A 71351-nucleotide genomic window follows, 5' to 3' on the forward strand; every position below is an offset into this window, starting at 1 on the left:
AATGTTTTCAGTCACATAAACAACAGAAGGAAAACTTATCTCAGGGTAAAGAACTGAATTCATCCCTGACACACATAGTGGCAAGTCAATTAGTTGATGAGTTTTAAGGTATTTACATAATGACAAATGGAAAGACACAGTTTCTACTGTACTCAGTAGCCCTGAGCTGGGTTCTTAAAAACCCTGTTTTCTATGAGTCTAGATTTTTAGACTGATGGAGAGACTAAATCAGTGGACAAGAGAAGAGCTATGGGTGTTATCTATCTGGACTTCTGTAAGGACTTTGACACTGTCCTCCACAACATCTTCCTGCTCTAAATTGGAGAGATATGGATTTGATGGGAGGACTGTTTGGTGGGTGAGGAATTGGTTGGATGGCTGCATCCAGAGTGTAGAAGTAAACGGCTCAGGGACCCGATGGACATCAGTGATGTGTGGTGTCCATAAAGGTCTGTATTGGGTCCAATGCTGTTCAGTGCCTTCATCAATGACATGGACAGTGGGATCAGTTGCATTCTCAGCAAATCTGCAGACAACACCAAGCTGAGTGGTGAGGCTGACACATCTGAGGGATGGTATGCCATCCAGAGGGACGTGGAAAAGCTCAAGACGTGGACCCATGGGGACCTCATGAGGTTCAACAAAGCCAGTTGCAAGGTCTGGTATTCACTGGGCTGTGCCAAAATCAGCATACTGTGAAGTACAATGAAGCACAGGCTGGATGCCTGCATTCATGACATTAGCTGCATTGTGGCTGGTACAATACACTAATGGGAATTAGCAGGAGGAGAAAGGACAGCTACATGATGTTTTCCACAAGAGTGCTGGGACATATGCATGTCATGGCTCTGCAGCACCAATCTTTGCACTTGGACATTCATTCCCACTTGCCATTGCCTTGTTCTCCCAGCAGCTACCTGAAAGCATGAATCACCATAGAGCCTGGACAAGAGACAACTGATTTAGTTCATGGGGTGTGTGACAAGAGTTTCTGCTGCTGGTCATTCTGAGTATGCTCTACATTACAAAGCTCAGATAAACCATATGTAATCCAAGACTCTCAAAATAAAATTAGAGTTTTGCATGTTGTCCTGGGCTTTGGTGATGGGATGACTCTTATTTTTAAAAAGAGCCTACAAGTCAGACATTATTGACTGATTTGCTCTGTGTACTCTGAAATGAAGTTTCTCCTGAAGTTTCACCTCAATGCCCACAAGGAGTGTGTGCAAGGTCAACTCCCACTGCCAGTAACCTCCACTCTTGATTTTTTCCTGCTGAATAATAGGCAGGAAGGGCAGAGACCTGGCACCCTCTGTGGGGGACTTTGTCTTTCATTGGCCTCTTCCCTTCAGTAATACTAGAGCTATGTGTCTCAAAATGCTGATTTTAAGCCTGACTGTGAAGTCTCAGCCCATCTGAATTGAAGGTAACAGAAAATAGGAAGCCAGGGGACTATTTATTTGTAGCACAGTCAAATTTGATCACAGATGACACATTCCCACTGACACAGATGTTTCCCATTGTAGCTAAGATTCAGAGGACTCTGCTATAATCTTTAAATTAAATGTAATTTTTTATAGTGGAACACAATTATCCTATTAAATACATCCAAAGAAAGAATAAGCTGACCACATGCCATACACATCTGTTTAAACTCTCATCCATCAGTCACATCCAGGAGGCACAATGACCTCTTTGCCAACTAATTAGAGACCAAATATCACTCTGGAATTACTCACCTACTTATTTTAAATATGGAATGAACTCTGAGAAAATTGTTAGCAACCAGCACCTAAAACCAGTAAAGTCCACTGATAAATCATTCCCTATTAACTCCTTGCTCAGCACTGTTATAGTGCCAGGGACGAGTAGCTGGAAAATGGAAATAATTAGTGAGGAACTTTAGGATAAAGTATTTTTTACCTGAAACCCACTTTGGAATTTCTTAACCATGGGCCTATCCAGGGAGCAGATCTTGCCAAGTGTGCTCTGCAAGAACTTTGATTTTTATTGCATTCTAATGTGATTTTAAAGCTCATTAAAGCAACTCCTTTTGTGCTGCCAGCAATGAAAGCCTTGATGGTAAGTGTCCCCTGGAGTCTAGAGTACAAATAAGTACTGTTGTTTTTCACTAAGCTCAGCCTCTTAAGCTACCAGCTGATAGAATAAAACAGAAGCTTTCACCCAGCAATAACCTGGAAGCCAGATTTCTAGATAACGTGCTTGCATAAAAGACATGGTCCTTGCTGAACAAAAATGCTTTAGTCACATAAAATAAGCAGCTGTGTGTTGCATGCTGTCAAGGAGGTAACACAGAATATGTGCTGGGCACTTGTTAAAATCTCTTCTTCCCCCTTTTATTTACCAAGAGTTTAGAGGAGAAATATCCAGGCAAAGTTATAGTTGCTTGTACATTTGCAATGCAATTATGACTGCATGTTTAAAAAGCCATTATTACATTTGAAATGCAATACCTCTCTTTAAAAACCCAAGTCTTGAAGTCTATGTACTTGATCAATGACTCCACATCAAATCTGTCCAATTTTCAAGTAAAATCAGTTTGGTCTTATTCCTAACGGACAGTATATTCAACAGAGGATTGGGAAATAAAGTTGGTTGGTTTTTATTGACTTGCAAATCATCCACTAGTAATAACGATTTTCTGATACAAAGGTTAAAATAGATTGCAATGCATTCTCCTGTAGCACGTGAATTTTCCATGGAAATTAACAGAATTAAACTTCAGGGCCTGCTTTACCAATTTAAAATACGTCAATAGAGGCGAGCAGATCAGCTGAGTCAGCAAGGGTGTGGGTTAGGTTTGTCTATCCACAACTGCACTAAAATGAATAATTTCAAATTTCATTATTGCACACTGTTGTCCAAATAATAATTTTCTATTTTAGCTAAAACATAGTATGAATGCCTGAAAAATGCATTCAGTTAACATTCAAGGAGAGAATTTTCACAGGTGAAGTTGTAAACTCCTGGGATCTCATTCTCAATGCAAATCAGGTATCTGCACTGACTTACCCTGTAATTCTGTAAAACATTTCATCTTGCCTTTACTATTGGCTCTGGCAGCCAGTACTACTCTTTTAACCTTTGTAGGTACAAAGGACCACTTGAGTCAGCAAGAACCTTAAATGGAAGCAACAAGATATTTCTTTTGTTGCACATGCTGCAAAATGGAGAAGGTGCCCTTACTCCAAAAGGGTTTTCCCCTCAGTCAAACAATGTCGTGTAAGCACCTTTGCCATGTGCAAATAACCTGGCTACCCTGGCAGAGTTATTCAGGCTGTGTGAGCTTCCTCCGGTGTGGTCCCAGAGCCAGGACAATTCTGCTTATCTTCAGGCATTCTGCATGGGTAAAGACAATGTAGGCCACAGGCAGTGCAATGATGTCATCTACATGTGTTGGCACAGCTTCGGGCTTGCTTTTGACCACGGCCAGTTAGCTCTTGATGTCAAAAAGATGTTCTCATGTGGTTTCTTGATCAGCTCATTTAAGAGAGATCACTTTGAATTTTATCCTGGGAAGCGATCACATAGGAGACAACACACTCCTGATAGTTAGAAGGTCTCCAGCTAAGGTCTGGCTGCTGGTGTGGAGCATCTCCCCTAAAAGGACAGTGGACCTCTTCAGGGCATAGATAGCTGGTGAAAGCTGTGATGATTTACTGGCTGTGCTGAGCAGTGAGGAGATATTTTAGTCTAAAGCATGGTTTTGGATTGTCCGTTCCTACCCATCATACCAGACTCCCATAGTTCCCTGGATCCTGGACCTCCAGTCCAAGCAAGCATGTGTCAAAACAACCCTCATATTTTTTCACTGCATGTTGTACTGCCAGGCAATCCCCAGGAGCTAGATTTGGGAGCTTCCTGTCACCAGAGCCACCCCAAGGAGTACCCTTTGTGTAACACATAGTCTTCAAGAGGTATCTAGAGCACAGTGCAACAGCACCCTTCTCAGGATTGCTCTTGACATCTCTGAAATATTAAGGGCAGACTAATACATGCCTTTTCCCATAATTGTTGGACAATAAACTTCTTATTGCTCCCTGATCACTCTTCAGAGTTATGTTCCTGAGTGACGACAAGGGGCATTTAGATGTCTTCCAAGTGAAGAGATACTCCAGTTGAATTTCATAAATGCAAATGTCAACGTTCCTGTAGTGAGCGATATCGCACAATGACTATCCCCGCTGTAAAGCTAAAGTGACAAACAGTTTACAACCAGCATTAATGCTGCCTTTCTGAAAATCATCTTACAATTCCCAACATGAAAGCTCTTATTATGACTGTATTGGAGAGAGCCAGCTTATCTGGTCTGTTTGGATTGTGCACCAGTTCCCCAGGTGCACAGAACTCTGCATATCCCCCCTCTCAGTGCTTTGGCATCTATTTCTACTCAACCCAGATACAAAAATTAGACAAAGAAGCACACCCTGAGATGTCTGGTCAGATCAGCACATGCTCTCACAGCGTGCCTAACACCCCAAAAGCTTACTCACAAGGTACAGGTGTAAGAGCTTAAAACACAGGAGGAAAGCGAGACAGTGTTAGTGTATCTCTTACATTTTATATAGCAGCCTCATGTTTCTGCATTGGGTGAGAGACCCCAAACACCTGCCCTGATTAGGTTGTGGAAACCATCCTCATTAACTCTTCAGCTATGCTAATAAAGGTCATCATTATATCTTCTATAACAAGACTAGCTTTTTTCCCACAGCTGATTATCAGAGTATCCATCACATGTGCAAAACTTCAGCAGAAGAGAAATAAATGCAAGACCTTGAACATAAGAGTGGAATGAGAAAGTATATATTTTTCTTAATTGAGTAATAGGATCATTAGCATTAATAACACCATTAATGTAGACATGAATATGTTAGGGTTGAGACTGTCTGTACTAAATCACAAGGGTATTTTAGATTAAGATGCGCTCACAGACAGTAAATCTTACAACTGATTTCAGTTGTGACTGGTGCTGTAGATTGTAAAAAAGAATGAATGTAAGCATGCTAATAGCTATTGCAATATGATAGTCAGAGAACAGACTACACTACACAATGCAGTACATAACTATTGCATGTAATCTAAAAATTCGTATGGAAAATGTATTATTTAGTGACTAAAATGATATTCTTAAAAGCTTAGAAAGAGAGAACACAAGAACCTGAAGTTAAAGAAAGAATCCCAAAACCAAAGTCATGCCCCTTGAAGGATGAGCTTGGAGACCTGCCAAGTGGGTGTTTTTGCAGTGGTATGGGAAGGAGGGAGGGGAAGTTGCCAGAGGCCTGGGAGGATATGGTCACCTTGGAGAAGGATTACAAGGTGGTGGGGGTGGATACTGTGGAAGGGAAGCCAGAAGAGAAAGGGAAGGAATACTAAACGCTGGGTTCTCTCTGTTGCTATAGCCTGTCCACAAAATGTCTGCTTCCAACACTTCAGCTTTCTTGTGCACTGGGTGGGGTTCAGCCACAGCGGCCTGGCTGGAGGGATGTGCTGCTCTCTTCAATGTGATCATGTCAGTTTTCCATATGTCTGTACCACATCTGTGAATAAAAGGCTTTTTTAAAAACTTTTTTTTTCTTTTTTTTTAATAAGTTGCATGAGGGAAGGAAGCTTGGCTTGGATATTACATAAAATTCTTAACTGAAAGAGGTGTCAAGCAGTGGAACAGACTGCCCAGGGAAGTCGTGGAGTCACCATGCCTGGAAGTGTTCAAAAGATGTGTGAATGTGGCACTAGGGGTCATGGTTGAGTGGTGAACATGGCAGTGCTGGGCTAATGATTGGACTAAATGATCTTAGAGATCTTTTCAAACCCTAGTGATTCTATGATTGTTGTTGTTGCTGGATTTTTTTAAGCCTTTTTTCCCCACTTCCTCCTTCTCCACCCCAGTTTCAAACTGAGCTTCACAACATCACCCATCTAGTGAAGCAAATTTGTTCCACATCTATAGACTTTTCCTAGAGTCAAGGAATAAGAGGAATAGTAATACAGTGGCTAATTCATAAATAGATGCACTATCTGTCTATGCCTAACTTTGTATAGGTATAGGTATTTCAATTATGCAGCAACTATAATTTTAACCTCTTGTGTGTGCATATTAGCTCATCAATTTATTGGTCTTTAGCACAGATGCTTCCAGTTTATGAGCAATATGCACATTTGCAAGGGGATAGTTACAACCACAATTAAATGTTATGGTTGGTAGATGAGCCATAGTTACTCTTGTACTGAAATTCCCAACACAAACTGTATTACCAACATCTATAAGTAGATGCTGCACTGAATATATCCTTCTCTTCTTTATCTGCATTTAATCAGCATTCCTAAGGCTGACTTAAATCATGTCACACTTATAGCTTCATAAAGGTGGGTGGGGAGGGGTAACTAACTTTTATATTGAATAACAACAAATTATTTTACATTCTTCCCTACAAGCAGGAAGAAGCCTTCCTGTCAATGACTACAAAGGCTGCTGAGCTGCTCCTGCTGAAAACTGCTGGGTGAACTAATGAGGAAATCAGCTCATCTTAAGAGTTGCTCCTTGTAAGCCCTTAATGCAATCAGTACTTAGGCTAAAGCTGTGCCTCATTCTGCATTATCTAGCAGCAGGGATGGCCACAAGCTGCACCTATAATCAATAAGCAGAAAGTACAATGTGTGTGTTGTCACATTGTCTCCACAGGCTCGAGACAGAGGGAGCCTGCAAACCCAATCTTCACCTTCATTCTGAGAGCACACCATGGAAATTGTATAAATTTCACTTTTGTAATTATGGATCAGATTTGCACTGAAGGCTGAAAATGCCTAAAAATCACAGCATCCATTACCTCCAGAGAAGCTAAACTAGGAGGGAGCCCCCTGGGGCACAGGGAGCACAATCCTCCAGCAGAAGTCAGGTTGTTGTGCTGGGATGTGAGGATGGCCTTGCTATCCTTTCTGATGCATAACCAGTGTCGGTAACTCAGAGCCAGACATACTGGTCCTGGGCTCAAGTCTTCTGAATAGACTATTCCACAGGAAAAGGAGTGGTTTACTGTGCCCAGATCTATTAAGAGAGAAAATTCAAGTGTGCTAAGCAGCCAAATATTCAGACACAAAGTACCTGAGCCTGCCTGTCTCTTTTGAATTCTAAAAAATTTTGTGTGGTTATTTATCTTGATAAAAGTAAATCTGAGAAAACTAGGCTCATGGGAATAGGGAATAGCTCTCCTTTGGTAATGCTTTGTGTTCCAAAAGAAAGAAGTAGATCTTCTCTTCAAGGAACATGGAATTTTCTTCTCTCATACCCAGTAACACCTGCATTGGAACTCTTTATGAATCGATATTACTGATTCTTACCAAGTCAGCACTCATTTGTCATGAAGTAATGGCATCGGAAAAAAAGATGCAGCACATGTTTCCTACTGCAAAATGCCAGTCTTTCCCATTTTATGGCACAATTTATCTCAAGTGTGTAACTAACCGCTGCTGAGTTCCGTTCATTCTGGACAGCACCAATTTCATAGCCAGTCTGGAGTTCCTAAGTCCAGGAACGAGATGATTAGTAGGTACCAGCACATCTTCACTGAAGAGCAATGGGATGCTCGTGCTGAGCTGCTAAAATTAGTCGTACTTAAGGCTTTGAAGTCACAACTCCCTGCCTTTATATGTTTCACTAGTTCAGTGTAATTCGGTACCAAAGCAAGCCAGGAACATTGATCTCATAGCTCCTGGGGGCTACACAGCTTTGCTCTTGTTCTGACCAGAAGAAAAAGGCTTAGGTACAAATGCCTATGATATTTTGATTATGTTTTTTCAAAAAAAGGATTTCACAAGTTGAATATTTTTTAGCAAAGGCTAACTTTGATTTACATTCAATGAAAGCTTTTTTTAAATTTTGCATCCCTTTTTTCCTGTCCAGAGCTGATTGTTTAACCACAGATTTATTGTTGCTTACCTACTTACTCAGGTGGAGCTTACTGATGAGTAAGCTCATCACCCCTACGGGCTACTGTCAGGGAATAGATAGCACCCAGGAGAAGTTTCTTGCAAATGTTAAGTACAGTGTCAATGGACAGCCCATCAGCAGCCTTCTCATGAGATCTGTGGGATAAATGGCAGCATGGTCACCAAACAGACCTCTTATTACACCAGATCATAGAATGGTTAAAGGTCATCTAGTACAACCCCCCTGCCATGGGCAGGGACACCTTTCACTAGATCAGGTTGCTCAAAGGCCTGTCTGACCTGGCCTTGAACACTTCCAGGGATGTGGCACTCATAACCTTTCTCAGCAACCTGTTCCAGTGTCTCACCACCGTCATTACAGCACTCAACTTGTGAAAGCCTCTCCTGGAGCCTCCTCTGAGTGTCGCAGTGCAGGGGCAGCTTTGTTGCCCTCCCCTGGACACATTCAAGAACCTGAACATCCTTTTCAAATGATGGGGCACTGAGACTCTGTAAAGCTTCATTTAAGATGTCATATGTTGGAGCTAAGACTGTAAAGAAAGAGAGAATAGTACAGCTAACCTTACAATGCTTTGAGGTGCTGGGAATCCCAAGTGCTGTAGCATCAAACAGCCCTAGGATCCACACACAGCATACAGTACAGATCCCATCCATGAAAGAGCTTCTCCCGTTTTGATCATTTCAGCTATTATCGTCTTTACTCACCAGGAAACAATTTCATTCCTCATTTCTACTGTCAAATAGGAAGGATATTTGCATGAAAAGTTCTTGCTGTAATTTTTGATGAAGACAAGGCCACATAGGTGGTGCAATCACCAATACCAACTGGGGGCTGCCTGCAGACTCCTCTGTTACAGCCAGCTGGCTCACATTAGGGGCTCATGCAGCACAACACATGCTGTACGTGCAGCACAGCACAAGCCATAGCTCTCCACACCCAGGAGAGCCCCCCATTCACATCAGCTTGCTTTAAACATGAAGGCAATACCTGACAACCCTGGGACAGACTTGCTTTTCAGTCCTCTGTGCAAGTATTACCACATGGACTACCCACATTATGAGGAAAGCACCACACTGCCAGTGCTCATTCATCTTTTACAGGCCTCTGTCTCATTTGTACCACATTTGCATGGACATTTTCCTTTTTCTCTTGTGGGGTGGAAGGATTGTTTAACGGTGCCTGCTCTGACATACAGAAACCTGTCCCTGTGCAGCTTGTAGCTCCACTACCAGACTTCCTTGAGCAGAGTGGCATGAAATGTTTTGGTGAGACAGTTTGTCATAAATTGCAAAGTCAGATACTCTCAGCTACTAGAAGTGTCAAGTCCTGTTTCTGTTTCCTTTTTTTTTTTTTTTAATGGAACATTTGGAAGTTTTAGTTACAGAAACAAAGTTTTCCCTAAATGTGTTTTCTCAACTGTTAAAAAAAATATTGAACTGTTCCAATTAATATGAAATCTGTTTGGTTTTACTGTTAGGTTGTTATTTGTCTTTTTGCTTTGGATCAAGCCCACATAAATTAATTTTAGTGATTTTCACTCAGGCCATGAATACAAAAACTCAGCCGTTTCCATAATTCTGCCCCTCAGGATAACGAGAATGGTTTCCCTCAATAGCAGGAATTGACCACCAAATTTTCACACTCCAGTTAACTCCCACCAGAGTTAAATGAAAATTGATTTTTCTCTCGCTCCACTGCCTTGCCATGTTACCTTCCTTGATTGCTTTGCAGCATAAAGAACCTGTTCAAACCTAGTTGCTATCAGTGACTTAGGAAATTGTTTTACGATGCAACACTTACAGTTCTCCCTGCAGAGTTGCTCCGATTCTATCTAGTTACCTACCTGGCCTTCATATCCGCAAAGCTAGAACACTCATAATTGGTTCTCGGTTGATATAAACTGAAATAACATTAGGTCTGTTTGTCAAGCAGACAGGGCTCTGCTGATGTATCAGTCTAAGAGACCAGACGGAATCAGGAACTCCATGGCTAGGAAACACTTTGGAAAGTGCTTTCTGACAGATTCATGGGGAAATGGAAGTTTTTAACCAATCTGCCCATGTTACATCTACTATGCAAACCTATTATCTATGCCTGACACAAGAGTCAGTGAAGAAATGTTTGACTCTATAAGAGCAGTAGGAAGTTCACAACATCTTTTTGAATTGTTCACTCTCCCCCAACGTTGCCTCCTTGCTGCTGATGACTCACAGCTGACCTGTCTGTGTGGTTGATCTGCCCAAGGACAAGGTAGTGACCATCATGTCTCACCTCACAAATGCATTCCCAGAAACAACAATGTCCCCACGCTTGTCCTAGTGTCCCCAGTGTGTCAAAGGCTTCCTGAAGAAGGGAAGTGATAATATCAGCCTAAAAACAGAAAGGTGTTTCAATTCCTCCCAAAAAGCGAAAGTAGAGAAGAAGGAAGCTATGACTGTTTTAACTCTATGCTTCTTTACATCACCAACCCAATTTCAAGGAAGGAAAAAATCATAGCTTTAAAGCTAGTAAAAGCTGTAGTAAGTTCCACTTACAAAACTGCCATTAAATAATGTGATTCTTGGCCCTGGTGCATAAAACCCCACCAATCCAAAAGGGAAATAGGATCCCTAGTTAAGATATCAGTACAGATTTTAAGACATTTCAGTTCAGGCCACATAAAGATCCTGTCTGTGTCTAACTGATTGCCTGATCCTTTGCTCTCCTTGAATCCAAACTATTTCAATATGAAGTTCTCTCTCAGGTATCAGTTTAGAGCACATTTTGAGAAAAAAAAATATAACAAGGTTTAGCCTGGTCTACTTATTAATTAAAGCCCATGCACATCCTTCCTCATCATTTAGGTGCCCATAAGTGCCCCAGGTATTATGTGTGGCACGGGCTGGTGACCTACCAAAAAGGCAAAGCAGACAGGGTGGTACGTAAGTGAGGATGTACCCTGTGCTTTATCTTGCACTCCAGGTGTTTCTGAAGACAAAAGGAAGTGTTCAGCTTCTCTGTCTGTGTCTACTGTCTGCAAGCCTGGTCTTTAGCTCGTCTATGGATAAAGTCGACAGACAGGAGGGAAATATCCCATGTACAGCCAGCTGGGTACAATTCTGACTTAGTACTCACAATCCTAGACCTAGATTAACCTTTTCCTCCGTAAGTATTTTGCCTGGCTACAGGAACTTCTGTAATGCAATTGCTAACAAAATGCTATCTCTGTATCAGGAACATGATAACAGACAGTTAAAATATTTTTTTTCAGCTCAATCATACACACACGCATGTACCTTTTCTGGTTTTCAAGGAGTCAACATGCAAATAACAAAAGGCATTTGAAGTAACAAAAAGGATTTGCCTTAGCTGAAAGCAGGTGCATAGAATAGCAGCCTGAAATCCTTGGAAGTCTAGGAGCTCTTCCTCTTACCTTTGTAAATGTGAGTGACTCATATGAATATTCAGACTGTGCTTTCTCCAACCTCTCTTTCAGCTCATGATCTTTCTGTTCAGAGTCAGTGGCAGAAGAAGCCCACCTTTTCTCCAGAGGGGTGATTTATAAGAGTAAAGTTGCAAAATTTTTTGTTCTTTTTAATTGCTTTCTTCCTGCTAAATTAAATGCATCTGCAAAGAAGACAGGAATTATCAAAACTCTGAGACAGAAAAGAAGCATTAGATTTAATTCCTTCCCATATCAAATTTGTCTACTGTATATTTCCTAAGTGATTCAATGTCAGGTGATAAGCCTTACTTGTCAGGTTATTTGAGTCTCATCATCAGGAAATTTATTATAGAAGTTTCTTTTTCCATTCCTTAACTTAATCCTATTACTTTTTAATTTAATCCTATTACAACCAGGATTGTTGCTGCTAGCCATTCCACACATCAGCACTGAGATGAAGAGTTACTTTAAAATGTGGAAACTCAAATAATTTTATTAAAAGTCCCAAAGCAGCCCAACTTCTAGGTGAGGTCCATTCCACAGGGTGATTAATCTCATGCATGGAGAGGATAGCACACTAATGCTAGTTTACCTATGCCTATTAATTGGTGTTCATCAATTAGGATTGTTTAAGTAATTTTCCCAAGCCTATAGGAGAGGCTAGACCTGGCACAGAAAATCTACAATCATAAAAAAATAAAGCAAAATTGCTTCTTTGCACTCTTTGTGAATATTTCAGAAATTTCCCATGGGCTTGTTTTAGCTCTGAGGTCTTTGAGTTAATAGTTTTGATTAGGGCAAAGGAGGAAAAGAAAAGGGGAATCAGAACAGAAATAATATCTCAGATCAAAACAATCTTTTTTGCAGCTTTATTTCACTGTTCTGTGTAATTTCCCATTGCTGTTGAAACACAGTTGGCTTCTTTTCAATAGCAAAGCTTAAATATATATATATAGTGTGTATAGATACATACACGCATAAATATATATTACACATATACTATTAAAACTGCAAAACTAAGCATACTCAAGTATCATAATGCCAGATTTAAGAATATTCATGCTGTGCATGTTATGACTCAGCTCCAGATTACATGAGCACGTGATATTTTCCTTAAGACCTCTGTTCATTCTGTGCTTAAGTCTGTTCACTTAAGTCTGTTTACAGAAGTGTGGATTAACCCCTCGAGTTGCAGAACTGTGATGAACTTGTAGCATCTTCCAAACTCTTCACTATACAATATAGAGATAAAGAAGAAAGCAAAGGGTTTGACCCAAATAAATATCCTTCCAAAATTCCCAAGTTGCTTCACTGTGCACGAGTACCAGAGCTACCTGCTCAGAAAGACCCCAGTCATGCTGCCTTAAGTTTTCAAATAAAGCCATGAACAGATTGGAAAATTTCAGCCCCAATGATTAAGCTGTAGTAAGGAAAAAGATATTATACCATGAAGTGACTAGATCCTGACACTGGACCCAGAAGGGCTCTGTGCTATGCTTATCTTTGCTGCAGAGCAATTACAGACCTGTGAGCAGTGTCATGCCCTTTTTTCCTCAGTTGTTCTCTCTGTAAAAGGTACAAGCAGACAGCATTTCCCCTCCACTCCTGACGAAAGACCTCATCTATTGTATAGAGCCATGCCCAAAGTTCTGATTTTACTACAAAGTAGTCTGAACTCCACCTCAAGCCCACCACAAATCGGATTTCTCTTGCAATCCCCTTATATGATGTTTTTGCGTTTTTGATCTTGAGCATCATATTCCCTCTCATAGATGCAGGCTGGAACTGATGATCTACCAAATGTTTATTCAGAAGCAATTCTCTTGCCACATCAAACCTAGGAGGTTTATCATTGAATCATAAAATGCTTTGGGTTGGAATGGACCTTTAAAGATCTCCTAATCCAACACCCCTGCCATGGACAGGGACACCTTTCACTACACCAGGTTGCTCAAAAAACATCCAGCTTCACCTCAAACAGCTCCAATGATAAACACCTTGAACATCTTCTGTAAGTTTTTCATTAGAATTGTCTGTTGGGGTAAGAGAGAGTTCAGGTTTGCACATTACCTGTAGATACTGAGAAGCATTCAGTTTCTGAGGAAGGGAACAGAGATATCTTAAGAGAGTCTGAAACTGATTCAGCTCTGACTTTGAACTGGTGACTGGGAGGCCTGTCTTTTCATGGTTGGATGTGTTCCTCCTGTCCTAGGACACACACAGGTGGTGTTGATAGGAATTTGTTATGCACCTTTCTCAAAGTAACCTCTTCATGTATCCTGTAAATTGAGACAGCAGTTAGCAGGTGCTTCACAGCTTCAAGCTCTTCCACAGCTCCAAAGCCTGTATTTTTTTCATTTTAGGAGTTGAGATTGCAAACCAGAAAGGGCAGATAACGGCACATTTGAGTTTCTGATATTCAAACTCTCATTTGGCCTGGAGAGGAAAGCTGAAATTGCCAAAACATGATTATTAAAAAGACTTATCTTTAGGGCCCATAAATCTTATCCCTTGTTGAGACAAACCTCTTGCCCTTAACGTGAGGAACAGCATAACAACCTCATCAGGGAAATTAATGCCGTTTTCTGCATATCTGTTACATAAAGTCAGTAAAACTGTCAAAAAGGAGCATTATAGCCTTAAATTGGATTGACTTCTACTCCTTTAGTAGAATAAAACCCAAGTCTGTAGTATTTGCTTATTCATCTCCATTTACAATCCCTGCAGCAAACCAACCTGGAGGTCACCAATGCAGAAAGCCTTTGTTAACACAGTTTGTGTGCTCTTGGCCAGGAACAAAAGACTTTTTATTCATGTATGGTAACAAAACAGGGGACAAATTTCTTTTTGGGGAAAATGATCAGAACTTAAATGACATCAGTAGAGATTTGGTTTCAACTGAATTTCAACTAGCATTTCAACTTTTGAGGTTGTCACCAAATGAGTCGGATAGTTTTGCAGTAAACCCACTCCTGATTTATAGCTGTGCTAATGGGAACCATATTTACATAAATGTGTGTGTGTTTCCATCTTAAAGTCAGCAACTCCATAATTCAGTTATGTACTGAGTAAAAGTGGCTTCTGGGGACTGAAGGTCAGGCGTGGGCTTTCTTACTTTGGCGGTTTAGACATTTCATGTTTAATTAACATTTGTGTAAGATGACAGAGCTGCTCGGTGTAAACTGCTGTACCTGGAACAGGGGAGAAAAATGACCTCATCTAACTCCATTATGCAACGGCCCATATGACTCTCTGCAGTCATTTCTGAAGGTCTGTGGCATTTAGCAGTTGGCTGTAGCGTGTCTAACCATTACAGCATCGCTGAGAAGACAAATGTCCTTACAGGCAAATGTAGTTAACAGCACGATGGGTTGCAGGGCAGATGGATGAAATGAGCATCTAAAAATGAGCGGCTGCTACAGTGACGTCTCCCTTGACACAACTTCGCCAATCCAGGATGGCTGTACTCTGCGTGTGAGGGAGCTCTAAGTGGAGATGTCTCCACGTCTCCACTTGTCTTGAAGCAAGCAGGGTACCTTTCTGAAGCTCGTCTGTTAAATTTTTTAAGGTCCCAGATGGATTTAGATAAACTTGCAAAGAAATATATTTGCTCTGTTTCCAGGCTTGTAAACACTTGACCACTTTGTGAAAAGCTCTTAGTCCTGGTATAACCTATTCAAGCAAGAAAATCTATGAAAACAATGGTCTGCAAGTTGTTCCCATGATACAGAACACTGGAGTTAAGTGGGTGCTGTTCGTGCCTATGTGGAAATGCATCGATGTCTACGTGGTCTCAAAACACTAAAACCACACTGTGTAATCCAAGGCAAAGTATTTTGGACTCCATCAGAATTTCTGAGCAACTTCAGGAGACCCATTTCCATAATAACTTGTAAATACAATCACAGTGACTTTTATGAACTTGTTCATTAAGGTGTCCCAGCTTCTCTGGTACATCTGGCTCCTTCAGGATCTTTGCTAGACAGATGTACTGGGTCTGGCTTGGATGGAGTTACCTTTCTTTCTAGCAGTCCATTTGGAGCTTATGCTTTGGAGCTGTGGCTGAAACGACATTAGTAATACACCAATGTTTTGACTGTTGCTGAACAGAGCTTACAATGCATCAAGACTGTATTTTTCTCTCTTTCCTCCTCTGCTCACCCCACTCAGCAAGTTGTTCTGGGGGTTGGCAATGGGCTGAGGGGGACCCAGACAGGACAGTTGACTCCAGCTGAAAAGAGGGATATTCCATACCATATGGCACATAATGCTCAGCAATAAAAGGTCAGGGAAAGGAGTAAGGAGTCATGTTAAGAAGAAAATCTTCACTGTGAAGGTGATGAGGCACTGGAACAGGCTGCACAGAGAAGCTGAGGATGCCCCCTCCCTAGAGGTGTACAAGGCCAGGTTGGACAGGGCTCTGAGCAACCTGGTCTACTGGAAGGTGTTCCTGCCCATGGCAGCGTGGTTGGAACTAGATGCCCTTTAAGGTCTCTTCCAGCACAAGTCATTCTATGATGCTATGTTTGTGCTTATGGTATTTGTCCTCCCAATGAAAGCTGAGGTTGTCCTTGACAAGAAGTGGCAAAACATCTGCCCGCCAATGGGAAGTAGTGATAAATTCCTTTTTTTTTTTTTTTTTTGCTTTGCCTGTGCATGCAGCTTTTGCTTTCCCAATTAAACCATCACTAGTTCAAACTACAAGTCTCCTCACCTTCTTTCTGTTTTCTCCCCATCCCACAAGAGAGGGGAGTGAGGGAGCAACTGGGTAGGTGTCTGCCCATTAGCCAGGGTCAACCCACAACAGTCTTTTTCAAGCACAGCACAGGTTGGTTTAAACAGGCTATAAACAGTTAGAGTTGTTAACTGTGGGGTCCTGTGTTGGTCATGGAGCTTACATGCTTTACTGTATGTTAGAGTCCAGGGCTGCTTCTGCTGTTTGCTGTGGTGCTTATCACTTTACTCCACTGTGCCTGAACACCTTTTGATGAAAGCAATGGCCAAGTGCTAGGGCTGGTGTACGGCCCTGGCACTGATGCTCTTCTTGTGCTGTCTGAGCTACCCTGCAGGAAGTGTTAGAGATTACACCTCCCTCTGCTCCTCTGGGATGGACATATGCCTGCTGTTTGATCAAGTTCTCTAGACCATTGGCTTGTTGGGTGTGTGGAAACTGACTTGGTCCTGGCATAGGAGTAAACAACTTGTTGGTGAGGTGACAAAGAAATATGCACTGAGGTGGTCATTCAGTGGTGACAGAGTTTGTGGGAGGATATGGGCAAGGGCCTAGAGTAGTTATCACCTTCAATAGCCTGCTACTTTACACTTGAACAGGCATATAAGCCTGTTGAACTGACACACCAGTTGAAGGAACGTACCTTGCCTAACCCAGTGAGACTCATAACTTCTGGCAATGTTCTAGGTCTTATTCTGTGCTTACTGAGCCTCTGCCCAGCACCATTAGAGGAGGCAGGATGAGAAACTGGCAAAGTCACCAAGCAAGCAAGGCAGCTGGGATCCCTAGGTAGGGACAATGGGATTGACAAAGGGAAGTGGAAGCCTTTGGACATGGTTCCTATTGACAATGAAAGCCAGTTATGCCTTCAAGGATGATCTGGTATGCTATCTGGGCAAGTGAACAACCACTGTAGAAGGCATGCAATGTTTGAGGGAAGTAGAGGTGGTGGGACTGCAGCCAGTGCATGTGCAGAAGGTGCTACATAACTCACCAGTGTCATATGCTAACACTATGGGGCTGATGCACTGGATGGACTCTGAACCACAAAACCACAAAATGTGGAGTGACTGTTCCAATGGCTCCGGGGGTTCAAAGAGAACCTCCCTTTCTCCCCATGACCATGACTCTATGTCTCAGCTGCCAGGGATGCCCCACACAGTCAGCTTCATCCTGCCAGAGAGAAAGGAGGAGCCAGGGCATATCATGCCAGCCTGTGGTTCCTCCTGCACAACCAGGAGGAGAACATGAAGCAGGACAATATGCCCACCTCAAATCTAGAAGCCCACATACACAAACTGCAAGGAAGACCACTGCTACAAAACACCCATTCAAAAAGGCTGACACTCCAGTTGCCACCAAGATAGTGGAAGAAAATGCAGAAGAACTGAGAACACTTTTCCTTGTCTTGGTGGAGGAACTTCTGTTCTCAGCCCACAGGACTCAGTGAATACTCCAGCCAGGAATAGAGGGTCTCTGTCTCTGGCCAGGTAGAGAAAAAGGGCAACCAGGTTTACAGTTTGAATTTGATGGCCTGGCACATGTAATCCACAGAAGTAGAAGGCTTTGGTGGACATTCATGCATAGCATATCCTAACATCATCAGATTAAAAGGGAGCAGATCCCATCTGGATTTCTGGAGTGGCATAGACTGGGAATGCCATGGTGAGTTATCTGTAGCTTGGTGAGCCTACCAGGACATCCAGGGAAAGTTGCAACACACAGATGGGCTCATGATTAAGGGATGGATCTGACCACTGGAGCTATGGCACAGGTGGTAGATGGTAGTTCAGTGAAGGGCAGAGAGAGGGTAATTCAGAATGATGGGCAAGAGGAGCATTAGGCAACTCAGCACTAAACCCTTCTTTCCCTAACTAATTTCCACACTAGAATTTTATTGCCTTTGTCTGCACACAGAATCTACAGATTGAGATTTCACAAGCATGAGATGTTGACAGAGGATTTTGGCTTCTCAGTACTACAGGATTACAAAGAACAAGTAATAGCTTCTGCTAATACAAGACAGCATGGTTACGTTGACTGTAGCTACCTCACTGGCTTACACAAGACTTAATCAAATACACCACACGTTTTATTTCACTCATATTTTTCCTTACCACTGGGGTCTCAATGTTATTCAAGACGCTGACAAGAATGAAAATCAACATAATGTCAACCACAGCTTCAAAGTCTGTCTGTCCACAGCCCATACTCCACTCTAATTTAATTTTGTAAGATTTATCTGAGCCTGATGTAACCAAATTAATCATGCAGAGCACTGACCTATCCTACCCCAGGCTACTGTGTCCCACTTTGCTTGTTTATTTGAAAGGTAATCTAATTTGCTCCAAATGTACTTATCTAGCTGGAAAGCAAACTCTGATAAGTACCTCAGAAGGAATAAAGTTTTCCAGAATGCATGGCTCAGTGAATCCCTTTGTCTAAGGAACGCAGAATCTATTTCATTGTTGGTTTTGATCTGCACTGGAATTGCTCGCCTGCTCCCTGCTCTTTGTCTCAATATATTTCTGAAGCACAGTTAAGCTCCTAAGTTCCAGTCAACTTAAAACTGAGTAGAATGCACCAGCCCTTTTCCTCGGGGTTTTCCATTAAGACCTTAAGAAACTATGGAAAGCTGCTGGGTAACAACCTACTGCCTGCAAGGTACCTTTGGCACATGAGAGTGAAATCCTGACAGATGTTTGCTAGCACAGTGCTGAAGTACAACAGCCCACTGAGCAGCCAGCAGTGGTTTAGCCCAGCTTTGTAATACAGAAGACTCAGAGCATGACACATTGCCCTGAGTAGCAAGGGGGAAAGAGACACTGTGGAGGTCTCATGTTCCTTAATAAGTACAAGCCCTACCAGTGCTGAAATTATTAGAGGACAACACTATAATTAACTTTCTTCTAGGCACCAGCTGTCTTCTGGCCCACTCCAGGCTGTTGGGCCTTGCTCACCTTTGCCTCCCAAGCCTTATCTTGCACTTCAGCTTTGTTTCAGCAGTGTGGTGAGGGAAGGAGCAGAGACACTTCTGCTTCCCATGCCACAGTCCCTAGCAACACTGCCTTCTTATGCCATGAGGTGTAGGAGAACAGGGCTGAGATGGGGTGTGTGCAGGTGTACCTAGGGGCAGGGACAGCAGATGGATGGTCCCAACCAGACAGAAGTTGAGCTGGGAAAGGATGAGGGACTTGTGCTGAACTCAAGACATGTAGCCTCTTTGTATCATGGCAAATTCCACAGGCTGGGTCCCAAACAGAGATTTTACAATGGATGAAGGCAACCTTCTTGGAAGTCCCCATCTGGCCTCTTTCCCCAAGGCTCAGTGGTGCTGCAACACATGGTGGTGGTGTGGTGTTCCCTTTCCAGTTTCAGGACTGTGGTGGAGTCCTGAAGGACTGAAGGACTCATGGACACAAGCATCATCAATCAAAACTACCAAAGCTCCCAAATCAAAACTACCAAAGCTCCCAAATCAAAACTACCAAAGCTCACCAATCAAAACTACCAAAGCTCCCTGTCTGCTTGACTAACCCTTTCCATGCTGACACATTTAGTGGCTGAACTGTTACAAAGCTACTGAAATGACCAGAAAGAGTGCCACAGACACATGTCTATGAAAAGACAATACTGGAACTATGTTTTAGCAGAGAACTGTGATGCTTCCAGAATTCAACAAAAGCTGTGTGACCAGTATCTGACCACCAGGGACTGACAAAATGCTGACAGCAGAGAATGGACTGACAAAGGTTGGATTCTGCAACTGACTGTCTGTCTGCCTGACATCTATGGAAATAAAACTGTATGAGGCTCCTGTCCACTAGCCCCAGCTTTGATGGGGGGCACAACTTAATGGCATGTAAACAACCACTTGGATACTTCTGCTATTTTAAACTTCTTGCTCTCCTATACTCTGTTCTGTTTGTAGAGATTAAACAATTTCTTGCTTTGCTGTACCTGTTTGTACTGTGTTTGACACAGGTCACAGACCCCTGAAGCGATTTGCAAGGGCTGAATACAGGGCCCTGTGCTCACTAACATGGCCAATACAGAGGCTGCCACAGCCCTGGTCTCTTCTAAGGTGAGAGCCTCAGAAACATGCAGAAACAAGACACCAGGCAGAAAGGGAATTTGGTACTAAACATCCCTGAAAATCCAGCAGCAGATTACATTTCTAAATGTAGTTCAAGGGATACCTAGCTTTGAACATCTTTCGCTCATTTACAGTCAAGAAAGGAACTTGCTGGTGATTCAGTGGGAAAATCAGCCCTCAGCTATGAAAGATCTCAAAAGAAAACAGGGAGAAAATAGGAGGTATGTGTGCTCATTGTTTGCAGAAGGAGTGGACTATAAGAAATATGGCCCTTTCAGCCCCACATACCAATGACTAGATAGCACCATCACCACCGGCAATACTAAAATTTTGGTCTGTATCCTGAAGTCAGCAGGGACCTCCCATGAAGGATGCCAGATAGCCAATAATGCAACCTGCACGAAAAATAGGGAGGAAAGGTTGAAAAATCAGTCATGTTGTCGCATTATTTTCCCTCTTTCCAACCACCTCATGGGTTTCAACACTTTCAACAATTGGGGACTGAAAGGTAAAACATACACAGCTATTCTTCCCAAGAATGCCAAGGCAGTGGAAGGATTTAAAAAATGGTTTATTTCAGATGCAAGGACCACTTTTTTACGACGCAGCTCATCTGACCTTCACGGCAAAAGGCAAAGCCCCTCCTCCTCTAAGGCTTTTTGTATCTTCTCTCTCTCCTCCCCCACCCTCTCTGGCCCAAGGACACCTTGCACACGTCTGCAAATATGTTATCTCTCTGCATATCAGAGAACAAGGCTGAAAACTTCTCTTGCTATGCGGAGGTGGGGTGAAAGCATTGAAACTGCCTTTGAGAAAGAGCCACCACCTAGGCAGAAAGCCTTCCTAGCAACTTCCTAGTTCTAACTTTCCGTTGCATATTCTTCAGGAAATATATCTATTCCTATAGGGATCTACATCCACTTGTCCTCCCTGTTTTCACCTGTTTGAGAGGAGGCCTTCTACCATACAGCATCTTTGCAGAGTATGGCTACATGAAATAATCCCTGCTGCAGCCCTCATCCAGACAACTGGACTGACAACAGGGAGATGTGTGACTTGTGTGCATGCTAAAGCTGTAGGATGGCCGGCTGAGAGCACAGCAATAGCTGTCCTCCACCGTGTTTGTAGAAATGACAATGGATAAAAGGGAGAGGAAGGGTGAGCTGACCAAAATAGGCAGTCCCGTCGTCAGCCCGTCCGGCTGTAGTCTGGTGCCCTCCTACGGCAAGCTGGGGCAGTCGTCCTGAACTCCAGCTCTCCGCATTACTAAAATGGACCGAGCTCAGCTGCTGGTTCTGGCTGACAGAAATTACAGCTTCCAAACACCCAGTTTGCCATTTCGTTGTTAATCTGAAGTAGAAAATCAGCACCCTGGGGCACTCAGCCTCTCTGTCCTGCCAGGGAAGCCTTTGTGGAGGGAAAGGACTGTGTGCTGCTCAAGGAGCAATTGCTATCCTGAGCCTGCGTATGCCACTGCTGGTGTTGAACAATACATCCCTGCAGAGAGGGTGCAGATCTGGAGCTCTTCTCCCTTAGTGACACCTTTTCATTGCTATTGTTGGGGGTTTTTTCTAGTATCCGTATCTTGGCAACACAGGAGCTGTTGACTTGCAGGCCCACAAGATCGTCATGAAGTTCAACAAGTCCAAGTTACAAGGTGCTGCACCTGGGTGGGGGCAATCCCAGGCATGAGTACAGACTGGGAAAGGAACACATCAAGAGCAGCCATATGGTGAAGAATTTGGGGGTTCTTGTGGATGAAAAGCTGGACATGCCCCAGCAACATGCTCTCAGCCCAGGCAGCCAACTGGGCTGCAACAAAAGCAGCATGGGCAGCCGGTCAAGGGAGGGCATTCTCCCCCTCTACACTGCTCTAACCTGGAGTGCTGCATCCAGCTTTGGGGGTGTTGGCATAGGAAACACATGGACCTGCTGGAGTAAGTCCAGAGAAGGCCACAAAGATGGTGAGAGGTTTGGAGCATCCCTGCTATGGAGACAGGCAGAGAGATTTGGGGGCATTCCACCTGGAGAAAGGTCAGGGGGAACCTCATTGCAGCCCTCCAGTACCTTAAGTGGGCCTATAGAAAGGAAAGAGAGGGACTTTTTATACCAGGATATAGTGACAGGACAAGGGGCAATGGTTCTAAACTGAAAGAGGGCAGGTTTAGATTAGATATTAGGAAGAAATTCTGAAATTCTTCACTGTGAGGGTGGTGAGGCACTGGCACAGGTTGCCCAGAGAAGCTGTGGATGCCCCATCCCTGGAAGTGCTCAAGGCCAGGTTGGATGGGGCTTTGAACAACCTGGTCTAGTGGAGGTTGTCCCTTCCCGTGGCGCGGGGGGTGGAACCAGACGCCCTTTAAGGCGTCACCTCCCCGCCCACCCCACGGGCCCGCGCGGTGACGCCGCCTGAGGGAGGACACGGCGCGGCCGCTCCTCCCGCCCGCGTGGGGGCGCTGCCGCGCGGCCGCGGACTACAGTGCCCAGCATGCCCCGCGGCCCGGCCGGAAGTGGCGGCGGAAGCGGCGGGCGGGGGCGCCATGAGAGGCGGTGGGTGCTGCGGCGCCATCCGCGCTCTGGCCGGCCCGCTCCGCATCCCTGGCCCCCTCCGCATCCCCGGCCCGACCCTGACCCCGGCCCGGCTGCCCCCGGCTCCTCACAGAGGTGAGAGGCGCCGTGCTCGGCCCGCTGGCAGCCCCCCCCACCGCACGGCGGCAGCCTCCGCGCTGCGTGAAAAAAGAACGTTTGGAATTGTTTTTCAGTATTTGTAGTATTCAGTGCGTCTTAACTCTAAGTACAGGCATTAATTCGGATTCTGTGGCTGGTTGAGGTAGAGCCAGTTCTTTAGAGTGCTCGTGACTTGATTTATCTGGTAGTGGCACGGTGTAACTTCCCTGATGTTTAAATGGTATAAAGCTTTTCAGTAGATAAGGTGCAGAAGAGCAACGTCTTGTTCAAGGCAGGCAGCCAGCAGTGTGTTAGGTTCGAATAAGAATGGATTTAGAAGTAAAAGGGCTGCTTAGATAACAAAAGAGTCTATCAGAACACAATCTGAAATATTCAAAGCCCCACAAAGATAAGGTGCGGCGAAAGATATGCTTGAAATAGGAATAGAAGCGGTGAAATACCTCGTGGGAAGGCAGTCGCATAATAAATAGGATCTCTAATATCCATTTCTGAGATATTAGGTGCAGGCATCTTATAGCTTTGTTGCCCAGTTACTTTCCTGGTGAACCAGCAGACTCACTCTGAGAGTTAGACTTGCACAGATTTCTAAAAAATAAAAAAATCTGTAGCTTTATCTTCACACGTGGCACTCTCCTTGCTGGAAATGATAGCAACAGAGGAAAATGTAAAAAGAAAGCTATTGAGGAATTCTATGAAAATGGGAGATTTTAGGAAGGAATTCTTTACTGCGAGGCTGGTGAGGCACTGGCGCAGGCTGCCCAGAGAAGCTGTGAATGCCTCATCCCTGGAAGCATTCAAGGCCAGGTTGGATGGGGCTTTGAGCAGCCTGGTCTAGTGGAAGGTGTCTGTGCCCATGGCAGGCGGTTGGAACTTGAGATGGTCTTTAAGCTCCCTTCCAACCCAAGCCATTCTATGACAAGATAACAGTCTGTTGGAGTTAAGGCTCAGCAGTTTAAATAAAAGAGCAGTGAATACCTAATTGCACTTCTTATGTTTTAAACATAAGAAAATTATTTAAGGGATGTTTCCCAAATGTTATGAAACACTTGGCTGAGGTGGGCTCATTTCTGTTGTCTCAGGATGGTTGTCCTTGCACAGACACACTTATCATTGATATATGAGTCCTAGTCAGTACAGATTCCCTATGGAAAAGGGATTGATGGTTTCTGGTGCGTGCTGTAACCCAGCCTTTTGTTGCAACATGCATGCAGCTTTCCTATGATGAAATGAATTAAAATTAGCGTATTGCACGATAAGCCAATCAAGTTAAGTTTAAGGCATGTTTTGTTACTTGCAGGTTTTGCTGCCACGTTCATTAGGAAGTCATATGATGTCAGAAGAGTCGATATCACTCCTCTGGAGCAGAGGAAGGTAACTTTTGATACCCATGCTTTAGTGCAGGATCTGGAAACCCATGGTAAGTGATATCTGATTCAAAGGAAAACTTTTGGTTCTAAATACTGTAACTTTCAGTGCTGTCGGTTTCCCCAGAGTATCAGTACTCGGTGGTATAAAATATTTGGCAGCCTGTCGAGGAGGCTGGTGAAGGAGAGGCATCTCATCTGAGGATCTGATACGTTACCTTTACCTCATTTGTAGCTGTAGGCAAGTTTATATAGTGTCTTCCAGCTGAGGAACATAATTCAGCTAAAAAATGTAAAGTAAATAACAGTTAAAGACTGTTTTAGAGCAAAAAGGAGGCTTTAATAGATGTTCTTGCTACAGGCCTGCTGATAGTAATTTAAGGTTTTTTTGTAATTAGAAATATTTTCAGCAGCATAGTGCTGTGATACATTTTTAATGCCTGCTCTTCCATATTGCGAGTGTGACTGGCTGAAGTTAGATGAAAGGTCCATCTAGCCCTGGGTTCTGCCTCCTGACAGCAGCTGTGAGTGAGTGCCTGCAGAGGAATGTTAAAGCAGGGCAGATGTCTGTGGCACGTCCCCTTGTACTTTCTAAGCCTCCAGTTGCTGTCACCCTGGAGGTATTTTGGGTCAGGTGTGAGTTTTAGTAACCTTCACTGGAAATCTTTGCACAAGCTTATTCAGTCCCTGAGCCACTATAAACTGATTAGCACCCAAAACATTCTTTCTCATGGAATTTCAGAAACCCTCTCCTTTTTTTGTAATGCAGAATCTGGCTTCTATGAGGTGAATTTGATGCCCACTCAGCTCTTTTGTGGGAAGAGGAAGTGAACATTTGATCCCCCATGTCGCTCATGATTATGCAAACTTCTGTCATGTTCCTCCATCATTCTTTTTCAAATAGAAGAATCCTAGCTTGTTGCATTTTTCCTTGAGCAGTAGCTTTTCCGTGTTTTTGATCATTCTCAATGTCCTTACTGTTAATAATTTTGACATTCCATTTCACAGGGGAGGGAACACAGCTGCTGGCATTACTTGACAATTGAATGTCCTGTAGATTTGAACAGTGATGTAAAGTTGTGTCTATTTTGTTCTCTGTTCCTTTTCTTAGTAATTCCTAAGAGTTTGATTTGCTTTGTTAGTCCTTAATAAGCCTTGAGCTGATATCTTCATTAGACTAGCAACCACCTTGTAAAATCCTGAGTGACAGTAGAAACTTAATACAGTTGGTGGTTGGAACTTCATACAATTGGAGGTTAGGATTTTTCCCATTATTTGGGTCTAATAATAATATGTGTTAATAGTTAAAAGACTAATAATAGTCTGCTAACAGTGTTTATTTTTTTCATGCCTGTCAGACTTGACAGCTTGCACTTCCCTACATCTTTCTAGAACTACTTTTAAAAACTGGCATTGTTATTTCCCAGTCCAAGGTAGGCTGGGAAATGTTACTTGTGCCCAGGACTGTTTCGGCTATTTCTTCATCACTTTCCTTTGGAACTTGTGGGGTGAGGTCTGTCTGGTGTTGCTTGTTACTCAATTTAATTTGTTCCATAACTTTACAAATATTTCAGTAGCACAGTGGCAGAGCTCCATAGGTGAAGCCTGTACACACCACAAAAGTGAGAAAGCATTTTAGTTTTTCCCAGGCTTGCTTCGGACAGTTTTTAGGCTCCATTCTCTTGCTCATAGGAATTGTCCCACATTTTCTAAACATCCACGAAACACGAGCAGTTCCTGCTATAGAGGAAGAGCAAAATAAGGAATTGGCAAAAGCCTAATTAACCCTGAAAATTCAGAGGAACTGAAGCAATACTGTCACACCTCTTAGTGGAAGGAAGCTGTCATAAAGCATGCATACCTTCCTTAGTCATGTAAGCCAATGGTGCAGCTTGACAATACCAGTATTTTGGAAGGGGGCAGTGCCATAGTTCTCTAAATAATTTGCCTTGAAAGTCTTTTTCAACAAAATGTTCATTGAACCCATTTTATAAAATGGGCCAGTTGAAACACATCAGTGCGATTGCTGGAAATAAATCTTCAGGGTAAAAGCTCTCAGCACTTGACCAGATGAAAGTGATTTTTTTTTGTTTTTTCACTATTCACATCATACAGCACTTCAAAATTGCACCAAGCTATGGACAAAGTGTAATTTTTATCATCAAAAAGCAAAAATCCCAGTTTGAGTTCGTTCTACAAGCAATGGATACAGCAGTTTTAAAATGAGTTTTGCGTGTGTTCATATCTATGCAGAACAATTCCAGTATGGGCAGAATTACCTGTTATTACTCTGTAGGATGCATGCTTTGTAGCTCAAGGTAAGTTTGGCTTTAACAGAATCTGTGGAAGTTCATTATGAAGTAAAGTTTTCCTGAATTATTTTTATAATGCATGAACAGTTAAGCCTTGATCAGAAATTTGGTCTTTCTGTCAGCTACATGTATAGACTTTTAGTATATTAAAAATTAATGTGCTTCAGATTTTTGCAGTCAGTGTTTTTTGTAGTTAAATGTCACAGGGACTGTCTCCTGGCTGTCAGTTTTCAGGAATTGTGTGAATTCCCATGTACCACTGTAGTTAGGTATGGTATTTGAGTGGTCCAGGTTACTGTGTAGCTCTTGCTCTTCGTCCAGATTTTGGTAGCACCTTAACTTGCCATACTTCTGTTGTCCTCTAGGCTTTGGGAAGGAGCAGGCAGAGACCATCGTGTCAGCACTAATAACCCTGTCGAACGTCAGCTTGGACACCGTCTATAAGGACATGGTGACGCAGGCTCAGCAGGTAAAAACCAGTCTGTGGTGTGTAGCTGTAACAGCTCATACTTGCATCTTTAAAGCACAGGTGAGCAGCTCTTGCTAGTACTATGAAGACCTCACTGTGCCAGGTTTTCCCAAGTTTCACTTGGGGTTTTAAATGATAGTTAAATGCCCTGACCCAGCTTCCACTGAAGTCTGGCTGCTTTGTTGAACACAGTGAAGTTTTTGCAATTCCTGGGAAAACTTCAGTTGTATTTACACCGAGGAGCCTCATCCCATCTTGAAATATTCAGTCTCAACACTGACTACACAAAAAAAATCAATGCTTCTGCCTAACACAATTCCATTATATCCGGGTTACTGACTGACTTTGCATATAACAGGATTTCCAAAAAGAAAGGTTTCCATTTTGAGGGGAAAAAAATAAAGAGACAGAAGTTCTTGTCTTCTTCTGAGATTTAGGGGAAGAAAAGAAATTTAAACAACATTTACTAGAAATAAATGCCTGTAAGATAAAAATCTGTTGGAAGAAAGGCTAGGCAGATTAAATAAAATAGCAGTGAATGCTTAATTGCATTAAGTAATTGAAGAAGAATGGCACGTGATTTCAGCTTGCACAGCCTTCCTGAGTAATTATTAACGCCATCACTGTGCATCAGAGCTTTGTTATCCAGCCTGGATGTCTACCCTACAAGAAAAACTAAGTTCTTTTTATTTGGTCAGTTTGCTAAAGCAAAACTTGTCACCACCTCTGCTATCAGCAGGAAAGCCAGCCATGCTGCTTAACTGACCTACTACCTCCAGGTGTGTCCACAGACATGGACTTGAATACCTCAGTGAAGGAAATGCCCCAGTGCTTTGCTGGAATTCACACCAAGGTGCTGACCTGGCCAGTGCAGACAGCCAGGTGTCCCCAAGGGTACGTGACACAGCGCAGACTACGTCCGGGTGGCTGAAACCTCTGCCTCCTAAATCAAGGTGGCTCTGTCCACCCCATCTGGTGGGACAGTCCTGACCCTGTACTTTCACATAAACTGTGCCTAGGTCAGGGAGGCAGAGCTGCCACAAGTCAAAACCAAACCAGACACTCCAGTGACTGTGGCCAGCCATGCTGCTGAAGTTTTTCCAGGAGTTGTAACAATTCCATTGTGTTCAGTGGTCAGACTTCAGTGGAAGTTTGGTCAGGGCATATTTTAATGAATTTAGTTCAGTGCAAAATCTGAGAAATACTGTTGGCTTGTAGTCTGAGTGAGAGCTCTTCATTTTGCTGGTTCTCAGCTTTAAAAGCAGAATCCCACAGCGATACGTCATTGTCATTATGACATTTCCATAAATAATAGGGTAGCTTCCTTATGGTGGCTGAAGGAGTATTATTGCTTTCGAGATTCTAAAGTACTGCATTTCTTCCTTTATTTTCTGGGGGTTTTTTTCCTCTTTGATTTCTGAACTTGTTAGTTCAAACCCCAGGAAGACTTCTCAGTGCTTTTTTAGCCCTGTTTTTACATGTGTGTGACTTCACTGCGGAGAGGATGGTGTGATACTTCTATCAGTAAGACTTGGGCTTTTGATGAGTTTGTGGGCAAGAAGTGGAAGTGCTTATTAGGAGCTGCATTCAAACCAAAAATTAATGCTTCTGAAGCTACTGAACATTCACTGAAAATGGAAGAGACTAAAGGACTAATCTGTAGTTACACGTATATTTCATTTCATAACTACTTGGACTAATACCTCTGGCCTTTTTTCTTAAATTCAAAGCTGGTGCATTAAAGCAACAGAAAGAGCACAAAATGCAAACCTTTTGAGTCTTCCAAACAAATTGCAGCTATAAAATTCTGTTTCTGTCACTTCCTTACTGGGAGACTCCCCACTTTTGTGCTTTGGAGTAGCTAATTTCATCATTTCAGACCTAAAAATCTTTCCTTTACTTGCCAGAAAGTGTGCAACATAATCAATGGCATATTTTATTGTTCCAAAGGAAATAACTTTACAGCAGATAATGGCACATTTGGACTCCATTCGAAAAGATATGGTCATCCTGGAGAAAAGTGAATTTGCAAACCTGAGAGCAGAGAATGAGGTACTATTACATATTTTTCATTAAGCAGTTAATTTGCAATATATGTTGGGACTTACATGTTGTACCTTTTTGTGAAACAAAATATGAATGTAAAAATAATTCTGGATACTTCCATCAGAGTTGAAGAGTTTATAGATTACAACTTCTGAGATCACATAAAAATATATTTCACATAAGACTTGCTCAGGTTTTCTGTAAAGAAAAAAGATCTACAGGTCTTACAATCATCTTTTGTAATTTTATTTAAAGGTAATTCTGGTCATTTGTGGCCATTAAACATACATTGCAGAGAGAGGAGTCAGCCGTTTCTTTAAAACAATTTAATTAAGCTGGTGATCGAGATACATTTTGCTTTTACTTGATGGCACTTTTTATATTTTTCTGCTGTCTTTAGTCTCAGAATAACAAGATCATAATTTTTAGAAAATAATCTCTTTATTTTGAGCCAAATTGCGAGAATTGCCAGCAAATTATATGTGGCTGTACAATTAAACACGTTATTGAGGATATTTAATCAAGAAAAAATTGCCCCATTGGGAGACAAATTAGGGAAGAATAATTGCATGCATGCAGTGGTAACAGTTACATGACTGATTTGGTTAGCAACTTCCTGAGTTTGTAAAATCTTTCTTTTTTTTCTCTACATTTAGAAAATGAAAATTGAATTAGATCAAGTTAAACAGCAGCTAATGGTAAGTAAATAGCAAGTACCTACACGCCCCGTTAGGTAAAGTAAATAGTTATTTTCATAATCTTTATTTTTTTAAAGAATGAAACTGGTAAAATCCGAGCTGACAGCAAGCTGGACATAAACCTGGAGAGGAGCAGGGTGACAGATATGGTAAGCTGGTCTGCAAAGATGCCCTTACCAGTTCTGTGTCATGTTTCTGTTACTACACTTATAATTTACCTTCCATCCACAGTTTACAGATCAGGAGAGGAAACTGATGGAAGCAACTACAGAGTTTCATAAAAAAGTAAGTATTGAATAAAGCTGATTTATAGTCATCAGGATACAGTTACACATTGCATTTTACGTACAAACTTTCGTGGAAATTATTAGGGCTTTGGATATGGTTAAGCAAGAGGCTGGGCTGTATCACTCATGGCTGTTGCAGGTGTTTCTTGCCTTAGAGATGAACACCAGTCATCAGAGGGAGGCATGCAAGTCTTTTCCCTCGCTTCCCAAGTACCTTGTTGCAGGCTGTAACGGGTGGGATGTGCGCTGCCGTGCTGCTCCTTCCCAGTGTTAACTGAGGAACTGTACCAGAGGGATGGTCCAGGTGCCTGCATCCAAGCATTTCAAGGGCTGGAAGTCCTCAAAAGCTGCTAGATGGTACCAAAGTCTAAGAGGCTGAAGAGGGACTTGTCCCATCTCTCCAGCATCTCCTTCCTTTTTGGGATATGGCTTGTGAATGCTTAAACCTTTGTTTTTCAAAAATGTAGGAATAATGTTCTGTAGAATGTCTCCTTTAGGATGCACTGCCATATCAGACAAAAGTCTGTATCATAAGGGTGGTGAGACACTGCAGAGGTTGCCCAGAGGGGATGTGGACTCCCTGTCCCTGGAGGCATTCAAGGCCAGGCTGGATGGAGTTCTGAGCAACCTGGTCTGGTGGAAAAATGTCCCTGCCCATGGCAGGGGAGTTGGAATTAGATGGTCTTTAAGGCCCCTTTCAACTCAAACCATTCTGTGATTCTGTGATCATCAGAGTTTTCTCTCTTTCTGTCACTTCAGTATTCTTCTTGGATTGTATTAAATTATGTTCCCTGTCTTCTAAGGTCTTTTAGCAGTTAGTAATGTTTTACTCCAGCGATAGGTTGGAAATTCATTTCTTATTGCTAGTAGCAGAGTATTTTAGTTCAGCTTTGCAAAGCTGAAAGGGTTAAACACCATTGTCATTATATGCTGTCTTTTAATTTTTCAGGATTCAAGTACCAACAGCGTTATCTCAGAAATCAGTAATAAAATTGACACTGAAATAGCTTCCTTAAAAACACTCATGGAATCGAATAAACTTGATACCATACGTTATCTAGCAGGTACGTGATAGGCAAGGATGTGAGTGCCAGCACTGTATGTTGGATGTAAAACATTTTATTCAGGAGTATATGCTGAAAGAAGTCAGTAGTAGGAGCAGACAACTGGGATTGGGCGGGGGAAATCTCCCCCCAGCTGGAAAAAGTGTGACACAGAACGCAGGAGCCATTGACGTGGCAGAGTTGCTAAAGAAGTTCTCCTGAGGTCGTCTGGGTTACCCTGAAAGTTTGCTGCCATTTGGAACTGGTCTGAGAGTGATCAGTTCTGCTTCCCATTCAGTCTCCACAGACATACAGTTCAGTGTGGCAGCACTTGTACTTTCCCCTGCCAAGCAGAACAAATCTCAGTCTGATTTGAGATTGTCTTCTCAATATGTACATAACCAGTGAAGTTGTTATTGTGTTGGAGCTGGATAAAAAGAGAGTAATGCCATATATTTGGAAGTGAGAATAAATTCAAAGGGAAACGTAATTAGCTTTATTCTGACACTAATTGAAGCAGCAGCATAACAAATCTGAAAGACAACTTGTCAGGGATGCTGCCTGGATATCCCAGTGTTGTGTCAGATACCTGTAGCATCAGTTCATTGTCATTTGGTTCAGTGGAAAATCATTATCCTGTAGCCTGTGGTGCACTGAGTATCCAGTGTAGCTGTTTGGATGTGTCCCTGCAAACATGGTTCCTCAGGCTGCTGAATTCAGCCCCCCATCTCACCAGCACAGCGCTGCTGTGCAGGGTATGGCATCTAAGGCAAGCCACTGTCTTCTCAAATTGCTCTGTCACACGTGCAGCAATTCAGGAAGTTTAAGAGGCTCTGCTCTAGAGTCATTACCATTTTCTTCCATCTGTTTGCAGCTGATTTCCTCTGTGTATAAAGTGATACATTTCAGCATTCAGCTAATTACTTCCTTTCTTTGTGTTTTTTTTTTAACAGCTTCAGTGTTCACTTGCCTGGCAATAGCACTGGGATTTTACAGGTTCTGGAAGTAGATCTGAATGGAATGACTGCATCTAATACAGACAGAGAAAAGGCCACCCAGACCAACAGTAGTTTGATGATCATGTTTCCACTGTAGACAACCTTTGTACCTTTTGATTTGATATTCTTACTGTATAAGAAAAATGTTTTCTGAATATGTAACACTAAAGATCAAAATAATTGAGGGAAGTAGCCAAATAGTAGTATTTTGTTGTCTCTTGTTCAGTAATGTATTTATTTCAAAGTATTTCTTATCCTATACCACAAAGTGTTTCCTAATATTTTTTAGAATTAAATTTGGTTTTCCAACATTCTCACTCTCAGCTCCTCTTAAAATGGAAATATTAAACATTTTATATGCCCTTGAAATGCAAATACAATTCTCAAATTAGTGTTCCCGGTATGGGGATACTAATACCAGATTCCAGCATATCTTCTCTGAACCAAGGATATTAATCTTAAGCATAGGTTCTGGATTTTTGTCTTCAGTCTGTTCCTCATTTTCTGATGGATTGAAGCCTGGCCCTTTGGGGTTTTTATCTGCATATATAAAAACACACTCCACAGCCTTTACTGAAAAACCCCTTTTTTTCTTGAAAACTGGTTTACGTGAAGTTAAAATCTTATGTACAACTAAAATGTCTCCATAGATTCATTTTCTTTAGTATCTCTTGCAATTTCCATAAACCCAGAAGTCAACAGAATTGGGGAACTTCTCTGTCTTTCCAAGGGGAAATGCCTCCACTCTGAGCAAACATGTACAGCCCCGGGGCAGATAAGTACTCTTAATTTCCCCCCTTGAGGTAGTGCAGAGTATTTCTAATGAACCCACACATATGGAAAGACTCAGCATCTCAGTGGTGCCAGTGTGGTGGTGGTGGTGGTGGTGGTGGTGGTGGTGTCCTCCTCCCATCTCCACACTCCTCGGGACTGTTCTGTAATCCTGACACACTGACCCTCCTGACCCATCTACCTTCTGCAAGGACTTGAAAACTTTTGTTGCGGAGATGCAACATAGCAGGTGAATGCTGTCAAAACTGAAGCAGTCACATCTCAAGTACAAATGCATTACGCTTGGTTTGATTCTTGTAGTAAAATAATAATTTTTAAATAGTCCTTCTGGATTAACCTTGAAATAAGAATTGGCCCTTTATGGGCTAAGGACTATGTAGTAGTGAGTACTGGCAATTTTTTTATTGTAGTCTTATTCTGTTTACAGTTGAATTTGCTGGTATTCTGTGCATTAAATTATTTATCATCTTCATTCAAGAAAATAAAATTAATTTCTTATATTTGCCGTCTGACTATCTGAGTGTTCCTACATGAAAGTTTAGCACCAGTGGTGAGGTAGGAAAGAGCTCATCTATTGCACCTTCTCACCAACATCTCACACACCCTGAAGTGGGCTCTTGAGATTGAATTTCTTCTCTTTAGCTCCGATACAAGGCTTATGCTGTTAGTGTGCCTCTCCTTCACTGTGCATACAAAACCATTGATTTTTATTTTTCAGTACCTCTGATATTCTCAGAGATTGTTTTCTTTGGTACTTAAGGAGAGGACCTATCAGGACTTGAGCACTAAAAAAAAAAATCTGAAAATGAGGGTTCCAAAGGGAAAATAACTTCACAATAGCACACAGAAGAGAGAAAAAAATTTTTATGTGTCATAGTCAGTAAATGTTTTTTTTGGGGAGAGGTCAGGGTTGCCATTTCTAACCATAACATGCCCCATACCCTAGTAAACTCTTCAGCCCTGAGTCAGAGGCCTGATGCTGCAGTTCATCTGTCAACTCACGAAGGAGTCACTTCCTGGCTTCTTTCAGAATGACTTGAAGATGAAAATCAAAGTGCCTGGTACCTGTCAGCAGCTGAGAAGTAATTCTTCTGGAGACTGTATTCTACTTCCACACTGAAGGTCCTATCTGAATATTCTAGGAGGTGATGTGCACTTTTTCCTTTCTAAGGTCACAGTACAAAATAGACCAGGAGACAGAGGTACTTATCTCAGAACTGCGAGGGCCTATGACATTGCTGCTGTTAACTCTTGAAAATGTCAGTTTATAATTTGCATAGCTTTTGCTAAACCACATTTGCTGCTGCTGCATCAGAGAACTAAAACCACAGTTCAGTGAAAGGCAGAGAAACACAACTCATGTGTGCAGCTGGACCATGCAAACACTTGGCATTGTCTGGAGTATTGCCTTTCTACCTTTGCAGTCTCCTGCCCCTCCTTGGAGGGTTGTTTCAGCGTAGCCTCACAAACACTCCTCCTGGGCTGCAGGCTGGCTGCTTCTTGATTTTCTTTTTGTCTTTGCAAGACTTGGCAATTGTCTCGGCTTCCTGAAATAAAGGATATTTCAGCCATTAAACAGCAATCGCTGAGAGGATTTAAAATCTATGGCTATGAGAAACCACAGAACGCTGTGTTCAGACTGAAGCTGGGGGCAGAGCCTAGTCCCAGGGCATGGGATGGCAGCACAGCAGTGTAAGTTGAAGGCCCCTTGGCTGTAGCAGTCACTCAGAGCAGTTCTTGAAAATAAACCTGCCATGGTAGCTGTCTCCAGTCCCAGCCAGTAAACCTAAAGCTCAGCTCGACTTTTTCAGATTGCTGTGGGTAAAAACAACTACAGCCACTCTTCCACCCTAGGAATGGGGCACTCTATGCCATAGTTGTTCCAGATTTTTAAACCTGCCAGGGAAGTATAATGAATCATGTCCTAAAGCAAGCTGTTATTAGGCTGGGGTCAGATGATGACAACATTGTGAAAATTCCTGTCCTTTTTCATGAACCCTAATAATTCGCTTAAAAAGCTCTTTTGTCTGAATCACTCCCTCTGGACCACTGAATACTGAAATACAGTGGTTACACTGCACAGCTGCCCACAGGGGAGTGAATATGGCTCCATCTCACAAGAGCAGATGTTGGGCTGCTTAGAACATTCTTCCAGGATAGGTATTCTTGACTCCTCTAGGCAGATGAAGGAATTAAATCTGAGTTGCCCATGTTGCCAGTGATGAGTCCTTGCCTGACTTTTATCCTGGATGTAGCAAAGCCATACAAACAGTCACATAGACAAGGTAGTGCAAAGGCCAGGGAAGTTAAGTGAAGCTCCAAGAATATCCGTGCCACGTGCCTTTTCCACGGGCATCTTTTCCTTAGAAGAACCAACAGTGTTACTGCACACCAGTCCCCATACCCACAGAGGAAGGAATTTAGCTGCTTCATCCAAGGCTGACGACTTGACTGGATGGTAAAAACCTGAAAAACTTTGTCTGTCACATCAATTTTAGAGAGTTATACTGGCAGCGATAGGTCTGAAATGCCAGCTTGCCTGTCCCCAAAATTAGCAGGTGAACTGATCTATCCTCAAGATTTCATTGTTTGCAAAGCAACAGTTTTTCTGTGGTTGCCTACTAAGCCAACCAGTAATTCATATCTGTCTGTATATTCTTTGCTGTGAGAGGGCTGGATAATTGGGATGATAACAGATGGCACACAAGAACACACTCTGCAATCAGCCACTGCACACATCAATAAAGTCCTGTACTACAGTCCTCCATCAACTCACTTCCCAGTCTGGTGTAAAAGAGAGGAAAACAAACCTGTTTTGAAGGAGTTTTGAAGCAAAAGAAACATCCTAAAGTATGAGCTGCAATTGCTACAAAACCTGCAAGCCAGGGGGTGGGGGCTGACACATCAGGTTGACACCTAATGTGAGCAGCCAGAAAGGCGACCTGGTTAGAAGGGGAAAATTACCAGCAACAAAAACACCAGCTGAAAAATGCTGACAAAGAAAATATCTGCCAGCCAGGGAATTGTGAGGCTGAGAACCAGAAGCATCCTCGAAAAGTGCAGCTGGCCCCTTCGAAGTACAGCTGCGGTACCTAGAATTCAGAGCCATACCAAGATGCCACCAATAAGGCGCAAAAACAAGGTACTGTAGAAGCAATTGACTGAAAAGGTGGAAAATAGTCTGGGAAATAAAAAATGGTCTGAAATAATAGAAACCTCATCATCTATTGGCTATACAAGCTATGCAGGTGAAAAGTAAAAAATTAGAAATGGAAACACCAGCATCTATTGGCAGTTTGCAGTGGTGGTGTCCTCTTCCCTCTTATGTGTCTATGATATAAAAAGGCCTTAATATTTAATTCAAAATGGAGCCTCTCGGTCTGAGAACTGCCCGTGCTACATGTAACTCCTCCTTTCCTAAACAGACTGAATTCTCTGCACAAACTTTCTATGAGATCCTGGACTCTCACTTAGGATGCCTGGCTGACTGTGACGTTAAATCATCTTTGAAGTGAGACCCTGTTATTTTCTTTGCCCCCCTCTGGGGACCCATGGTTATGATCTCTCAACCCACAGGCTGAGCACTGGCTTTAGGTGATGACACCTCTCCTGAGGCACCAGGCCAGTCTCAGGTACCAGGTACCAGCCAAGAGGAACTGCCAGTCACTGTATACGCATGTGGAAGTACTCAGGGATCAGTACACTCCTTTTGTTATTATGCAGAATACTGGTGCTTCTCTGCCAGGATACAAAGAGAAACCGATATCCTTTCACAGCAGAGACACTGTTAGGACAGACAAAGCTTACTTCCATGTCCTAAGCTAAAAGCTGCTAGCACATTTTCTCTAGCATTTCCTAGCGCCATGCCTGGGAATCTTAGAAGGAACAAACATGCACAAGCTACAGGCAGTAGCCTCTGTCCCACGCACCAGGGGAGTGTGGCACTCACCACAGGGACAGCAGGGGGGATGGAGGTTTTCTCCAGGCTCTCCTTAAGGTGGCTTATCTCAGCACGGTAGTCATCCAGCTGGCTCTCCAGCTTCTCCCTTCTGACTCGCTCATACTCCAGCTGGGCCTCCAGCTCCCTCACAGTCCTGTCAAAAGCAAAGGAGACAAGCAGAGCATGAAGTACATCCAAACCTGCCCTGGCTACTCCACGTGGTCCTGTGCCTTTGCCCGGGAGCAGGTTAGTCAGGCAGAAAGCAGTGCAGTACTCCTCACACCAGCTGTGCTCCTGGCTCCAGACCCTTTGTAGCAGCCCTAAAGAGCAGCTTTTCCCTCTCTGCTGCCAGCTGTGCTCAGCGCAATCTGACCACGAGATGGAGACGTCTGCCCACACACCGAGCCCAGGGCTCGGGCAGCCTGTAACCACCGGATCCATCTCCAGCTGCGGGAGAGGAAGAAGTGCCCAAGGAGCAGCTAACTTATTACGAAATTAGAGAAAAAGCGTAGGGCTGGGATTCTGGAAGGGTCAGGGGCAGCTTCTTCATCTACATCTGGTGCCACTTCCTATCGATTGGCTTAGACACGGATGAGGAATACTCAAATAACCTTGAGTATGACCCTTTCTCAAGGGAAACTGAGGCACTGGTTTATGCACAAGATCCCAGTTGCACAAGATCTCACTGGTCACACCCACAACGGCTCCTAATTACTTGAGATTCCTCAAACTGTTTAGCTGAGACATGATTCACATATATTCTTATTATAACAGCAATTGACCTAAGCAACTGAGTCATCTGGGATTGAGCTGGCTCTCTCCTACATCAGGATGAATTAGCACAACTACAAAGATGGAAGATCAGTGAAAGGGAGACATCTGCCCTATGGATTCAAACAGCATGGCAGGAAAGCTCTCATCAAGAGCTAGGGCATTTCCCAGAATGAAGAATTCCTGAGCCATGGGGCCCAAAGCTACCAACCAGCCTTACAGACACCACAAGAGTGGCCTGTGCTCAGTGTTCAGGGGACTGCCAACTTCTTGCATGCTTCAAATTAAAGAGGCACAGCTCCAAAACTGTGTGGCACACACGTGGTGGCAATTTGCTCCATGCAATGCAGCCTGGTTAAAGCACTGTGCAGTGGTTCACACAAGGCCTCTTACAGCCAGAAAACATGGACTAAAGCAGAAATCATCCAAATCTGTTACAGTGGCCTTCCCAAGTAGCAACTTCTGCTTTTAACCTAGCAAAATGGTGTTGTCATTAAATATTTTTAAATAATAGGTTTTCTGACCTACAAGCATCTTGGAGTTTATCCACAGATAGGTACACTAAGAAGGGTATGTGGGTATGCTGAGAAGCACTATTTCCATTTGAAAAGGATAGTTTTGGCCTAGGGATGCTTTCCAGCCTCCACAGGTGAGAAAGACTCTTCAGAGCCTCACAGTTTTTCTAGTTTAGCCACCCATGTCACAGAAAGCAATGCCCCTTGTAGAGCCTCATCAGAGCCCTCTAACAGGCACTGCTCTATCCAAAATGAATGCTAATGTATCCACCACCAAAAACAGATTTCTCCAGCATAGGCATCAACACCTCAGCCGGTCACCCTCCTTCTTTGAAGCCAGGAGAGACACTCCTAGACGCGATGAATCTCATCCTGAAATACCTGTCTAACACAAGTGCCTACATCTCTCCAAGAAGTCTAAAAAAAGGAGCTCAAGGTCCCTAACTGAGATGCAGGTATCTGTTAGCTACTGCAGACTTATCAAGTTAACAAAGATGGACTTCCAACCTAGGCTGAGTCAAAGGGTGACCTGGAACCAAAAGAAATCTTGTCTCAGTTTCTTGGCTCAGATATGGCTGTAAAACAAACTGCTTACTGGCAATCTGTGACACCCATTACCTGCTCCAGATCTACACAGACTAGTAAGTCTGCTGATGCATACAAGCCCTTTGGGGTCTCCTGTCAGTAACCAAATAAAGACAGTGATTTGGGGTGATCCAAACACATTATGGGGGTGGTTATCTACAGAGATAACTACTGAGATCTCTGGGTAGCCAAATCTTTGACAGGTAGAGGTGGAGACAGGCCTGTCTTTCAATGCTGCATTATTATTTAAGCTCTAAATCTTTGATAGACAGAAGGACTTTTCTTTGAAATGTAGACAGTCTGTCCATCAAATCACCTGACCTGTCTAACAGAACCTTTTGATTTAATGGAGACACTGAGAATTAGACAGACATTATGGATAGTGCTTTACAGGCTAGAGCAGACTTGCTGACAGTTCTTTTTTTTCTGTGGTCTGGATACAAGCTAATGCTTTCCTGTGCTTAGAAATATGTTGCCCTTGACACAGAAATGTAGCAGGTTACTGAATAATTTCTGCTGTATATGCACTTCCATCCAAGCCATGCTAAGATTAATTAATGTCTTTTTTCAGATTGATTAAAGTGCATACACTTTGGCATCCTCAGTGGAAACAAAACAGCCATGACTTATCAGACCTACTGCAAATACACTGCAGGAAAACCTGAAGGCTGAAGAGATGATCTTGCCCAAGAAGCGTGGACCTATCAAGCACTTCTGTTGAGCTAATTGTAGAAGTTCAGAAATGGTCAAATTGCTGCAGTCCATTTCTTTTTGACCTGGTTAAAGTTGGCGACTGGAAAAGACAGACTGGCCAAGGCAAATCTGAGTGTATGTCAGCCTTAAAAAAGGCTTTAAAATGGGGCCCACAAAGTTAAACATTAGGAGAGCAAAGTGACCTTACTTCTCGACTTTTCTTTCTTCTCTTTTCACCTTCCTCTCCTCCTCAGTTATTCCTCCCAGCTGTCTGTAGTTGCTGTAGGCAATTTCTAGAAGTTGCTGAAGTTCTTGAATCTTGTGATAAGCCCTCACTGTAAGACAGAGTTCTCCAGGTAGGTAAAATGCATGGACAAGACAGTCATGATGGAATTCAATAGTCTGGAAAACAGTCTCACAAACACAGAGCAGAAATCACACTGCTCAGCAAACACTGAGCTACAGCTGACACCCACAATGCAAAGAGATCTCAAAAACAAGAAGCAATCCAATATAGTTTCCAACATGGATTAAAATGGTGTAACAATTATGTTCTAATTGCTGTCTGCTATGTTTTCTAATTTTTCACAATTTGTTTGAATGCTCAGTGGTACAGATATCCTGTCAACTATCTCACCTTACAACAGAAAGGTCCCAGCAGTTAGCAGGAACTGTGCAACTAAAACTATAATGTCTTCATACCAAATTTTTCAAACAAGGAATTATAGGAATACAGTGCTTACTGCGTGCGTTCCTTTTCTCTGCTTTATCCAGGGTTAAATCTTCTTTGCTATCTGTACTCCCTTCCACACCATGTCTTTCAAAAAACTTTATGTTGTTTGCATCTAGTTCTTCATCACTAGAGTTACTGTCTCCAGTTCTTGGTATCAAAAGTTGCACAGCTGCAAGACGGGCACATCTGCACAGAGAACAGTTAAACCTACACTGAAATATCCCCATCATCTGGAAAAACACATGTGATAGAAACTCTCTGGAACTGTCCACGTTCCCATTTATCAGAGGGGTTTCAGGATTAAAGGAAGCACTGGTACACACACTGTGAGCAGCTATCTATCTGCTTTTCGCAATATTCTTATGGTGTGAGCTCTGCCTCAGTGGAATCTTATGGCAATGACTCCTATGTCAGAACTATCTTTTCTCTTTGCAGGATTTCTTAACTGAATCTCATCAGAAACTGCATTATTTTTATTAATGCAAAAATCAGCTGGCCTCCACTACTTCTCAGTAACTTGTATGGCAAACTGTGACCATACTGGCTCACAACTCTCCTTTTTCAGATCAGCTACTTTTCCTTTTTTATGTCTGACCTTGCTGAAAAGAAAATTAAAATAAAATAAGGAAAAATTAAAACCTTTCATAGCTACATTACAGCTCTGCTTATTACTCAGAGTTGGAATTCATGGGCCTGATCTGTTCTTTCTCCATCACTGAAAATCAGGATTAATTCCAACAAAGCTGACATGATATTGATATACAAATAGTAAGTAAATAAATGCCAGAGCTACAGGATATGTACTGCTACCTCTTGGCTACATCCTTTGGAGTCTCTCCAGCATCATTTGTAATGTCACAGTCAGCTCCCATTTCAATCAACCACTGTAAGCAATGGATATGCCCCTGTTCAGCAGCTAAAGGAAGAAAGGTGCACACAAGTCAGTTATATACAACTGCAGGGTTTCAAAGCTAAAATGTCCTGCTCTTGGCATTCTTTGGCATTCCAGAGGTTGGATTCACTAAGACACCACAGGGGAGATACTATTTCAAGAGAATGTGTCAAGATGCTCAAATCACACAGGTACACATAGTTTTGGGGAAGTGTGGTTCAGTGACTCTTTCTAGTTCCAGAAATGTACTGGCAGCTCTTCCTGGACACAAGTTAAACTAAACTTGCCCAGTTCCATGTGCTGAGCATGAGACACACAAATCACTGCTGCCTCACACTCTCTTGCAGTAAGGCCTGTGTGTCACAGTTTGGCAGCAAAGTGCTGTCACCTCTCCCTGGCTTTAGGCTCCCATGTACCAGACACAGCTGGTTGCCCCAGCCTGTGGTGTGCAGAGCTGTCTCATGGAGGAGAGCAGCAGGGCTTTGTGCTGGAGCTATAGGTGCGTCATGTCTTAGGGCAGACACTCAAGGCAACACTTCTCAGCAGCAGCCTCACACAAGCCCAGTCATAAGATCTGGCATGGCCACTGCTCATACCAGGTGGTGCCAGGAATGATGTCTCACATATGGAAGGTGATATTTGGCAAGTCTAGTTGAAACTGTACACTATTTTTCTCAAGGAAGAGTAATTTCATTTCTTGACAGCACTCCCTTTTGGATATTTGTTATATTTGTCATCTTACTGAGATAGGGAAATGGAATTACAATATCAGGATGTAAAATCTGGGGATGGAACAACTGTAGGTTAGCACCTTTCCAAGAAAAGAAAGTGGGAAAAAATGTAGAAAACATTATAAAATCACAACATATCTCTTTTTCCATGAGAACTTCAATTATGTTTTTAAAAATTCTATCATTATATCTACTCAGAAACAAATGTGGGAAATAGCAGTAAAAGCATATTACAAAAATGCCTCCGGGTTTCTTTCCTCTCCCATTTTTCTCTTTCAGACATCACTATGAAACCCCCAAACCCAAGAGGGCTATTTTTTCTGTAGTGCTAGCACGCCACTACATGTCAAGGTGTTAGATACCAGAAATTTACCTTCCTTCACAGGTAGTGAAGGTACCAAATTACTTCATTGTGGTTTTTACAAAACATCCCCACAGTACTGCTATGTTCAGTAAATAAAGGCCCAGGCCAAAATACAGACCAATCTTATACCTAACCAGACAGATGTTTCTAAAAGCCACATCTTGCCTGATTAAAAAAAAAAAAAAAAACCACACACACTAAACTACATAAAAACCCCCACTATTTAGTTTTCCTTTTAGATGTTGGTATCTCTCTATTATGAACTTTTTTTCTTGACTTCAGCTTGGTTATTTTGTCTTTAAAGTGACACCTACGCACACGTATACATCACAAAATATGTTTTTTGGGGTTGCACTTCTGAGCCCTCAGGAAATGAGACGCTGTTTTTCATCAAGTTCATCTGATGAGCAGCCACTTGAAAAACAAAGTAAACACGTCAGCAACAAACAGTAACAAGCTGAAACACAGATAGTAATTACTGACCTTTGTGCATGAGAGTGTATCCCTTATCATCCCGCTCATTGATATTGATTACTCCACTTCTCACTAATCTTCTAAGCACTAACAAGTCCCCTTTGAAAGCAGCGTCATGAGCTGGGAAAGCTAAAACTGAAAATGAAATGCACATGTTTCCAAACAGATGCCAGTAATTCTACTAAACGTGCTGGTATTTGTCTCTCACAGCTGGCCTCTCTCACAGCAACTTATGTAGGGATGCTTTGTATTTAACGAGGTTGTGCACCTTAATTGGCAAAATGCAGCTGTGTAACTAGCAGTGTTCACCACAGACTTGACTAAACATGTCTTGGTTATGACTGCAGGCATCTTACACAGTTAAGAAATTTATTTCATAGACCTGAAGTAACAAGTATAGCTTTGTTTTACGATTGAGATTGTACTACTGGTGGTAACTGGAGTAATTTGCCTGTTTTGAATTCCAAATATTTAAACTATTATACTTCTCATATTCATACAGACAATTTGATTTTCCCAGTTATCTTTTACAGACAGGGTCTACAGACAACATGCTTTTATGTATAATGAAAAAAGACTAGCAGATAGGGACAGTAAGTTCCCAGAAGTAGAGAGGTGAAGGTGCAGTTCTCATACCTGTGTTCTGCTAAGGGTTCTCCTTACAGACCTTGCCACATATGCATCCTTTGGCTGATCTGACTGCCATAGTATTGTTGGTTAGCAAATAACCTTAATTTCAGCAGGACATTTTCAGGCTAAGTTGCTATTCAATGCAAGTAAGAAATTCTGTGCAGACAAATCTGCAAACCAATGAAAGTTATACAGATTTTCTGGATCTTTGCTGGAGTCTAAAAGGAACACCGGCAATTTGGTATTCATAGTGCAACACAGTGTGATCATGGATAAACCTAAGACATTTATAAAATCACGCTGAGTATTCCAGTCTTTAGCTACCAGCAAACGTAGTAAGCATTAAAAAGTTCTTCCTTATTTTGATCATTTAAATGTTATACTTCTGCTCATATAAGTTTTCAGAATCAATTTTTTCTACAGAATTATATATAATGTCTATTTTAACTGTATCTTGATCCATACTCACCTTCCTGTGCCTCTGGATGCTCACCCTCTTTTTCCATACCATCAATATATTGCAGAATATTATCTTTATAGAACCGTTCAGCCAAGTCCCTTGGAGTCTCTCCTTGGTCATTCCTGGCTTTCAGTGTGTGTGTGACACTGGCCATTTTCCCAACCAAGAACTTAAAGCAATGCAGGTGTCCTTCCACTGCTGCCAGGTGGGCTAGAGCACAAGGTGAAACAAAGTGTATTAGAGCAGAGCCCTGCTGCCTATGGAGAAAGCAGTGCTCTCACCACTGGTTAGATCTGGATCATCCACCAGCACTTGAGCCATCCAACACTGCACAACAAGTAAGAGCAGCCTCGGCTCAATTGGGCATGTTCAGCTCCTATCCAGGACAGAGATGAGCTCTATGCTAAGGAGGTAGAAGAAAAGTGTCAAGGATAGGATCTGCAAAGGAGTTTCCCTGGCAGAGCTGACTGCAGGAAACAAAACAACACTCCCAACAGAGCACTGGACACTAGCTAAAAGAGTGCACTGCTGGGGTCTCATCTTCCCCATGAACACAAATCTCAGTCTTCAGCAGCTGTCCGACCTCGCTGTCCTGGGGGTACTCATTATGGAGGGACAGCAAGTGGTGTCCTTGATTAGGTATTAAGACCATTTCTGCTTTAGGCCCACTTCTACTGTGCCACCACAAACAAGTTGCATCACACCCTCAGTCACCTCAACTACAAAAGGAGGACAATGACATGCACTTTACTGGGTAAAGTATTTGAAGGTACATTCCTCACCTGACCTTCACGCCATAAAGAAGTTTAGTTATTTATTACTACTAGAGCGCTGGGCCTGTAACAAAGTAAGAGGTATCAAACACAAGCTGATTATTTTGAAATTAGTAATTATTCTCTAGCTCCATTAATGGGAAGAACTTGCCAAATAAGTGCTTATTATGTGTTCTCCACGACAACGCTCTGTAAAAGCTGGCTGATGTTCTAGAGGCCAAAGGATTAGTTTGTCTCCAGGTTAAGAATCTCACTATCTTCATTATCAATAAAGTGTACCCAGGATCTAGAAAAAACATGTCACTTCATTTTGAGCACATACAAATTCTCTACAGTAAACCATCCACAGCTTCCCAGAGTGTAATTGCTCTAAAAGGTGATGGATATTGGTTTTACAGCAAGATGGCAATACTTTGGTGCAGACGATTGCTCAAAATCTGAGCTCCACTGAAATCACGGCCATTTTTCCCATTGTCTGAATTTTATTCAGTGAGTGAGTTACAGGGAGAAGGGAAAAGAAGAGGTACAGTGCTAAAGGCAAGTACTGATTAACAGTCAGCTGGTGAAAAACTGACTCAACCCTTATGAATCCATTTTCAGATACCTAAAATCTCCAGGATAAAACTTCACCTCTTGGGATGAAACATTTTTATCAGATGTTTGTCCTGTGCAGAAAGCAATCAAAAAAGCTCAACATTTTCTGCAAAGATGGCAAGGGGAAAATAGATTAAAGAGCTGTGTTCTGTTCAAGTCTTTTTGCACAGTCTCAGTGGAATGCTGTGGAATACACATAAAGGAACTTTTCATAGGTGGCTTTTAACCTGTATGTGTCTTAGTAGCCAGTACCCAACATGAAACTGTGCCATCCCACCCTCAGTCATGCTGAGCACCTGCAGTTGAGACTAAAGTCAAAGGGTACTGTGATGTTAACACAGTAACATCAAAACATGCAGCTTAGTGCCAAGAACTTTGAAAAACCTTGTCTCAGGCATGACAAATAGGCAGAGGTTAGTTGGTGTTGGTATCCCAACCTCCCTGTGTTTCATCTTGCCTTTCATAAGTCAGGCTAACGCTACTCACCCTTCTCAAAGCCACAAGTGAAAAAAGAATGTGAAAAATATTTATAATAGGTTTGACTAGTGAGCAATAAAAGAAGTATGGATGTGGCCCAAAAATTAATACAGAGAGAAAGCGAAATGTTGAATTAATAAGCACAGCCCATTCTGTATGTTGAATGAGCCACAAGATTTTTTTCTTCCAAAAAATTAGCATGCAAATTAGCCAAGGTAATTAGACCCTCTGCTGTAACAAACACATGCAAAAAGTGCAGCCAGCTTTTAAGTTTAGATGTCTGGCACTGCAACCTCGGAAAATTTCTTTCAGTATTCTCTTAATAAAAATTATAGCACTCTTCAGCTAATCTTGAAGCTGAAGCATGTAAAGATGATTTAAGTTCACTTCGCTGTTACACAAGCTGAGGCAAAACTGATCTGTACAATATATCACTTCTACAAATCTAACTAAAATGAATACGCTCATGATTATGAAAAGAGAACATATTTACAGACAATAGAGAAAGACCAGTATTCCAGAAATCAAGATGAATGAACACACCACAACCTGATCACACTGCCACAGCCGTTAAAGCCTGGCACAAATTCAAAAAGTAGAACTTAGCAGCTGAAACTGCCTCCTGCTCCACCCACGCTTCTCCTGTGACCTCCACTCACACACCTGCTCTATCACACACATAGGAGATGCTGCCCTACGCAGTGCTCTCAGCCAGGCTCATACTGCTCCCTATTGCAGCACCCATGAGCTCTGATCCTTGCCAGCAGCAGCAAGAGGTGAATGGGATACCGTCAACAATAGAACAATACTTCGGACATTATAAATCCTCCCATCATTAGGAAAATGGGACTATCTATGCTATCTGCATGGAATCAGACAGCAAATGTTGCTGCTGTGCATTACTTAAAATTTGCTCAATTGTCACATCACACAACAACTGCAAACCAAAGGCTTAAAAATGTATGATTTATCCTGATGTACCTGGAAGGTTTCCATTGTTATCCACATCATCGATACACGCTCCCCACCGAACAAGAAGCTGCAAACACCCCAAACGACCATGAAAAGCAGCATAATGAACAGGTTTCCAGTCATTCCTGTCTGAAACATTTACATTCTAAAATGAAAGCAGCAGGTTAATTAATTCACTTCCGAATCTTAGACACAAGAGAAATTTTATATATAGTAATTGGCTGTTTATTGTGTTATATTATTTAAACCAAATAACATTTTTCAAAGTTCATGCCATATATGCAGTTCCCATTCCAAGACTTTTCACACTTTTACTTAATACACTTATAAAAGGTGCATTTTTAGAGATATTTTATCATCATAATGATCTGCATTGGTCATTACTCTTTAAATATGCAACTGGATTATTTTTTTTTAAGTTTATGTCTTCTTTACTATAGAAGATTTGTACAACTGTAAAAAATGAACACCACCCCAGCACCTGATCTTCATTTAATGACATCCTCAGTGGAATGTGATTTACTTACATTACTGATTACCTCTAGATTTTTGAATCATTTCCCTAAATGTATATTACCATTTTAAAAATGGAAATTTACCCTAAAAATAAATTCACCAATAGTAATTAATCTAAAATCCTAAATCTCAGTTTAAGCTAGTGAGAGTTTTGTTTGGGAAAAGCTACCAGCCTCTCTGTGCACTAGGGCACTGCAGGTAGGAGTGTCTCACCGCTCCACTTCTCAGTAGGGTCTGCAAGGTGTAGGACTGCCCGTGGGCTGCAGCCAAGTGTGCCGGCGTGCACCCACGGTCATCCCGAGCTTCTGCATTTGCTCCATTTATTAATAAAGCCTAAAAGAAATGCAAAGTAGAAGTTCATAAGCTGAAAAAGCAAACACTGGATGGGTTATGGTGATCAGCAGGACAACTCTGGGCTGACCTCAAGGTCCTGGCATTGCACAAAATAATCTGTTTGCACAGACAGTGCAAATGAGTGCACTGGTTTTAAAATGAGTGACTTTATTCCAAATGTTAAGACACCAAGATGAGCTACTCATAGCTCCCTTAGGAGCTTCCTCAACTGATCTTCATAATGAATTTGTCCAAAATCAAGGTCTGCCCTACATACTTTTGCTTGAGAGTGAATATTTACACATACCTGCATGCAGGCATCCTGCCCTCTGATGGCCGCAAGGTGAGCCGCTGTCCAGCCTCTGACAGTCACATGAGTTGTGTCAGCTCCATGCCAGAGCAACCAGTGAAGGCACTGCTCAATCAAAACCGAAGTGGCTTTTATTTAGCTGTTCATACAATATATCTGAGGCCCATTTTAACTAGAATTTATCTGTCAATGTTGCATTTCAAAACAGTACTGTAATAGTTCACTATGGAAATGAGACCCCAGAGCATGCCTTAGCCAGATATTTGTGCATTAGAAAGTTACAGGTAAGTTATACTTTCCAGGTTTTACCCAAGGGTACAAAATGTGCAAATAACCTACTAAATCAGACCCTAGCATTGATTTTACAATATGGCTTCCTAATTTTACTCTTCCTGATTTAAAATGTAATCTGTGAGAACATTCACATGGCTTGAGGTAAAAGCATTGGAAAAAAGAATGCAAACATCCTCACAAGAATTCCAACTAAAATTGCTTGTAGGCAAAATACCATGAACTAAATTTAAAACCTCATTTAATTTATTAGGCTCCTTAGCTGTCATATGTAATCCCATCTCTCTTCTCACTCTTTCATGGCCTAGTTTTGTTTTACTCACTTTGTCCAGCAGGTACTATTGCTTGCAATGGAAGGCTTTATGGACTATCCAGAGACAGCTAGAGGGACAGTTAAAACTTTTTATTATATATTATTATAATTTATTATTTTGTTTCAGGCCATCCTTCAGCTCTGGTTCCTCCACTATTTCTACCAAGGAGGGTAGAGACAAATAGATGGCAGATAATTGAAAAAAGTCTAATATATCAACTGCAAAGTAGAAGAGTCAAATGACAAACGACATAATTTATAGAGGTAGAAAAGGGTGGATAAGCAGTCTGTTTTTGGGGCTGACAAACTGATGATTAGCATTTTCTTGACAGTTTCTCTACATTGCAGAAGTAGCACTGCACTTAGTATTTCTTGAGTTTAGTAAGAACTTTCCATGCTTTTCTTTAGGATGTGAATGGCATTCAAGGTTAGATTGCTATGAAGACTGAACAAGGAGGCTGCAAGAAGAGGCACAATGTTGTGTTGAATACAGCAGTTCAACCTTCCTGGAAGTTCAAAACATTCATGCAAGCACCTGCTGCTTTCTTCATCATTATTTAACATTTTGATTTATTAAAATAAAATGTATTAAGACTACTTCTATAGAGAATGAGGCATGGAACATTGGTAAACAGAATGAACATGTTTTCATGTCACTTTTCATCTGTCTCAATCACCTTCAGAACATTTTACACATTCTGTAGGATTTTTTAAGTCCTTCAAGAGAAGAGGAAAACACAACAGGGACAAAAGGAGGTCATGAGTATGGAAGGGAGGCCATAAGGCACATTTTATTGAGTAAGAAAATCAGTGATTTAGTAAAATCTGACGAAGCTGATTAGGTGAAATGCCTGGGGCTTCAGAAAAAAAAAAAAAAGAAAATCTAAAATCCTGTACTTCTGCTCTATGTGAATATATTTAATGAGAAAAGCAGGCAGAGATTATTGATTCAGTTTGACCTAAGCCAGCAATGTTGTGTCCAGCCTCTCCCAAAGAAGGAAATATGAACTTACAAAAACCTGGCTGTGTATAAACACTAATGTAATGTTTTACCTCCAGACTTCCAGAGTGGGCAGCACAATGCAAGGGTGTGAATTTGTGGACTACATCCACCTCGTTAACACCAGCTCCACTTTCAATCATCAATGCAAGCTGTTCTACATCACCAGCTTTTACTGCTTCATGCACACTAGTATAGTTTTGCTTCTTCTCGACAACTAGTGAGGAAAAATAAAGAGCATTACTCAGTTGCTTAAATCAGAAACATTTAAGAGATAGATAATAAGTGAGGAATCAAAGAAACATCAGTGTGACAGCTTCACAAAACCAACTAAAATGTCCAGAGTAACAAAGGATTGAGATTCATATCAGTGGAATTCCTAAGTCACTGCTGTTTGTCAGGAACAAAACAATATGCCAAAACCTGAGACACCCATGCCCCTCCAGCCCCAGTAAAGGGGGGATTTACCCCCAGTAAAGAGTAAAACCCAGTAGAAAAATTACAAGAAGCACAGTAAGAGCAGGAAGTAGAGATACTCCATGTTAGCAAGTGCCACCCCAAAACTGTCTCTCTTCTTAAACTGTGGGTGGGCATCACAAACTCTTTCATTAATCACATTTACAAATATAACACCAGGAAGGCTTCCCACTTGTGCAAACAAGCTCTCAGCTGTCACTTCCCAGGTGCTCCACATGCTGCTGCTGCTGGCTGCATAAGGATTTAGCACAGCATGGCATATCACACTGGAGGGCACCAGAGCCTTCACCAAGTGAGCTTACTATGTAACTGCTCTTGACTGAGCTACACAGATCATCTTCAGGATAAACTGATGTCCAAATTAAAGGCAGTTCTTTATACAATGTGTTAGCCATCCTGTGTTGCTCTCTTGATAGAATTACACTATTGTTCTGGCACAGCTCACTTTTCAGCAGTCTGGTATTTTGCTCCCACCAAAGTCAGTAACATTTTCAGTGACCTCAGTGGCACAGAATGTAAAAGCAGTAGAGTAAAAAAAAAAAAATTCTGTCACCAGGCCATGGCATCAAATAACCTGTGTCCTTCTTCCCTTCAGGCTTTTCCATTGATTAACTACATGACTGGAAACAATGGGAGTTGCATATCCAAACCCCCTGGCAACATCTTGATATCTTGACAAAAACTTGTAAATAGAAATATGAGATGTAAGTAGATCTAATGACTGGGGGGACTAGCTGCAGACAGCCAAGCATGAAAGGAACCTAAACCAATTAGTATTCACCTTCTACAGTAGTCATCATTCCAGTACCAAAATGTACTAACACTGAGTGATTAGATTTCACGCTGTTAGAAGTCCTGAAGAGGTGGGCTACTGTTTTGCAAGTGAAGCAAGCATAAAACTGTAGGTCTTAAGTTATTAAGTGTCTCAGCTTCTCCACCTGTGGAGAAGAAACGGTAGCAGTAGACTGTTACACAATTTGAGGTAAAAAATATTAAATAATATAAATGTGATATTGCAGGAACATGTTTGTAATATATATAAAAAAGCACTAAATACAATTAAAAGCAGCTTGTGCAGCTTACCTGTGCCTATTTTCACGTGGTCTGTAGTGTGATAGTAGTGCTCAGGCAGATTTGGGTTTCCAACAGAGAGGAAAGAAGAGCTGAAGCTGTTTCAGTACTCCAGGCTGACAGGAACACACCCTGCATGTGCTATAACACACCATCAATCTTGTGAATGCGTATAACTCCACTCCCTACTCCCCTGCTCCCCTGATGCAGGCTGCATCATTGCTTCACTTAGAAACTGTGATTCCATCCTGCAAAATATTGTCTGAACAAACCAGCAGCACAGAGACACAGAATAATTCTGGCTGGAAGGGGCTTTGGGAGGTCATCTAGTTCATGTTTATGAATAATATTTAAGAATGTTTTGTAGTTTGAGTTGTTTGGTTTAGGTTTTTGTTCTTTGGTGTTTTGTTTTTGCTTTTTTTTTTTTTAGGAAACAGTATCACCAGGATATAATTTTCCCACAAGGGAGTAATTTCTCATTATAGCAAGTGAGAGACAGATTGCAGCCCAATTATACAACTTTAAATCCCAGGCAGACCTGGCTGATTACACTACTTGGCAAAATACTAATGTGTTTAACACAGTGTTACAGTGCAGCAACTTCAAGATCTTTTTTGGAGGGTTTGTGATGGGGTTTTTTGTTTGTTTTGTTGTTGTTGTTGTTGTTTTTGGTGGTGGTTTTGTTTTGGGTTTTTTGGGCTTTTTTGTTTGGTTTTGGTTTTTATCCAGAAGAAAGCAAACAAGGCCCACCAGTAGAAGAAATACTGTCTCCCCTATCCCTCTGAAGACCTGCAGCTGCATGAAGAGAGACACCCAAGGTGGATCACGGCTGCTTGACACAAGACAAAGACAGCAGCCCTGGGTCTGAAGTTCAATAAATAAATGTTAACATCAGTTCTGTAAAAAAAAATATACTGATTTTCAAAGTGAACGGGAGGCCCCATAATTTTAGTGCAACTTCTACTAAAAAAAAAAAAAAAAAAAAAAAAAAAAAAAAAGTTATCAAACACTCGACGTCCCAGAAGAAAACTGTGGAAAAAACTAACTAACGCTTTGGAGATCAGTATCTGCCCAAAATTCAATTAAAGAGATTAAGTGAAGAAGAACACGGCTCAGAACTGGGGAAAGAGGCAGCGTTAGGTGCTGCGACGGTCCCGTAACACACAAGGACAATCGCGCGCAGCTCGCCTTTGGCAGCAGCTCCAGGGCCGCGGGAGCCGCCGGCCCGGCCCGGCCCAACCCAGCCCGGCCCGCCGGGGCGAGGGCCAGGGGCAGGGCGGGCGAGCCCGGCCGGCCAGCGCCTCTCCCCGCGCTTCTGGCGGATATCGGAGCATCCTCGGCATGGGGGGGTGTGTGTGTCCCGGCGGAGCCCCGTGCCGCAGACCGCGGAGCTCCGGGGAGCCCCAGCGGGGGGACCGCGGCGCCGACTAGCCCGTACCCCCACCCCGCGCCACTCGGGGGCCGCCCCCCGCCCCCGGGCAAGGGAAGGGGGAAGGAGGAGTGGGCGGAGCAGTCTCACCGGCCGGAGTGGGGGCACAGCGGCCCCTCGCAGCGCACAGGGCCGGGAGTCACTCCTCTTCCTCCTCCTCCTCCTCCCCACCCCGGCGTTGCTATGGGCACCGCGTGCGCTTCCCCCGGGCTCGCCCTTCCCTTCCCTTCCCTTCCCTTCCCTTCCCTTCCCTTCCCTTCCTTCCCTTCCCTTCCCTTCCCTTCCCTTCCCTTCCTTCCCTTCCCTTCCCTTCCCTTCCCTTCCCTTCCCTTCCCTTCCCTTCCCTTCCCTTCCCGCGGGAGGAAAATGGCGGGCGGGGCCGCAGGCAGGGAGCAGGACGGGTCCCGCCGTGAGAGCTGCACTGCAGCTGCCCGTGCATGGCTGCAGCCGCAGAGCGGTGGTTTTCTGCACCTCCAGGCAGCCCTGGGCTACTGCCTGCATGGCATTCCCCGGGGAGAAGGGTAACAAGTACCAGTTCTCATCGCTGAACCCCCCCGAGATGCATTGACCAAGGCGTATTTAACCAGTTTGTGCTCTCCCTGCTCCATGATCAGCCTCCAGTCAAGCTGTATCTTTAAACCCCTTCTTAATTAATTTTTTTCCCTACAATGACAAGCCTGCTCCTCAGTTCCCTTAGCCAAAATCAGCAGGTGGTCGGAAGGAAGCTGAGTTCCTTTGCTGGGACAAAAAGGACCCTGCATTTCCAGAATTCTGCTTCGAGGCAAGATGAGCCTGTCCTAGTCAGATTTACAGGTGTGCAGCAGCAACTACATGGACCAAGGGAGCTACATTTAGAGCCTAATTATCCTTGTCATTAAAGAGTTGTCATAAAGCCTCTTGCTGCAACATATATGCCTCTTTTTGTTTAATCTCTAGTAGACAGAATAATTTTCCCTTTTTTCTAACAGCCTTGTACAGAGTTAAAGACATCTTTGCTCAGTCTCCTCTGAACTTCAGTTTGTGTGATTTAGGAGAAGTTTACAGTATTCCAGGACATAAAGCGTCATTTGGGCGTGGGTCAGGCTACATCCCTGCTCCAGGAAGAAGCTGCAACAAATAACACGAGTAACTTCCCCACAGCACAGCTTGCAGCCCCATACACCACCCTAAGGACTAACATAACCCTGATCCATCGTGTACTTTTGTTCCTCTGGACTGTGTCTAATTGAATAGCACTTTTAAGGCTGGTATCTAGAACAGGGCGCACTCACTACAGCTACAACCTTAATACAAGAGTCAAAGTATTATTTGCATCTTAAGAACTGCTTGAAGCCTGACTGTGAACATGAGAAGAAGTTTTTGCAGCCAATAACATCACCTATACTGATTATTTCTACTCATATCATGCACTAAGAATTCTGACTCCCAAGTATCCCTACTGCAAGAGTTAACACACTAGGACTTGGGACATTGATCTCTTAGTACTTCTGCCTTGCTCCCAGCAGCTTTAAAAATATGCACACTATGCCTAGCGGAGTGAATGAAACATGTATACTGTCCTAAAACACACAACTATGATTATTTCCAATCCCACAAATGTACCAGCCAAACAGATCCATTACTGAAAGAAAGAGACTCACACTCAAATCTATGCTTAATTTTATTTATAACATTTAAGAAATATTAACATCTCAGGATATCTGGTTTACCATCTAAGTTCAGTCATAATAAGCAACAAAAAAGAAAATGTTAACCATGTTTCAAATGAGCATTCTTACATTCATTCCCTCCTGTAACGTAAAGAAAAGTGTTCAGCTTTCTTAAATTTATGTGTTTGACTAATGGAAAAACCAAAAATCATTAAAAATGTCTTAACTACCAGGCATCCTGGTTTGTTAATTTTTTTTGTTGGCACTTGTGTTCACCACAATCAAGCACTCCAGTTGGTTTGTTAAATTTTCCCTTTATACCCAGAACTGTCTTCTTGTGACTTTTTTTTTATTATTATTATTTTGATGTTGTTGTAATTGTTTTTTGAAACATCTGGATATGTAAGTTTGTTCAAACAAGTTTAAAAAGACAAGAAATCCAGGCTTGTCTGTCTGAGAAGCTCCTTCCCTTGATAACCCACCTATCAGATAACTGAAGGAAGAGACTTGCTTTCATTTTTCTGAATATTAGGCAAAAATTCATTTTAATTAATTTTAAACTGAAAAAAGTACAGAAACACACGCTTCATTTGATGGTGTGCATAAACATTACACTCCATATATAGCAAAAATATCTTTTATTTATAATTTACATTTCAACAAATGAAAATTTTACATTTTTACATATACCATTAAATTTTCACGCATCTACAGAACTTTCACACAATGACACCTGAAACTGTGCAGGCAGTAAGAAATTTCAAATACAAAAATGTATTTATTAACCAAACAGTAGTTGAGGCCCTGCCTCAGTTGGACATTTTTATTCATATAAAAAGTATTTGCCTTCCAGAATTAACACAGCAGCTCTTCTGTAAAAAAAAAAAAATTCATACCTCAGTTTATTTAAACAGATTCCTCAGGTTCTGTTTTTATATCTGTAGATGCAGGTGTGCTCTCTTCTGCACAGGCAGGAGGGGTGTCATCAGGTTCTTCTTTGATTTTAGGTGAGTCAGAGGACTCTTCTGTTTCTTGTTTAACAATGTCCAACATTATATTTAGTGGATTTTCTGAAGGAGTCTTGCTGGGAGATGGTGTGCAGTCAAATGATGATGTCTGCAAAGTTAAAGTCAACGTAGCATTAGCACATTAAAATGACAATTTTTAGCTTTTTATCCCTTTTGCCGTTTTTCAAAATGCAAACAGGTTGATGGACAGGCACTCAAAAGCCGAATTTCTGCTTTACTGAGTTCCTAAGAAAACAAATTTATTTTTTGAATAGCATTGCTTTTTTTCCAATTCCTTTGAAAAGTTACCACCAAGAAGCAATGAAATGCTTAACACATTACCATGAACTGTTCCCTTCTATGTGCCCTCAAGGCAACTCTAACTCCCAAAGCACTGAAAATATCACACACCCCAATACCCAGCTACTTGATTTTTACAAATTCCTAAGACTACGCATGTTACTCAACAATAAATTAATCAAACCATGGCTTTGCTTTATGGCACACAAGCTGTCATGATACCTCACAACCAGAAATGCATCTTAGCTAATTCTGTATTATAAACTTGCCACACCCAAGGCCTCCAAGTCTTAGGCATGAGAAATGGGCAGTATACTGAACACATCTGCTCCCTGCAAAGGCAGAGATTCAAGCAAAGTGAAAACAAAATGCTTCAGAAAGTATGAAGAAGGATTCACTTACATTTTGATAATCTTCGTAACAAGATGGATGGTAAATCTGAAAAAAATTTATTATCTCTTTAAATACATAAAAATAAATTATAGCAATATCGCTGGTAATGAACAGAATATGTCAATTACACATTAACACACAATTCATCTAGAAAAACTGTGGTCTGAGCAGGCCAAGTATGATGTTAAAAACACCTGGGAAAAGATTTTGTGATGCTTATTTAGGAAAAGTTATCATACAGAAGCCTGGTAAACACTGTGAATTAGAGGAGCCTGGTGAGTATTGGAAATTATTTGTGTACAGCTGCATACAGAAATAACTGAACCAATACCTATAACCACACATAAAGATATCCATTTTTCCTTTAGCTCTGCAGGGTAAGGGAAGGCTAATGAGCCCATACCAACAACACCAGGACTACTGAGTCCATACCAGGACTTCAGGCACTTCCAAAGGCTGAGATATCTATGTACTTTGAAACCAGGAAAACTACAATGGGAATCCTTCAGAAGAAAAAGAGCACTTGACCTCCTTTTTTATCTGTATTTCTTTGGATTTTTTACTATAAATTAGTATCAGATGTAAATAAGATCATATTACCTTTTCATCTACTCTGATAGCATTCTTCAGGTGCCACTCTTCCTCTTCCTCATCCCAATATTGTTCAAATTGTTCTTGGCAAATTTCACAGCTCTGAAAAATCATTGGAGTAGCAGAGATAAATGAGGTTATTATTGCAATTTACTGAACACATGAATTTCAAGAACCTAGTAAGAGTCAAATAAGGCTCTTTTTAATTAAGATAAATACATTAAGATTAGAACATAATCTTCTCTCCACACTTTAAAAATCATTTTAGAAAACCTTAATTAAAAATTGAGTATGGTCTGCAGACAGAGCAACGATTACCATCTGGTCCTGAATACTCTTGTCACTTGAGAAAGGTAAGCTTTGCCTTTTTAGCTAGGAAGTCTGCAAAGCACTTTCTAACAATCTAATGCTGTGTTACTGTCATGTAAGACAATCCACTACAGAGATTTAATTAATTTTATCTACGGCATTATCTTCTCTCTTCCCCTTAACCTGCAACTCAAGTCAAAAAAGGCAGAACTTTTAGATGAAGTACTAACATTTTTAGTACTTCTGTCTGTGAAAAATAATCAACTTGGAGAACAAAGCACAAAGCGTACCTTTTAAAATTAAAACAAAAGCCTTCATGACATGATAGCTAGTTTCTTAGAGACTCAGCAAGTAAAACTGAATTGTAATTTTAACAGCATTTGTATTTGATTAGTACACCAATTCATCTACCAAAACAGAGCCAAAAAGCTTACTGGTTACTTTAATATTGTGGTATTTCTTTCTCCTAATGCCCGTCTTCTACCAAAGAAGAAATTTCTGTGTGAAAGTATCAAAACCCCATTAACCCAGTAATTACTTGAATGATGAAGGACCATCAAAGGAAAAATCACTTGCTCTACTTATTCTTACTGTGGAAACACTCAGCAAATTAACACACTTTACCTGTTCCAGTTTTGCCAAAACCACAGAATGCCATTGGTGTAATTTTTTTTTTACCTACAGGTGATTTATAGTACTATCTGCCCTCGGAAGCAACCATTACATACACAAATACATGACCTGTGGAGTGGCTGCACAAAAGCCCAAGAACAAGATTTCAATCTACATACAGTAAGAAGAATCCAGTACACGCCTTTGAAGCACCAGATGACTCTTGGTATCAGAACTGATAAAGGCAAGCTGAAACTTACCTCAACTGCTCCAGCTGGTCCAGCTGGAACACTCTGAAACTCCTTCTCTTTTGCAGCTTCTTGTGTCTTCAACACAACCTCTTCATGAGCTTTTTCAAAGAACTGGCTTTTAGCACGTTCCTCTAGATCTGCTATTTCTTCAAACTCAATCCAGTCCTAAGGAAGAAGTTTTTATTCACACTCAGACATCTCAAAGTATCAGATTTAATCAATCTTACTTCGTTAAAACTGCAATGCTCCTAAACATGCAGCATTAGCACAGTGCACACTTTCTGACAATGCTACACTTCAAAAAAGCTTTTTCCAAAAAATCCACTATCCTTTAAATTCCATTCCATTCTCAGTGGAATGAAAACAATGCAACAAATAGCCTCAAACTGTTCATTGTGCATCATACAATTGCCTTCTGTATTCTGACAGGCATTTGCGGACTACTTGAAGTATCTAAGACATGACTGTTCACCACAGGCCAACTCCTGTGATGATGTAAATTTCAGCTGCAACTCTACACCACGGTAAAATGTTTTTTTTTACACAAAGTAAAACATTACAGCCTGTAATTTATCAACAGGAATACTGCATGACTTACTGTTAAACTGTAGTACCATCTCCGGTGTGTAATTTTTCTGCTAACATCTTTTTCTGTCCTATTCTGGCGATAATGCCAATCCAAATGATCTGCATAAACATCTGTCTGTGAAGTAGTGAATCTCATTCCGCATGAGTAACATTGGATTCCAGTGTACAGTCGATTTATAACACTATCATAACGCCTACAAAAAAAGAGATAAGAAAGGGTCTTAACATTTATTTAAAAAGAGCGCGGTAAGAAGTTTCTCAGTAAGTTGCTTCATTTGTCTACAAAAGTAAGGGGAAAGCATGAATCTGCCGCAAGGTTAAAGTACACAGTATGACTACATTCTTCCTGAATTTCATAGCACCATCAACTTAAACATTCAAAAATAACCAATGGGTTCTTATTAACGATTCAAGAGTTAATCTTGAAAACACTAAAAACGTGTGTTTTCATGCCTACTAGCTTTTCTAAGCTAAAGATGCATAAATAGTAACACCTGCATTTAGTTCAGCTTTACAAGCTACCACAGAAGTGGTAAAATTAGAATTATAGAATGCTTTGAGTTGGAAGACCTTAAAGATCATCTAATTCCAAGCTCTCCCTGCCATAGGCATGCACACCTTCTACTAGACAAGACTGCTCAGGGCCCCAATAAACATGGCCTTAAACGCTTCCAGGGATGCAGCAGCCACTGCTTCTCTGGGCAACCTATTCCAGGACCTCACCACCCTCTCAGTAAAGAACTTCTTCCTAATATCTACGGTAAATCTGTTCTCCTTCAGCTTAAGGCCATTCCCCCTTGTCCTATCACTACATGCCCTTTTGAAAAGTCCTGTCTCCAGCTTTTCTTGTAGCCCCCTTAGGTACTGGAAGGCTGTAATAAGGTCTTCCCAGAGCCTTCTTTTCTCCAGGCTGAACAACCCCAACTCTCTCAAGCCTGTCTTCATAGCAGAGGTGCTCCAGCCCTCTTATCATCTTGGTGGCCCTCCTCTGGGCTCGCTCCCAACAGGTCCATGTCCTTATCTGGGGACCCCAGAGCTGGATGCAGCACTCCGTGTGGGCTCTCACCAGAGCAGAGCAGAAGATGAGAATCCCCTCCCCCCTGACCTCCTTGTCACACATCTTTAGATGCAGCCCAAGATATGGGCTTCAATACATATAACCTGAAGTACCAACATGCACTTTTGTGTAAAGGTACATTTTCCTGTGTTAATTTTCCCTCTTTTTCCTTTTTTTAAATTCTACAAGGCTGACATTTAACAATGCAGGTCCGCTTAATCACAAAGTAGCAGATTATCTTTTAAAAGCTTTCAACTGTCTTGGATAAACTATCTAGATGCTGCCATGTTGTTATTCTCAGTGTTAACTGATTCTACTATACGCACTGTCTAAGTTCTTCAACTATGAAGTTAGTGAGGTCTGGAACATTTTGATCTTCATTCTGATCATCATCTTCTTCTTCAGCGGTTGGTTGGGCTGATGTTTCATTTGCTTCTAGAAAGCATAAAGATATTATTTTATCAAAACTTCTGTACATCATCAGAAAAAAATTATGTGCTCTGGAAAGTTACTTTTATCCAAATACTAATATATACAACCAGACTATGTTAAAGCACAGGTGTGCAACAGCTAAGTCAGTCATGTTCTATCGTTATTTTAAAAAAGCATAGAAGAAACCAAGTCAGAGTTTCAATTTAGGAAAACAGTATTTCACCTCAGTCTTTGGCACTGAACTTCAGTCCTCAGAGACACAGAAGCTGAAAAGAACCTGATTATAATCAAGAACAAGTTACTAAGGCACAGCACCAAAGACAGAACTGACTGGTCTGTATAGCTGAAGTATACAAATTAAATAAGATACTACACATTTACTCCATCACATGTATTAAATTCCTTCCCAAAAAATAGTTCTGCTTAAAAAAACCCGCAGGAGTTCACAATAGTTCATATACTTAGATTTACACTTGAACTGGGTAAACTGAATAGTTAGACCATAATGAATCTACATACGTGCTGAAGTGGAATCAGTCTTTGATAATTTGAGGATCCCTGTTTTCAGCAGTTTAGCAAACAATTCGTTGACATCAAGCTGTCCCAGATGGTTATCAGGATACGAATGTGGAAGGGCTCCTGGGGAAAAACATCAACATTCAAGGAGGCAAAAGGCTAGCATCAGAAATTGACTTCACTTTCATCAGTGTATTTCACAACACAATTTTTCTGTTGCCTCTAATTTCTTACGTAGTTTTTTTGTTGTTTTTTTTTTAATTGTTTATCAACTCCCTCTCCTTTATGTCTAGCATTTGGCTAATTTTTTGCCTTGCAACAGCTTCCTTCATAATCTGTTCTGAAGTGCTGTCTAAGCTGGTTACCCATACACAGATATCTACTGGACAGTGCTTATTAAAATGCAGTACTGTCCTCATTTTATGCTTAAATATTTCACAAAAATCAATCTACTTCATCACATAGTTTAACCATTTATGACGTTTTAGAAACTTTTCATTACTAGCCACACATACACTGGTAATGTTTGCACACTCTGGCAAATGCACCCAGACCTACAGACTGGCGCCTTCCAGAAAAACAGACCAAAAATGTGGGGTTTTTTTTTTCAGCAGAACTATATACCAAAACCACATGGTTAATGAAAACTAACAAAAGCCTTCCCTAAGAGATGAAAGTGCTACAGAAACCACACCTATGGCCACCAAGAGGAGGCTTTCCCTAGCCCACAGAGACCTAGTACACCAAGACACCCCCAAACAGAACAATCCAAAAGAAATATAAGGAATTATATTGTAACACACCTGCAGGGTTCTGGACAAAACTTCCAGGATTTGGCAAATACTGCTGACCTTGGCCATAAGGTCCTGGTTGAGCAGACATGAGAGAAACCTGTGGAAGTAAACATGTAAGTATTTGTATAATAATGCAGTTATAAACTTACTTTTTTTATGTTATTATTAACTTCTAGATGTTTCTCAGTAATTTTACATATATTAAACTCCTTCAGGAGTGAACCATGTCAGTTTGGTATTGATAGGTCCACAAACTACTACATAATATTTCCCACATTTTCATTTTCCACTAGGAAAATTTCAGAATACATCCTCATTTTGCCTAACATTGCAAACCCCCCCCACACCCCCTTTCTTCTACTTACTGAGCCTTTGGTCACATTTTCAAAAAACAGCACTTCCTTTTAAATTGCTCCTTTTCACCAAAACTTAAAGAAATTCAAGGAACTAGTAAATGTCTAATAACAAATGCCATGATTAATTCTCATCTAAGAACTGAACCAGCATGCACTAATGACATCTTGAAAGCAAGATTTTTCAGCACATGAACTACAGTACACTTGAGATAGAAAAAGTTTTTATAACACACTTGTAATAAAAATGTTTGGGTTTTTTTTCCTAATCGTCTGCTTTCTTCTTTTATGAACTGTTTAGAATTTTATCTCATTATAGGTCTGCAGGACATTATCTGCTTTTGTACAATCAATTAACTCTTCATGTTCAATTTTTAATCCCCCAAATGAAAAAATGCTCTTTAATACATCTATTCTACTGAAGGAAATTACATCATGTTCACCAATGTGAAGTATCACTTTCCCCTTTTGAAGAGAGCACTTCCAACAGGCAACAGCAAAGACAACTGAACTGATGAAGCAAGCTGGTGCTGAGATAATTTTAAAAGACAACAATGAAGTTGAACAAAAACGTTCAACAATGGCTTTCTCTCTCTCAATTCCCCCAAGCTACAGGTATTTATTTAAAACTGGTTTGTCAACAGTGCTAACAGCTGCAAAAAGACAACAGATTCATTCTGATTTCACACCTCTTAGAAAAATTAATCATGTATATTCACTAACATTATCTTTCATGCTTTATATAGAATTCACTTTTACTGAAGTCTAATGGAAACAACAAAGGCTTCCAATTACCTGGTTTTGTTTTCATGTAAAAAAATTTAATTTCACTATCATATTCTCAACTATGAAGTGATTGCAAACATCCATTAGTTTAGTTCTTAAAAAATATTCTTAAAACATAGTAATGCACATCCTTCTTAAATCATCTAATAACTTTTTTACCTTGAAACTGGCTCCAGCCTGCCAGCTCTTCAGAAAAACAATCCATTTTCGGAGGAAGAAAAACTGCTAATTGTCTACACAAAAATACTTCTGCAAGCAAACTATTTAATGCAATCAATTCTTACCTGATTACTTCCCATTGGCATATTATTGAAATTTCCATATTGAGGACCCTGAAGACCTTTTTCATCAAAGTAATGTCCAGCTGCTCTCAGTGGGAAGTTCTGTGCTCCTGGGCCAGCTGGCCCATTGAAATTTGGTCCAGGCGAACCATCAAATATATCAGGTCTCTGGAACTGCATTCCATGAGTTGGTCCATTGTAGCCCTGGCCAGGATGTTCAACAAAATGACCACCTTGTCCATATGGTGACATTTCTAGTCTTGAGGCAGGATGGTTAGCTACATTTTCAAAACGTGCACCTTGAAGGCCAAGGGGCAAGTCAAATCTAGAGGCTGGCTGGTGAGGTCCATCAAATCTTTGAGGTATGGCTGTTTCAAATCTTGCTTGTGCCTGTTGACCAGGTCCCAGTCTTGGACCAGGCTGTCCATGAATTCCATCAAATCTTTGCAGGAGAGACAGCTGTCCAGGTTGACCATCAAATCCAGCTGCATGACAGCCATCAAATCTCGGACCGGCCCGACCCAAAGGACCATCAAATCTAAGTCCACCAGCTCCCTGGTGCACCGGTCCATCAATCAACCTAGGACCTAGACCTGGCTGACCATGTGGTCCTTCCAATCTCAGCCCACCACCCGACGGCCCATGTGGCCCCTCAAATCTGAGCCCACCACCTGATGGTCCATGTGGCCCCATAGGCTGACCATGTGGACCTTCAAATCTGAGGCCACCTCCAGGTTGTCCATGGGGCCCCAATGGCTGTAAATGTGGCCCATCAAACCTGAGGCCACCCCCTGGTTGACCATGAGGCCCCAAGGGCTGACCATGGGGTCCCTCAAACCTGAGACCACCCCCTGGCTGACCCCGAGGCCCCATAGGTTGACCATGAGGTCCCTCAAACCTGAGACCACCTGAAGGCTGACCACGTGGACCCTCAAACCTGAGACCAACTCCAGATCCTTCAAATCTAGGACCACCTACAGGCTGCCCTGCAGGCCCCTCAAACCGCAGAGGCCCAAGAGGTCCCTCAAACCTCAGAGGACCTCCTCCACCAACCTGTCCTGGGGGTCCTTCAAACCTCAGGGCCCCTGCCAGCTGCCCTGGTGGCCCATCAAATCTTAGGGCTCCAGCTCCTCCTGCTCCTGCCAGTGGTCCATCAAACTGAGATGCACCTGCCCCCACCAAAGGCCCCTCAAATCTCATAGCAGCCTGTCCAGGTGGCCCATCAATTCTGGAACTTGAACCAGCAGCAGGACCATCAACAAAAGGACTTCCTTGTCCATCTACTCCAACCCTTGCAGCAGCTGGTCTAGGTGAGCCATCAAAGAGAGGTCTGTCTTCCATTAGTGCACTTATCCTCTGCTTTGCTTCAATACCTCCAAATCTAGATCCTGGACTGTCTGGAAACGGTGCTTTCTCTGGATCTTCATACCTAGCTCTTTTGAAACGTTCACTGAACGGTGATCTTGGTTCCTCTCGAACACCTAAAATAAGCCAGAACAAGTCAGATAGCCATGCACTAAAATGTTGCCAATTGCTTAACAAATATAAAATAAAGCAAAATCACATACCAGCTTGCCCAAGAAGCTGTCTTTCTTCACGATTATCAAACCTGCAAAGTGCATCTCCATCGATTTTCTGGAACTCTGCTGTGCCTTTCCCCTGTTGCCTGAGAGCATCTCTAAATTCATCTGATTCTGCCCAGCTGTCATAAGGATCGGAACCTCTTGCTCCTTTAGTAGCACGCTGTTCTTCAAGTCTTCGTCGACTCTCAAGTGGTGACAGGTTATCAGCAAAAGGCCTCGTAGTGCCACTTACAGGAGAGTGTCTCCTTGATCGTTCTGCAAATGGTTCTTTCCTGTCAAACTGTACTCCACGCTTGGCTTTTGCTTGCTCACATTCTATTCCGGAAAGCAATGCATCAGGTACATGATAATCCAAAATATCTTCAGGATCCAACAGATCAAGCCTTGACAGTGAATGCTGAACTTGTGTCCTTTTTAGTTTAGCTTTATGTTCATAATATGTTAATTCTGCATCTGATAAAAGAGGTTTCTTTTTCAAACCACATTTCTCCTCTGTAGGGCTATCCCAGACATTACATCTGTGCTTTCCTTCCTGATACTGGAACAGCTGTCGGATCTGATGAGCTACCACGAGGAACTCATCTTGTGTTATTTCACCAGATGTTAAGCGGTCGTTGGCCTATAACATAAAGTCAAAGTTTGAGACTTCCAAAAAGAGAAGAAAAGAAAACCATACCTGGAACACTTCTACATACCTTCTTAAGTAATTCTCTCTTGCTTGCAGATGTCAATTCTTTGGGAATCTGTAAATTGGCATCCACACTTAAACGATGCTGCTGCTTTGGTGCTCGGGGTGACAAAATTCCTTTACCAGCAGGCCAGTTTTCCCTGTGTCTTTGGTGGGGGGATTTAACAAGTGCTTGGTGTTCATCATTCTGCTGGGAGCTGAAAGCAAGAATGCAAAATATTGATTACGTCTTTATTCAGAACATAATTGTTACATTCCTACTAGAACTAATCATGGCAAAACACTATCGCCTCAGAATCTAAGTATGCATAATTTCCAGATTTCACCAGCAGAAACACGTTAAACTTTTTAATTTTAACAATCTGAACACTGCCTCCCAAGGCCAACTATACTGAAGCCAATAGGAGAATTTCCATTGACTTCTGCACAGTAGTTGTTTAAAAGATAGCAACTTACTTTTTATTTTCTTCCCAACCAGATTTCCACCTCTTGCCTGATTTGGATCCTTGCCAGTTTTCCGCATTCTCCTTTGGATCTGGAGAAGCTTTTGCAGAATGCTGAGTGGCTGTTTCTTGCGGTCTTTCCTCTTGGGCTTTTTTCACTCTCCTTGGATCTCGCACCTCTTGTTTAACGTTTCTCTTATTAGAACTTCTTTCATCTCTTGCTGCTTGTGTGCCTTCTTCAACGTGAGACTGCTTAGGGCCTATCTGACGTATCTTGCCAATTTTAGGAGTTGATGAAGTAGGAGATAAACTCCGAAGTCGTCTTTTAGGTGATCTCCTCTCTCTTCTTTTCGGAGAATGAGTAGATGGTGACCGTGCCTTAGGAGAGCGTGATCGTGACCGTTTTCTACTACTTGATCTTCCCTGTTTTCCACCCTGTTTTTCTGACTCCTCTGTAGTCATGTCTTGTTTCTGAACTGCACCATTAATCACTTTATTTCTGCTCCCCACTGGTCTGTGTTCACCCATTTTATGCTCCTCTTTTTCCTTTTTCTCTGTACTTCTCCTCTTTTCTTTGACCTCCTCTTCTTTGCCCTCTGACTTATCTTGAAGATGTCTTTTCAGTCTTGGATCCCGCTTACTAATGTCAGACACTTTAGTGCTTTCACATTCCTGGCTTTTACTATCTTTAGTATCGGGCAGCTTATTTTTCAAAGGGGATGGTGATTTAGATTTTGCTTTGGATTGGTCAAGTTCTTTCTTCTGTGTTTTTTCACTTGCTTTTGATTTTTCTGACTTTGTAGAGTTCTGCTTTTCACCCTGTGCTGTTTTGTTTGCCTTTGTATCAGATTGGCTGGTCACATTCGGTGAAAATTCTTTCCTATGAGATTGATCTTTAGTATGTGAAGAATGCTGACCCATCCTATTAAGTCGAGGATCCCTGTTTACTATTTTGATATCATGAAGTGGAGGACTTGGGGATGGTTTGTTTTTTTCAGATTGCACAGCAGTCTGATGAGGCGGTTTAACTGTCATATGAGGTGTGGGAGACATATGTTGTTTGGAAGCTGCTGGAACTGAAGCTATAGTAGATGATCCCTGCTGAACACTAAGAGATACAGCCTGAAATTGGAAAAAATCCAGCATTAATACGCATGCCACAACTCCTACCCAGAGGCGCTCATACTCTGCCTCAAATACAAAACTGCAATAGCAATGTTTTGAAAGTTATGAGATTCAGACATTTAACTGAAAATTACCCATTAACTACTAATTAATGGATCGTTATTATCATACATTAAATCACAGAGTCACAGAATAGGCTGAGTTGAAAGGGACTCATCAGAATCCAACTCCTGGCCCTGCAAAGGACACCCCAAGAATCACACCACGTGCCTCAGTGTTGTTCAAACGCTTCTCAAACTCAGGCTTGGTGCTGTGACCGTTTCCCTGTGGACCCTTTTCCAGTGCTCAGGCACCATTTGGTGAAAAACCTTTTCTTGATATCTAACCTAAACCTCCCCTAACTTAGCTTCATGCCGTTTCCTTGAGTGCTGTCACTGGCCATGAGTGAAGAGATCGAATCAAAGAGAAAACATTAAAGCATTAAAAGAATGCGGTATCGTTACAAAAGATCAAATTCAAATACAATGCAAGATCAGTAATACAAAATCAATTACTGCAAAATACGTAACTTAGGCACATGTTCTAATTACAGCATTAGCTTTTCTATATAAACCATATGCTCTAGGCAACTCAACTGCCAAGTATCCTATTTTCAGACTTCTACACTTCAAACATGCTTTATTTTGGTACTGTCAACATAGAAAGACTTTCAACTAAGAATGTAAAACAATACAGCTTAACCACCATCTTTATATGACAGCATAAAACCAACCTGACCTAGTGAGGAAACTGACTTTATTTACAACAGGTTCCCTTGTTTTTTAAGAGCAAATATATCTGAGAAATCCAGGCTTGCTGTGAGACACAAGAAGAGGTGAAAGATGAGGACCACAGTCATCATTTTGAAGAGAAGTTAAAAACAAAACCAGAAAAATTTCACTTTTTTTTTTTTTTACCTGTAAGTGTAATTCTTAAGGGTTTTAGGAAACAAAAACAGTTCAGGAACCCCTGATCACCTTGCATTGCTCTAGTAGTCACGAAACAGCTTACACTTGCCTAATATGAGGAAAAAACAATATGCTGTACTTACCAGTACAGCCAAATACCGTCCAAAAGAAACTGAGACCCAACTATGACAGTTTCATCAACTATCCTACTCACCAACTGTGCTTTAGTCTGTTCCAGCTCCAGCTCTAGTTTTTTTTGCTGAAGTTCTAACAACTGCTTTTGCTTTGCAAGCAATTGCTGTCTGATCAGTTGCTCCTGTGTCAAATTCTTTTGTATTTCAGGAACAGCTGGAGGAGTAGAGGCACCAGAAGTGACAGCAGAGGTAGGTGCAGTAGATTCCTCTGGCTAAAAACAGAATTTAAGAAGTTAAATTTAAAATCCTGATGAAATCAACTAAACCCATCTTCTTTCAGTGATATCATCATCTGGAACTTAGTTTGTATAGCAGTTATAATTGGCATTTTTTGCCATACTACAATTTGCTTGCTGTGACAGGTGCATAAATTCATCAATGTTCCAAAACCTAGAATACCATTTTGAAATTCAGAAAATAAACCCTTCAAATATTCTGAATTCATAAATTTCTCTTACCTGTCTACAAAGGCCAGATACTTAATCCTTAATATACTAAATTGTCAAAAAGTAGCATACAAACATTGAAAACCACACGTATTACCATCTGTTCTTACAGCAGGCAGAAAAACTTACCGATTTATTTAAAAACTTAGGATTCACATGGATGCTAGAAGTATTCACATTTGGGGGTAGAGGTTTAATTGGCCAGGCAGGATCTAATGAGTTGACTCTGACATCAAGTGCATATAGTTTCTTCAAAGGAAAAATATCATCCCATGTGGAGCGTAATTTAAATAAACTTTTCCTAGTATTTTCATCCACCTAAAACAATAAAACAATTCTATGGCTTGTTAAGTTAATATAGAACAATTTCTTTAACTTTTCTGTAGAACTTAAGATTTCAATCATTTCCTACATCTATTAACAGTTTGCCATTTTAACATATTGAACTTGCTACACAGAATTTATAACTGGTGCAGACCATACATCTCTACCAATGGGATCAGTAACAGACGCTCAAATGTGGAATGTTGTTTCAAGGCCATTTGAAGGTTTTATTGTGTATTACCATTCTCTGAGAATTTTCCTTCAACTTTTCCATTAGCAAAATTCTCATTTTACTGGCCCAATTTCTGTGGAAAAAAATACAGTAACAAAAATATTGAAAGGCAACAGCCTTTTGAGACATTATATTATTCAAGTGTTTGTGCTGAATGGAGTATGACAATTACAAACAAATCAAGAAAAAACAAACTCTGAAGAGAAAAGGTGTTTTACTCAGCTGTTTAGTCACTGAAGGATTTTTTTTTTAACAATTGCAATAGAAGGGTAGTATTAGCTAAAATGAAGTTAATTATTATTTCAGTTCAGCTGCAAAATTAGACCCATCTAAAAGTCACAGACGAAGAATACTCGTAGGACCAGAGGCCCATTTTCTCTCTTAACAAATAACCAGATTTGGATTATGTCATGACAGCTAATTGACAAATTTACAGTAAAGCAAAATTTAGTTAATCTCATAATTTGAGTAGTTCAATAAATGAAAAACATTAGAGGACAAAATACATGCAGCTGTCTTAATGTCAAAATCCCAATTCAATCATTAAGTATTGCCTATGTAGATAATTTTTGCTGAAGTTTTACTTTTAGGATGTTACAGTAAGACATAAAATAGTCTGGAAAGTTTGGAGATTCTTATAGGGAAGAGCAGGAACTTCAATAAAAATAATTCATACTTAGCAATTGAAGTATGTCTTTACGCAATTTTCAATGAGTATGAAGTTCACTGCAAAAAGGTGCAGAAATGACTGCACACGACGTTTCTGACTTCATCAAGTGTCTAACGATACCTTAGTGACCATTTACTGATAAAACGAAATTTCTAACAATATCTGTGCTGGAATTCTACTTGCATATTTCAGCATGAACAACTAAGCTATGACTGCCACTTTACACATTCATTTAGTATACATTAAATAGCTCTAGTTAGCTTAATAGTGTGTTAACATATAAAACTCTGAAGATTAGTTATTATCCAGAGTGTTACTCAGCTGTAACATTAAATGCAATTCAGGATAATAGCATTCACAATTCAATACTGAAAAAAGAAGCAAATCTACCTCTCTACTCTACACAAAGAAGTTTATGTCTTCTACAGTTATGACAACAATCTATTTCTTACTTTATCATGCACTTTACATCTGAAAACCATATATAAAGCATATTGGGATCTGAGATCCTTGCTGATATGTGAAGATAAATATGCAAAAACTCCATCTCACTTCTATGAGATGCCACTTTCTTGTAACATACAGCAAAGCACAGAAGTTAACCCTTGTTTTCTGATCCAACTTAAACCCATTGAAGTCCAGCCTTTCAAAACCTGGACTTTGAGTTTTTCACGGAGGAATACGCACAATTATTTCATTGGGTTTAAAGATAAGGAGCCAAAATTAAAACATATGGCAGCAGCTTTCAGTGTTAAATGAAGTTAAACCACCTATTTATAGTATAACATAGTCATGTATTCTCAGACCCTTCCCCTCACACACCCCCAGCATTTTTTTCAGACCAGTAAGAGAGAACCAGGTGTCAGTACTACTCACTCTTCAGTTTAAGCACTCATCCTGTGCAATGTGAATTATGTAAATCAGACAAATCTAACTACAGGAGAGAGAAGCTTTGAGAAATCCACAAGAAACTGATTCTCAGTCTATTCCTGGCAGAAAGACTATTAACTATCTTAAAAATAAACAATTCATAACTAATTGGTCTATACATTATTATTACTTTTTGTAAAGACCATCCAGGTAAGCAATTGATAACCAAAATACCATTAGTAAAATCTTGCCTGGACAGGAAAATTACAGATGTTCATAAACCAAATTAGGTAATGCTTTGCATCTTTCAGCTAACGTGTAATTTACATGCTTGACAGCAAAAAGAATCATTCATAGTATACAGTACTGAGATTTATAAAAAACAATCAATTTAGTTTACCACCCAAGAAAACCCAAACCTGAAACCACGTATTTATTTTACCAGGAACAAGTTTTGCTTAGAATACAGTACTTTTCTGAAAATGTATATACCTTTTCAAATACACAAATAAATGTTGCAACTAGGTTTTTAGTAAATGCAGTGAGATACTCTCTTCCCACATTCTTGACAATGGAATCCATTAGGTACATAACAGGAAGCTTCTCTGACGCAGGAGCCTGGAGTAATAAGAAGAAACTGAGAAGTTTAGTACAATAAAAACATACTTTAACCTTTTTAAATAAAGGGATTACCAATCCCAGAAATACACACCTCTCTTTTTGGTTGCCACTATAAACACCAAGGGATTTGGTGGGATTTTTTGTTTATACAAAAATTTAATCTGAAAAAGGGACACTCAGTTCAAAGTATAATGAAGTGGGTCTATCACCAAAAAAAAAAAAAAAAAAAAAAGGAACACCTTAGGTTATTTTGTTTGCATAACAAAGCTTTGGAAAAAGGAAAAAAAAATAGAGGAAAAAAGCAGCCCCCAAGACAGTATTGCCACTACTGTACCGAGTGTAACCTTCCACTTGAGAAAGTAACTACGCAGGAAACCATCGTTAGCACTTCAAGGAACTTCTAAAAAATTGTTTATAATTAAAACCTCCTGGATGTGTTTTTCTGGATTTCAAAGAACACAAATTAGACTTCTGGCAAATAGCCCAAATTAGTGAACTTCTGTAGCTGTAGAGTATACGCAGAGTATCACAGTCGTTTCTTAAACTACACGCAGAACAGGTCGCAGCTATTTCACTGTAATCCAAACGGACGGAGCAAGGAGTCCCATTCTCTCGGCATTTGCAGACGGTGATGGTTCAGAGTTCCAGAATGCATGCAAAGATGCAGTCAGAACAGAGTTCCCAGTCCAGGCAAAACTCAATCATGTCGTCGACCAGGTAAGTGCACAGACTAGCTCAGGAACTGCAATCACCATTTCCACAGAAGGGAATCTTCAAACTCTGGACACGTCCTTCTTACAAGAGGAGGCTTGGTTTTTGTTTGGTTGGGGTTTTTTTAGATCTTTTTTCAAAACTCAAAGCAAGTTTGTGCAATAGAGGCCTGGTGACCCTGGACTGCTACAGCCACTTCTAATGCACAGAAAGCTCTATTGGACCAATAAAATGATTTTAATGCCTACCAGTGGCTTTCACAAAGCAGAAGGCACAGCAAAGTTCCAGAAAACATCAGCAAGTACATAGACTTGCTGAA

At 41.5% G+C, this 71351-nt stretch overlaps 3 protein-coding genes across 4 annotated transcripts in view; 1 reads left to right on the forward strand and 2 right to left on the reverse strand.

Moving 5' to 3' along the window:
- The first annotated feature begins 22748 nt into the window (after window positions 1-22748).
- On the forward strand, window positions 22749-33420 carry CCDC90B (coiled-coil domain containing 90B). The gene is made up of 9 exons (XM_050332338.1): window positions 22749-22882; window positions 24204-24323; window positions 26948-27051; window positions 29002-29103; window positions 29754-29795; window positions 29873-29944; window positions 30027-30080; window positions 31032-31146; window positions 32079-33420. The coding sequence occupies exons 1-9, from the start codon at window positions 22759-22761 to the stop codon at window positions 32132-32134; spliced, it is 789 nt and encodes a 262-aa protein (XP_050188295.1). The 5' UTR covers window positions 22749-22758; the 3' UTR covers window positions 32135-33420.
- Window positions 33421-33816: 396 nt separating this feature from the next.
- ANKRD42 (ankyrin repeat domain 42) lies at window positions 33817-50572 on the reverse strand. The gene is made up of 12 exons (XM_050332345.1): window positions 50541-50572; window positions 49336-49499; window positions 47676-47783; window positions 47249-47368; window positions 46529-46664; window positions 43713-43913; window positions 42623-42748; window positions 40963-41068; window positions 40163-40338; window positions 39628-39754; window positions 36865-37009; window positions 33817-34462 (listed from the first exon to the last, which is right to left on the reverse strand). The coding sequence occupies exons 1-12, from the start codon at window positions 50557-50559 to the stop codon at window positions 34367-34369; spliced, it is 1524 nt and encodes a 507-aa protein (XP_050188302.1). The 5' UTR covers window positions 50560-50572; the 3' UTR covers window positions 33817-34366.
- Window positions 50573-53906: 3334 nt separating this feature from the next.
- PCF11 (PCF11 cleavage and polyadenylation factor subunit) overlaps window positions 53907-71351 on the reverse strand; it is a 21356-nt gene continuing 3911 nt past the window's right edge. The window contains exons 2-17 of one of the 2 annotated variants that reach the window (XM_050332267.1): window positions 70193-70318; window positions 67734-67922; window positions 67179-67370; window positions 64906-66014; window positions 64457-64646; window positions 63747-64380; window positions 63054-63659; window positions 62182-62972; window positions 60768-60855; window positions 59968-60087; window positions 59343-59451; window positions 57970-58153; window positions 57381-57536; window positions 56209-56301; window positions 55618-55653; window positions 53907-55024 (exon numbers count right to left, since the gene is read on the reverse strand). In XM_050332267.1, coding sequence (XP_050188224.1) covers window positions 54815-55024; window positions 55618-55653; window positions 56209-56301; window positions 57381-57536; window positions 57970-58153; window positions 59343-59451; window positions 59968-60087; window positions 60768-60855; window positions 62182-62972; window positions 63054-63659; window positions 63747-64380; window positions 64457-64646; window positions 64906-66014; window positions 67179-67370; window positions 67734-67922; window positions 70193-70318 — 4833 coding nt within the window. In that variant the 3' untranslated portion in view covers window positions 53907-54814. Of the gene's footprint in view, window positions 55025-55617; window positions 55654-56208; window positions 56302-57380; window positions 57537-57969; window positions 58154-59342; window positions 59452-59967; window positions 60088-60767; window positions 60856-62181; window positions 63660-63746; window positions 64381-64456; window positions 64647-64905; window positions 66015-67178; window positions 67371-67733; window positions 67923-70192; window positions 70319-71351 lie in introns of both variants that reach the window. The other variant, XM_050332266.1, reaches the window with a different exon arrangement.

The sequence above is a fragment of the Myiozetetes cayanensis genome, unplaced genomic scaffold (assembly GCF_022539395.1).
Source record: "Myiozetetes cayanensis isolate MyiCay16 unplaced genomic scaffold, myiCay2020 scf5-8, whole genome shotgun sequence".
Taxonomy (NCBI): domain Eukaryota; kingdom Metazoa; phylum Chordata; class Aves; order Passeriformes; family Tyrannidae; genus Myiozetetes; species Myiozetetes cayanensis.

Coding starts and splice junctions, on each gene's coding strand:
- CCDC90B (XM_050332338.1), top strand. CDS start 22,759: ATGAGAGGCGGTGGGTGCTGCGGCGCCATCCGCGCTCTGGCCGGCCCG. Junction 24,324..26,947: donor GCAGGATCTGGAAACCCATG/GTAAGTGATATC, acceptor GTTGTCCTCTAG/GCTTTGGGAAGGAGCAGGCA. Junction 27,052..29,001: donor TGGTGACGCAGGCTCAGCAG/GTAAAAACCAGT, acceptor ATTGTTCCAAAG/GAAATAACTTTACAGCAGAT.
- ANKRD42 (XM_050332345.1), bottom strand. Junction 43,914..46,528: donor TAACAATGGAAACCTTCCAG/GTACATCAGGAT, acceptor CTTGTGCTCTAG/CCCACCTGGCAGCAGTGGAA. Junction 37,010..39,627: donor GAAGAAAGAAAAGTCGAGAA/GTAAGGTCACTT, acceptor TGCTTTTGACAG/GACTGTGAGGGAGCTGGAGG.